At 39.5% G+C, this 72089-nt stretch overlaps 1 long non-coding RNA gene across 1 annotated transcript; it reads left to right on the forward strand.

The window, feature by feature from the left end:
* The first annotated feature begins 1885 nt into the window (after window positions 1-1885).
* Window positions 1886-52019, forward strand: LOC121134682. The gene is made up of 3 exons (XR_005871799.1): window positions 1886-2032; window positions 11267-11330; window positions 51799-52019. It is a non-coding gene; the product is annotated as an uncharacterized LOC121134682 (long non-coding RNA).
* The last annotated feature ends 20070 nt before the right edge of the window (window positions 52020-72089 follow it).

Genomic DNA, 72089 nt, shown 5'->3' on the forward strand with positions numbered 1-72089 from the left:
GCCAATGTGTTTTCAAAAGACCCAGATTCTGCAAACCAAACAGGAGAGGGAGCTATCCATCTGGAAATCGAGCAGTCCTGCAAAAACACAAGTCAAATCAATGTTGGAGGAAGTTCTTCTAATTGAGTCTTATGTAGTATTTGTTCATAGCAACATTATAAATTTTCTAGAACATTCTAAATGAGTACAGAAACTAGCAGTAAAGAAAAAAATCACCAGTTGATGAAGAGGCAAAATATCCAAACCTTTACAAGCCTTACCAAAAAATACATTCAAGTTTTATGGTTTATCTCACATTTTAGGCCAAAGCATATACTCAGAGCATAACCTCCCTAAAACAACAACAACAACAATAGCATAATATTCTCAGACCATACAGTCAACTAATATTACCTTCCTATAGGTCATGATCTTAAAATGAAACTCTGGCTTTAAAATTGAAAACATCTGGGAAATTATGGCAAAAAAAGGAGAAAAGATAAAAGAAAAATTATTGGGCTGCATTTGTCTTGAAAATGCAATGTTATAAATTTTACTTACTATATTTGAAACGAAAAAAACAACCGTTTTGTTTCCCAATTTGTTGCAACATCTGAAAGTTCATAAGGTTGTGACCCCTCTTTAAGAAAGCATCTCCCACCACCTGCAAATGCCCTAGGAAAAGCAGTTGGAAACAATAAAACACGTGCTAGTTAACGGTTACCAGGGAAACGGTTCTAGTTCACCAATCAGAAAGCCTGCTCTTCCCAGTGGCTTTGTCTGAGGGAGACATGCGCCAGCTGTTACTGACTAACCATTGTTGTAGGTCATCAGGAAATCACAGTCAGCAGGCAGCCCGGCCCCACTGGAAGTTTATTTCTCATATTTGTTCATAACCAAGGCAGTTCTCCACCTTTAAAACGTCCCTTAGGCCGGGTTAACAAAATACACCCTGCCCGTGCAGAATCACTTAAAGGAGACAAGTAAGAAAAAAAATGGTCTTTTTTGCTCAGCAAACAGGTTTCTTCCTGATTTCAATTGCATAACCCTACCCAGTGTCAAGCACAGGGCAAATATCCAAAGCCCCTGCTGGACTGGAAGCCGTTCTTCTCTTGACTGGCCACTAAGAGACCTGTCCCCACTCTTCAGATGCCAAGAACTTTTCATACCAGCCCTAAGAAGATGTTAAAATCACATGTAGAAAAGACCAGTGTTGTTGGCAAATGAGGGAACTCTACACACTTAGGCTGGGTTGCCAACAAGGAGAGGAATTAAGAGGTCAAAGCCCTAAGTCCCTTCCTCACCTACACAAACCAGAAAAGCCCTGCTTACCAGATTTACATTTATAAAGATTTAATCATATAGATGTGATTTGATATATAATTTAATAATATAGATATAAGAAAGCCGGGCAGTGGTGGCACACGCCTTTAATCCCAACACTCGGGAGGCAGAGGCAGGCAGATCGCTGTGAGTTCAAGGCCAGGCTGGACTGACACCCTCCAAAACAATACAGAGAAACCCTGTCTCATAAAAACCAAAAATAAATATAGATATAAGATGTATTTTGTATAGATTAATGTGTATGTATTAAATATATAGATTCATAGATTTTCTTTTAAATAAGGATTTGATAGCCAGTAAGGAATAAAAGCTATCCCAACAGCATACTTGTTCCAAAAAAAAAAAAAAAGGAAGGACCATCTAAACTTCAATGACAACATGAGCATTATTAATGTAGAAGTCATCACTCTGCCCTCACAAGTAAAAAAGCTGAGCAAACAGAAACAGCAACACTCCTTATATCCATCTGAGGTCAGGGTCTGAGGTCACAAGGAAGACCATTGTCCCCAAAGTGGGAAAACTAAGGGATGGCTCGAGAGACACAACTTGGTCATGAGCCTCCTTTACCTGCCCAGCTGGTCAGAGCACCAGGGTGAGCAAGTTTGAGGGTTCAAACTCTGGGGAGACCCAAGTCACAGTGGGGTCCCTCACCTACCTAGAGAAGGCAAAAGTAACAACAGACAGAAGTCATGTGAGTGAGAAGTTGCAGGTACGAGTTACAGAAACTGTTGGGAGAAAATAAGCTCCAGTCTAGAATTGTGTGTCATACAGCAAACTGCTTTCAAAAGTGAAGGAGAACTGAAGGCTTTCTCAAAACTTGAATTTCTTGCTAGTCAAACTGCCTGGAAAGATAGAAACATAAGAGTTCTTCAGAGAGGAAGAACGTGATATGTTACAGACCAGAAACTGGTTTCTGTGCAGATAGAAAGAGCTTCAGAGAAGGAATATGTGATGGTGAAATAAAAATTTTAGTTTTTTTCTATTCTTAAGTTTGTTCAAATATTAGCAATAATACATTCAATTCAAAAATGTGCGTGTAGATAAGTGAAATGAACAAAGCAATAATATAAGTGATATACTAAAGAAATTGGGCATATTTGTTATCATAAAGCACTTGCATTACTCGGAAAGCAGTATACTGTATAGTGAACTTGAGTCACTACCAAACAGCATTTATTAAAAAAAAAAAGTAAAATTGACATTCTAAGGAAGAAGAGAAAACTGAGCCAAATAAAATGTTCAATTCAAAATACAAAAGAAAAATAGCAGCGAAGGACTGGGGAACTGGGACAAAGACAGGAAAAAAGAACTATGATAGTTCTAATTGAGCTCTAACAGTGACCACTCTAACTATCAGTGGTCTCTGCACACCAACTAAATGACAAGAATGTTCAGCGTAGAGACGGCCCAACTCTTTTTGTCTGTAAGTACTTTCTTTAAATATCAAGATAAAAAGTAAAGTTACGGCAAGGGATATGCCATGCTACACCAGACAAAAGAGAACACAGAGGGCTAGAAAAAGAACAATCATCACAGCAGTTACAGCTTGAGAAGAGGCATGCCAGAATACAGTATTTAGCATGCACATGTCCAACAACAGAGGACATGCATGGGGAAACCTGATAACCCTGCAAGGAGAAAAAGGTTTAGCTGGAGACCCTCACACTCCTTTGTCAGAAGGGAACAGAATCAACATTCAGAAAATAATAAGGATAGAGCTGAACTTGACAACATCATCAGTAGTGGACATCAATAGAAACTTTATTCAAAAGTAACAGACTGAACATACTTCTCAGACTCACAGGAAGCATTTCCCAATATAACACTGTCTGGGTCACAACATACACCTTAAAATTTGGGGAGCATATATTATATGATATCTTGCCATAGAGACTCCAACTAACAGTTATAAAAATTAAACTTGGATATTAACACAGTTCTCACTAACCTGTGACTCAATAAATAAATGTCATAAGAAGTTTAAAAGATTTTAAAATAATATACAAATATGTAAGTGAATATATGACTCATGAAAAAAATTTAGGATAATTTAAAACAGTGGAAAGAGGGAGATTTTAGGAAATTCAGCTGAAGGAAGCTACAAGTAGAAAAAATAGATCTAAAGCAAGAATAAAATAATTTTAAAAATAGATCAACAATCAATGAAACTGAAAAATGAAAATCAGTAAGGAAATTTGGTACAAACCAAAGTTGGTTCTTTGAAAGGATCAATGAAACTGATCAATCTCTCATCCTACTAAGAAGTAGAAGCCAAAGATATAAAAGATGAGACATCACTACAAATGTCATGGACATTAAAGGGTAATAAATAAATAGAAATCACTATGTCCCCACAAACTTGATAACCCAGAGCAGTGGTTCTCAATTTATGGGTCACAACCCCTCTAGCAAACCTCTATCTCCAAAAATATTTGTATTATGATTTATAACAGTAGCAAAATTACAGTTATGACATAGCAACAAGAATAATTTTATGGTTGGGTGTCACTACAACATGAGGAACTGTATTACAGGCCCACAATGTTAGGAAGGTTGAGAACCACTCATCTAGATGAAACAGAACAAGTCCTTGAAATATGCAAACAGCTAAAGCTCACACAAGATGAAGCAGGCCATCAGAATATCCTCAGACAATCAATGAGATTGGAGCAATAAGTAATAATCTAATAAACAGAAAGTACATGGACCAGACAAGTTTGTTGGTGACTTCTACAAAACACTTAAGAAAGAAATTGCATACATTCTCTGAAATATCTTCCAGAAAATAAAGGGAAAGGGCATATTCTCTCACTCCACAAAGCTAACAGTATCCTAAAACCAAAACTACCAAAATGGTTGCAAAAAATGAAAAGTATGGAGCAGTGCTTCAGATAAGCAGATTAAAAAAATCATCAGCAAAATATTATCAGACTATATTAACCATGTATGTAAAGAATTGTACAATTGTACTCCCTGATCAACTGGAATTTACCACATGTGTATGAGGTTCATTCAACACTTGAAAAATTATTAATGTGACAAGTTAAAGAGGAATAAAATCATGATTATATCAGGAGATACAGAAATAGTATTTAGCAATATCCAACATTTCATTCCAGGTAAACTGTCTAAACTAGAAAGAGTGGAATTCTCTTAACTTTATGAGGACATCTACAAAATACTTGAAGTTAGAATAATCATTAATGAGGGAAAGCTTAAAGTATGACCACTAAGATCAAGAAATAGACAAGAATATCCAGTCAGCACTGCTTTTCAACCTCATAGTACATGATTTAGTAAAAATCAAAGCAATAATAAAAGAAGAAAATGAAAGGCAAGTTGTACAAACTTTCAAGAAAGAAGTGAAATTATTTACTTTGTGGATAACAGGAATATCTAAGTATACATCCTGAATGAGTCATAGAAACTTCTGTAACTAATAGAGCAACATTTAAAAGTTGCAGAGAATAATCAGCAATTGAAAGTGGAATTTGGAATTAAAAATATACTACCATAAACATAAGAACTCTCCCAATGAAATGTCTGAGTATAAATTTAACAAAAGGTTGCAAGATCTGTATAAAAAAAGTACAATATTCTGGTGAAAGATAACAACTAAGGAAATGGGGTGAGGCTTCATGTTCATGAATACAAAGACTTCATATTTTCAAGGTGTAAGCTCTTCCTCATTTGACTTATATAGTCAAAACTTTGTGAGTGACGACAAACTGATTCTAAAGTGTTTATAAAAGGCAAAAGGTTCACAATAATAATTCAGGGTTAAAAGACAGCCATACCTGATGACTAGCACCAGTCAAATTCAAGACAACTGCACTAAACAAGACAAGGCTATACGGGTAAAAGAATAAACAGATAAACAAAATAGAACAGAAATGCACATAGACACAGCAAACTCAATTTTGGCAAATCAGTAAATGTTATACAATGGAGAAAAGATTGTCTTTTCAAAAACGGTGCTGAAAAAAATTGGACACCTATGTGTCAAAACAAGAATCTAGACACAGAATTTCCAATATTCATAAGAATTAAGAATTAACTCAAAATAGTCTATAGACCTAATGCATAATACAAAACTGTAAAATTTCTAGAGAATAACATAAAACCCAGGTGGCCTTCTGTTTTAGGTCTAAGGCCCAAATGATGACCCCTGAAAGAAGTGATAAACAGGACTTCATTAAAAACTTAAGTCTGCTCTTCAAAATGTAATACCAAGAGACTGAAGAGTCTTAACTAGAATGAAAATTTAAAGCAGTATTACCAAAAGTATGTAAGAGAACTCTTAAAACTTGGTGACAAAATGGCCCTCACTAAAAATCAAAGTGAAAAATTCAAATCAGCATTTTATTAAAGAAGATGTGTGAAGCAGAAAAGAAAAATATTCAACATTGGGGACTCTGTAAACTAAAACAATTGTATACCAATGAACTGCTATTGGAATGGCCAAAATCCAAAACACTGGTAACACCAAATGCTGTCAAGGATTTAGCAAAACAGGATGTCTCTTATGAGAGACAGTACTGTCACTTATGAGAGAATTCACCAGGGTCTTTTGATGCTGCATGTATGGTCCCAGTGGCATAAATCAGACTCTGATATTTACCCAGAGAAGGGGGCAATGTGTCCACACAAAAACTCAAACTCAAATGTTCATACTACTTCTAACCATAATCACGGAACTGGCAAGCAATCAAGATGGTTTTCAGAAAATGAAGGAATAAACTCTAGTATTTTGTGAGTTGTCAACCTGTGAAGACATGGAAGAAACTGAATGTATTATTGTTGTTACTGGTATTATTATATGAAGAAGCAAATATGAAAGGATTACTATATGATTCCAACAATAAGACCCAGAAAAGGCAAGAATGGTGGACATAGCAGAAAGATCAGACATGTACCATACTATAAAACCCCTATATAAAAACCCAAGGATGACCCCTATGGAAAGCTCTGGCTTTGAAATAATGTCCCCATGTCCGTATAGGGTCATCCACTGTAAAGAATGTACCGCAGGAGTGGGGTGTCAGTGGTAGAGACGGCTGCACCCATGCAGAGGAAGCACACAGAAACTCTTTGTACTTTCTGTTCACTGTTGGTTTTAACATAAAACTGTCCTAGTAGACAATTTTTAAGAGAATTCTCAAACCCACATCTTAGAAATTTGGGTTCAGGATATCTTGTTTGGAGCTTTAAAATCTGCTTCCTAATCTATCACATTTCTGATTCTCAGCCAGACTTGAGAATTCCTGGGTAGATCGAGCTGTGAGAGTTTAAGATGCACATTAAAGCATCCCCTTCTTATATTCTCACTCTGTGCTTGGGATAGTCAGTAAATGCAGCTGTGCTGAGATGTTAATGGCAGATAATGCTTATATAAAAATATGTGCATTTAGAGAGGGGTATGTCTAAGTAGTCTGGGAATATAGGCAACTAAAATTATGAGACTGCCCCCAAATCTTTGCCTCAGGCATGCCATCACAGGAACCCATAAACCAAAGTGTTGCAAGAAAAGTCAAGAACAGAATAATAAATTTAATTTCCCTTCAAGAGGATGAGTGTGTGTTAAACCGTGCCCCCACAAGCTCATATAAGAGAAAAATTAGGCTTTGAGAGTGCAGTTGCAGAAGTCTCATCTTTCTTCCAAAACTGAGGTATCCTGGTCCCCATCTTTAGAGATTAGAGGAATAACTGCCACAGAGTTTGAAGCACAACCCCCTTTTCTACATAGCCCAAAAAGATGTAATGCTTTCAAATACTCATCCCTCCTCCCTCTTCCCCTCCTCCTCCCTCCCTTCTTCTTTCTCTCTGTCTCTCTCATAAAATGGGTCTTCCTTAAGCCCAGATGTTTTCTATCTTTCCAGGTTGCAATTATTTCAACACACGACTTCAGCTGTACTCACATCAGATCAGGCCACCTGCTACATCCTCTAAACACTTGAGAGATTTGATGTTAAGTCTGTGTTTATGGTTTATTTGGAAAAGCCAGAACACAATTAAGAGGATGCTTTTAAAATCATCCTGAGGTCCAAGGATGTGTACAGGGTAGATTGGTAGATTATCAAGATACTGTGCTATGTAAACACAATCAAATCCAATTTTGTGAATCATTATTGCATAAATTTGGATAGAACCCAGTAGTTAAAAAAATCTAAAATACAATGATATGCTTGGAAGGCATAATAACATTGGATTTTTAAAAGACTATTTTCCTCTAAACCAAATATTACCCAAATTCTCCATTATAACCTACCTTAATATATGACTAATTATATAAAAACATTTATATTCTATATTTCAATTTTCCCTTATTTTGTCTGGTCTGAAATCAAATATCTTCACTCTGATGTCAACAAATGTGACTTTATAGATATATACACATAAGCCCATATATATGCCCCTTTTAAATAGTAGATATTTGAAATAAAGCATTTCATTGAATCAATGAACAGACAGTAGTAAATGTGTATTCTCACTTTCTATAATACTGGAACTATTCTATCTGCTGGGGTACAGTAGAAACGAAATATTCCAAATTTCTTTTCTGATAAAATAGTGAAATAACTATATAGCTAGCAGAGGGAAAATAGTTCCATGAGGAAAAACTACCAGCACTGCAGAGTTAATATTGTGATATTTACAAATTGGGTAGGACTCCTAGAGTAAATGCTGAACATCATGGATTGTTCCAAATCTTTAAAAATTAGCCACAGGTGATGTGATTTATAAAGAATTAGTAGGTAAACAGAGAGTTGGGGAAAATAAAGGTGACAAGCATGTTGCGTATTGCACTCTTCCTTGTGGTTTCTTAGGTATAGCTATAAATTAAGAAAGATGTGAAGAAACATAATAGCAAGTTATAGCATACAGATTTCCTGAAACTTTGAGAAACTCAAGGGCTGAGAGGCGTGTGTTGCAGCTAAGGCATCATTACAGGCGACACTGGTTGCACACGCTTGTCACCTTAGCCTCCTCTGTGGAGATAAAGGCAGGAGCAGAAAGTGGCTTCTCTCCCGCTCTTCTGTTTGACCCCATCTAGAACCCTTACTTCCTATCTAATGTCAGTCTTTCACAAGTACAGCTTTAGAGTCCAGCAGGACTAGAAGGGCCATTGTAGAGCAAATAACTGTTTTACACCTTAGAATTAATTTCACAGTGGCAGACTGAGAAATCTCTGCAGGCAAATGTGATGTCACTGAAGAAATCACACACTTACCTGTAGAGATTCTTCAGTCTGTCAACAACAAGCATCAAACTGCTTTATCAAACCGTGATTGATTATTTTATACACAGTGCTTTTGCTTGTAACAAGTCTAATGAAAGAGCTGAATGTGACTAGTGTGTTGAACTTTAGACTACGTTGCTCATGATGGTTCAGTCTCATCAAATTAAATTGTAAGGTCAAAAGTTTGTAACATGGCTTAGAGCAGTAGTGATCAAGGTGTGACTTATCTACTGCTTACATCATCTGGGAATTAGTTAGAAATGTAAGCTCTCACACCCATACCAAGAATTCCTCAGTCAGGACCTCCAAATGGGCCCAGAAATCACCAGTCAGGAAGCTCTGGCGGATGGTCCAGTTTGTGACCACTGGCTAGAAGAAAAGATCATAGCCAGAAAACTGAACCCAAAAAATACTCACACTAAATAAGAAATGAAAGGTGTCCTAGGTAGGTTTCAGTTGATGTAATAAAGCACTGACCAAAACCAGCTTGGAGAAGAAAAGAGATTTTTGGCTTACAGATCCTGCTCACAGTTCATCACTGAGGAAAACCACAGCAGGAGCTCAAGCATGAGCAGAGGCAGGGCCCGTTGAGAAAAACTGCTTCCTGACTTGTTCCAAGGCTCACATCTGGCTACCCTTCTTATGCTTGCTCGACCACCTGCCGACAATGAGCTGGGTCTTCTCACCTCAAGCATCAATCAAGGAAATGCCCCGTAAGCTAACAGATGAAGATGGTTCCTCAGCTGAGACTCCCTCTTCGCACATATGTCTAGGTTTGTGTCAAATGAACAAAAACTAACCAGAACAGACTGACAAAATAATATATACTCATAAAAATCTGTCTAAAATGCATAGCCTTTAAAAATATTCATCTTAATAATCTACACAAGTGCTGACAAGGGGAAGTTTTATCTTCCTTTAACTCTTACTTTATCAATGAGATTACAAAATTCTCCTTATTTCCTTAGAAATAAAGAGTTAAGAATCCTATTTAGAAAGAGAAAAACGTTTTAGTCTGGGAGGATTAAAGGAATACTGACATCATTCAAATTGTGAGCCATAATTCTTATTAGATTGTATTGCTACATTCTTCACACAGCTTTGGAAAGTTATTCCTAAGTTCACAAAATATGCACTTAGCCTGCACAAAGAGAGGGAAAATGCTTTTACAATGAAATTATTTCAGCTTGGCCCAATAATATTTGAAAGACTCAACGTATCTTGGCAAAATAAATGATAACTTTATATCACAGTCTTTTTCAATATTCTCTGTATTTGCCCCATAAACAGTTAAATTTGGCAATAAGTGATATACTAAGGAAACTTTACATACTAAAAATTTTCCTTTGTGTTTTGATACTGTAAAATTGTACAACTGAAGGGTAAATTATAATTGGACTTGACCTCTGAAAACAAGGGGTAAATTACATAATTTGTGCATTACACATCAGAATGTGGTCTCTAAATGATTGGTAGGCCCATTAACTAGTAACCCCTGGTAATTTGTTAATAATTCATCTTCCATTTCATTCTTAACCAATTTATTTTGATTATTTGTGGACCACACCAATTTCCCATGATGTGATGGAAAAAATGTAACTACCAAAAATTGAATTAGATCACACACAAAACATCAACTTAGTCAGATCATAACCATGGGGTTTGGCTCATTCACTAAAAAGTGAGAGTTCAGCTATTCTCAGAGTCTACAGACAACACTGGAGGTCAGCAAGGTGCCTTAGATGACACCGAGTCAACTCAGGGAGCACCTTAGCTTACGCGGAAACAGAGTGGTTATATGGACGCCAAACTTCTTGACTTTCACTGGCTCCAAATCAACTCAACCTTTCTGCTGTTGCTGCAGCACCAGCTGGTCTTTGATAATGTTTTTTAAAAAAAGGCAAGGGTTAACCAATGTATGCATTTGATATGCAAAATCTTTCCAAATGCATGGAGAAAGCAACAATGTAAGAGCAATACTAGGAATCTAGCACAGCACTTCAACTACTGATACAAACATCCAATAGCTACTACTACATGGAGCATGCCATACATGTAGTCTGCCTTCATGTTCTCACAAGCACAATAAAGGTAGTATTAAGAGTCATATGTTAGAGATTGGACAAGTGGGTCAGCGTTAAGAACATTGGATGTTTTCCCAGATAAGCCAAGTTCAGTTCCTAGCACCCATATAATCGCTCACAACCATCAGTAACTCTGGTCTCAGTAACTCTGACACCAGGTACCATGTAGTTCACAGACATACATACAGACAAAATAAAATAATTTTAAGAGTCCTATTTTATTAAGAAAATGCAGTTCAGAAAGGTTTTAAATGATAAGGAAGAAATTGTGTAAGTGTCTGACTCAGTATTTTTAACAAAATAGTGGAGAAGAACAAGCATGGAGTCAGGCTAAGTATCAGACACCCTATCTAATTTATCTGGCCTAAATGTCTTCATATTTAAAACAAGCCAGGTATTCTCTATTCTGTTTGCTGTAGAAAACTCTTGTCAAAAAATGTAGACTATTGTTTTTGAGTTTGAGGTAAACTATACCGACCTTGGGGATGGCCTAGATTCGGCCTATTTCCAGTCACCCCAGATGGCATTCACACAAGTGAAACTGAAGAGAAAGGATGCCAAAGGGAGGGTTAAGCAGTGTCTCCAAAACACACTTTATCTTTCCTCATCATTCTTCCAGGCCCTGCTCCTTGTCTCAGTCCGGGAATCCCAAGAGTATGGCTTCCCTTGAAGAGATGTCCCAGGTGAGTCCAAGAGTTCCTCCTCTTCTTCCCAGGCATGCCAAGGTTTTAAAACACTTGTAATTGAAGCATGTCTCAGAATCACAATATTCAGTTCTGGGGTCAGACACTCTACCATTGTGCCACGAGGTCACAATATTCAGGTCTGTAAAGGAAATGGTGGTTACTTTCTTCAAGAGAATTATTCATCGAGCACTGAACATGGCGGGTTCCACATGGACAGCCCCTTTGTTCCTTGCAATAGCCTAACCTTAAGCTTGACTATTAAAGACCCCACTCTGCAGATGAGAAAAACAAAGTTCCTAGAGGTTAAATAAATCCCCCATATCTTCACTGTGACTTGACTGTAAGTTCCAAAGGTAAAGTAGCCCCAGGTTATGCAGCTACTCACCCAAAACTATGTATCAGTTTTCTTCATACCATTAGACATGTTCCTATAATTACTTGAAATTGTCTGTATCTGTTTTTAATACAATAAATAACTATTCAATTTGCCATAGCTAAATAGTGCATTGAAAAAGCAAAGCTGTTAAGTTATAATCCACTGACTGATGCAGACAATCAGAAGATCTGATGAATTCTAGACCTATGAATACTTTAATCCAAATATCAAAATGATAAGATCAGCTTTCTGCTACTAAAGACAAAGAAAACATAAAATTCAAATTCTTATGAAAAAAATTCCTTCTCCCTTTCTAACATTGCTGCTAATTTAAAATCAAGTTTAAATAAATAATTAATATCATCAAAACATTGTGGGGATCATTCAGAGTGTTCATAAAACAAGCTGCTTTAGCATTCGTAGACAGAGAAATGTGCCACAGTCATTATTAATCATCAAATTTACATATCACATGCACTCTGTGTTCGGTGAAGTTTCAAAGAAAGTATTCATCATCACCCTTCCCATATGGCACATGGCTTTTTTTCTATGTTAGTGGCCACCCACCACTGATAGCTGCCATAGAGAAGCTCACAAATTATGACTGACCAAAACAAAATTACACAGAGAATGAAATCTACTCTATTAATATGCATGGTACATCACTAGACTGAGTTTTTAGTAATAACATCCTCAGAACAAAAGAAGGCACAGCCCTTTTTTACTTTCTTAAATTCAATATTTGTTTCCCTTCTTATTTCTGTTTTTCATCATCTTCTCATACTCCTCCCTCTTCTACATCTGCAAAGCTGTGTGGTTGGGGACCACAGAGGAAAGAGAAAAATAATTTCAGTGATGCATAAAACGCTATCACTAACACCCATCGAATGTTCTCTCATGAGGCTCCAGCCAGGAACTTCAGAAGAACTAGAAGATGTGTTTCTTGTACAAGTTATTGCTTTAGAGGAATCATGATAAATGACATTAAGAGGCGACATGTCACCATTATCATTATTGACAAATACTTGCCCAGTACACTATGTACTTACAACAGTGCCAAGAGTAATACATAAGCTGAAAAGCTTTAAGAAACATGCTCCTTTGTAAAAATGGAAACTCCTCTCTGGACATTAATATTCTGTTCTAGTGGATTTGGGAGGTGTATGAAATTATCTCTTATTGTATGTTAAATATGTATTATATCAATTTCATAGAATTGTATGGGTTTAAAGTGTTTATTCTGACTTATTTTTTAAAACAAACCCTCTTCTCAGTATAAGTATAAACTGTCTTAGTTGGTCATAGTTGTATTTAAATGTCTGTGTGGAAAGGACATAAATTCATTTAAGAAACTCAAACTGTGAGAAGTAGGAATAGTAAATATTAATGAAGATAATAATTTCCTCTTCCTTGACCTGGTGGTGGTTGTGGGTGTGTCCATTTTGTGATAATTTGTCAAATTGTGTACTAACAATTTCTGTATTTTGCCTTGTTCTGTGTTTTACCTCAACTGAATAATTTAAAAATATGTGTTTCTAAAGACTCTTGGCACCCTTTCCTCTAAACACACGCAATCAAAAAATCCTGAGTGTTTAGTTTCTGCCTCCTAAAATCCTCACTGATTTTTCTACCACCTTTAATTTTTCAAGTCCTAGCCTAATATATTGTTTTTGAGCACCAAGTCAAGCACCAGGTCTTCTTTTTTATTATTATTTATTTTTCAGTTTAAATTTAGATAAGAAACAAGGTTGCTTCACAAGTCAGTTGCAGGTCCCTCTCCGTTTCCCACCCCTCCTCCCATGCCCCCCAACCCTCCCAATATCCCCTCATTTCCCCAGGGAGGGTGAGGCCCTCCATGGGGGTGTCCATAGTCTGTCATTTCATCCAGGGCAGGGCCTAGACCCTCCCCCAAGAGTTCAGGGTGAGAGTGCATCTCACATTGTTGGATGGGAGTCCAAAGTCCATGTGTATACTTGGGATAAATACTGATCTACTGCCCAAGGCTCAATAGATTACCTAGGCCTCCTCACTGCCACCCCCATTCAGGGGGTCTCGATCAGTCCCATGCTGGATTCCCAGGCATCAGCCTGCACCAGGTCTTCTTTTGTCAGCTCTTACTTCTACTCTTGCATTGATGCTTCCTCCCTTAGATTCCCCCTATCTTCTCTATGAAGTCCTAAACATCCTTTAATATCTTCACAGTGATGAAAACAATGCTTCTTTCCTCCTTTCCTCACAGAACCATTTCTAACCTCCCTTTGCTACTACCTACAAAGCCCCTAATGTCCTTTCACAGTGCTGGGCTGGGTGGCTTTCTCCAGATCTTCTTCACAAAGATCATTATAATAACAAAAACAGCTATGCCTTCTTATTCTCATTCCCAGTTGCCTACACATTTGTGTTTCCATAAAACAAGTTCCATGTGGTTTTGTAACTGCATATAAATGTTCTACCATTAAGCATTCTCCCACTTTCATTTGATTTATTTGGGAATCTTGATAGAGTTATTGTAAAAATCGAATAAGATAATCCACATAAATTTAGTGAAAAGTTGGGTCCACAGCATTCACTCATTGAAGTGTCTTTGAGTACAAAAGTAGTATGGTTCAATACCAGACAGTATTAGACACTTCAAATAAACGGTGTTGTTTAAACCGCAAGCAATTCTATGAGATAGATTTTTGAACCTATCTTAAAAGTGAGAAGGCTGAGCATTTGCAGGTAGCCAAGCCCTTCTTCTGGGACCAGTTAAATAGATTGGTAGTAAAGCATTTGTTTTTAAATAACCACATTCCTATAAGCTTTGAGTCTTCCCAGACTGACCACTGACACTCATCCCCTCAATGAAAAGGCATGGAGTCCCAGCTGGCTGCTTTGAGAATTCCAAGGAAAACTCAAGCCTGGCCTTTTCTCCAAGGGACTGACAACAGGTAAGTCATCTCTCAACAGTGTCCAACAGGCTGTTGTTAAGACATGCTTGTTTGCCACTTTCAAGTACCTAACACTTTCTATTCCTGGTTGACTTAGAATTTCTCCTATCCTCCCAAACAAAGTAAGCTTTTACAAAATTGATACTACAGTTCCTCTTCTATGGCAATAATCTAAACAAGATTGAATTCTAAATATTCTGCTAAAAATTCCCAGGGTTAGCTTCCTTTCTTCTGTTACTATGGATAGAATCTACCAAAGAAGATAGGTCCAAGCTGATTCAGCCACTGTAACTAAAATTCCCTGAGACAGCAGACTACCTCATGTCACTGCAGTTATTTGGTCTCTAGAAATCTTCAAGCTGTATTTCTTTTTAAAGAAAGAGATGCCCAGTTGTAAGAGTCCAGTTTACATAGGCCCCCCATAACGACTGATGTAATAACAATTTTCTCTCTCAAATCACACGTGGCATATTCATTATCCAACTTCATGATGGCCCTTCTTTAAAAAGTTATATATTCAACTGCTTGTCTTCCAGTTGGTCGAATGCAACTGATCCCTTGAAATTAAAGGTGACCATTTTTAGGGCTCCATAGAAGCTTAAACTAGATTAAGATAAAGCTTGTTTGTGATGGGCATCCTTTGCGTCAGCAATACTTCTCTGTTGTTAATGTGACTACCCACTCAAGAATGTCTTCACCATTCAGAATGTGGGAAGCATGCCAGTAGGAAGCTCAGCTCAATGGCAGTTCCGGCCTTGGCCTTGGCCTGGACACCCACCCATGCACACAATGACTCAAACTCTCTTCTGGTAATGCCTTATCTCTACACACCATGCTCCATGAATCCCTTCCTTTCCTCATAATCTCTGCAATCCTCATGCACCTCCATCTGACCTTCTCTTCCACAAAAATCTGGAAAGTATGCACTCCATAAACAAACAAATTCATTGACAAAGATGGATGTATTTAGGACAGCTTTACCAAAATCCAACTTCAAGCTCATATTTAACAAAATTCCAGCCAAAATGTTCATCTGTAACTGCAGCTAAATATTTTGTTAAAACTTGGTTTGAAGCCAAACATTTTCTGAATGCCTAAAAGACTACAAAAATAATAAATTATATCTGCCTCTCTCAAACCTTGGAAATCTGGAGTTTCAATCACAGAAAAAAAACAAGAAGATGAGATTTAAAAGAGACAAGCTTGGAAATGGCTACTGCTACACTCCAAGTGGGAGGTCATGACAGAGACCGTAGGTCACCACAGCTCCAGGGAACAAGAATAGAGTCCATAGAAAATCTGAGGATGTGCTGAGTTCTCTTACTCACCTGTACTTCTTGCATTGATTTTTCTACATTTTCTACCTTTGTTTTAATTTCCAAAGGAGTTTTGCAGCAGACAACTAAATATGCCAAAATGAGCACACCCCCAGCACTCACATGGGTTATGCTCATGCACTTGAGATAGTTCAGAACTTAGATCTGGAGCCTAAGCATAGACTGGATTTCTAAACATGATGAGTCCTCAAACCCAAAAAGAAGTGAAAGTAAATTGTAAATATAGCTTGGAGCAGCTCTAGGTGCCTTAGGGTTGTGAGAAACCATGGGAATCAAGCAAACACATAGTCTCAAAAGCCAGAAACAGAGATACTTCTTTCCCTGTATGGTACTTTATCCTGATGACTCAGTAATAGCCTAGTATCTCTACCAAGGTACACAAGCAGGTCTGAAAGTTTTCTCCTATAAGGAAAACAATAAAGAAGACAGACACACACAAATACAAGTGGAATATAGACACATTTTCTAAAATCTAGATGTTGAAAATTTGAAGATGTAAGAAAAAAAGGAATTGAGTTAACCAACACACAGTAACGAAGTAAATTTAATGTTTATCAAGGGCACAAGTATGATAGTACCTTCTAGTTAAATATTTTTTCACATGTATTGCATTTGGTTTTTCACAAACTCATACACACGTATTAACACAGAACCTAAGGTGTCAATAAATAAAGTAATTGTCCTTAAGCCCACAATTAATAAAAGGTAAATCTAGGAATCACAACCATGGTCCACTGTAGTCCTGTGTTTCTCAATACCCTGATCTCTATTGCATAGCCAAACAGCAGGGAGAATTCTTTCTAAGTTTGTAGAAGGCATTCAGATAATTCTAACTTTGAACAGGAATGGCAGCATCTCCAGGAAAATTGTCATCATCTGACAGTCCCAATAACTTAAGAGAAATTTCTTTATTACACTTAAATACAAATATATGGGAGCTTTAATAGAATTAAGATCATAAGGGTACACATTGCAGTAACCCCAAGACATCTATAGAAATGTCTTTCTTTAATTTGGTAACTTTTCAGAATACTTGAGCAGAGTATGAGCAATGTTGCAACAGCCAACTCCTTGGTCATCTACTTTGCTCCTGCTTGCTCTTGTCCACCCAGTCTATGATCTGTCTGTACACACTAATGTAGCTTTGTTATCAAAGTTTTGCATCATTATTTTTCTTTTAAGTATGCATAGCAATAATACAGTAAGGTGAGGAAGGAGGCAAAGTATGTCTGCACGCTTCACTCCAGAGACTTCCCCTGACCTAGAGTTAGTTGGATTGACCCCAGCCATTTCCGCTCCCTCATCAGCACTCAATACAGTGTTTCTGTCTATCATTTTTTTTCTTGTGAAGGCTCCCAGGACCAGAAGACACATCTTAACTCCAGGAGTTTGTATTGGCTGGATTTGACTCTATAGGAGAAGAAATGGACTAGTTTGAAAGTACGCTGATGAAAAAGGAAGGAGTTTCAAATACACGTCTTAGCCCCTAACCAGAAACACTGAATCAAAACCTCTCTAAAAGGGTCTTATTTGTCATTTTTCAATGTATCTGACACTTAATCTAAGGTTAAGAGAAAGCCTGAACCACTATTCAAGTTGGTTTGAGCTTAAACTGTATTTCTTAACTATACAATATATTTTTAAAGAAGTTTTATGAGCACAATATTCCAAATAAGAGTAGAAACATAGGTGCAGTGGGTTCTAAAAAAAAAACCTTTAATTTGAGTCAATATACAAAAGTATCTTACAAAATAGAAGAAACAAATATACATAGTACAGCAAAAATAATCTCAAATTGTATCAATATTTAAAATATATACCAATGTAAAAATATTTAAGACTAATAGTTGCTTTTTTGGCTTAAAAGTAATTCAATAATTTACCCTTTTATTCTATCATTTCTATCTCCTATCCACCTTCTTTTCTTTAGAAAGTGATTCTTTATTTAGCTTTTTCTCTGACTATGAACAATAACAATTTGTGAACAGCCCCCCTTAAATGGCAATAAACATCCATAACCCATTTGGGGGGAAGGTGGGCATAGTTCTCTAGACCTCTTCATATTGTTTGTGGATGCTAGTAATCTTTGAACCCTGAGAAAATTTATGATAATTCTTAAGTCTTTACTATAATATTCTGTGAGGGTGAATCGTTTTAGTCAGCAGCCTGGAAGCTGTTTTGGATGGTGGAACACCTGAGCCATTTTTACTGGTGTCAGTACCCTTGCTCTGAAAATACATAACTCTTATGGGTAACATACATATCTGCATTAATACAAATATAGACTTGTATTGTACACAAGTTAACCAATGATGATTTTTGTTATGTGTTTGAGGAAGAAAAATATACATCATGTGCCTTGTAGTTCTTCTAGGTTTATTTCTTTATGTCTATAGTCAGGATTTCAGGGAGGTCTTCCTCAATCCTGATTTTCTTTAACCCTAAATGAATCCACAACCTCTCATTTCCCATGGAAATAGAAGCATAACGTCTTCCCCAAACACACCGTTTGACTAAAATTTTAAAATCAAGGTGTCTATAAAATATGTAGATTGATTAAAGCTAGCAGTTATTATAATCCAGTGTCTCTTAGCAGCCAAAACATTCAAAGACCACACAATAACATACAGGATCCAGATTCTCTGTGTATGTCCCATCTTTACATGGCTTTTTATTGTTTTATTACTCTATTCCTTTTTAAGGTCTTTCTCTATCCTTTTTCTTTTCTCTCCTATGCCTATATTTATTTGTAAAGACACTGTAGCTTGTTTAGAGATTTTTTTCCATCTGAATCTGTCTTTGCTATGTATCTGTAACTTTTCTGTCTACATGAGCAAAACCCCGAAGCATGCCATGTAGCGCATAGCTTAAGCCTACAGTCAGACAGCTGAGAGACACCTCTCTATACTGCCACTTGTGTGAGAGACTGTAGAAACGCACCATGTGGCTTAACTCATGGCACACTGGCAGCTACCAGGAGATGCATTGCTTTACTATAACCAGCATGAGAGACAAAAGACTAGGAAGCCAGATTTAGTTCCCTTTTTTGTGTGTTTAGAGCCTTTTTAAAGCTTTTTTAGTTCTTAAGTGAATATATTCCACATGGTGGGTGCCATTTGTAGGTGGAGTTTCCCTGACCCAAATAAACAGCAGCCACTTCCCAAATAACTGACTCAGACTTAATATAAATATTAATTATATATAATTTATATAAATATAAATAAGCTGATAGCTCAGGCTTATTACTGGCTAACTCTTACATTTAAATTAACCCATATTTCTATCTATGCTTTGCACATGGTTCATGACTTGTTACCTTATTTTCTATACACTCTACTTCCTTGGCAGCTGGCTGACATCTTTCTTGACTTTGCCTTTCTTCCCGTGGTTATCCTGCCTATAATTCCTGCCTGGCTACTGGCCAATCAGCTTTTTATCAAATCAATGAGAGTGACAAATCTTCACAATGTACAAAAGGATTATTCCACAGCACTGCTCATAAGATTTTTCTTGCAGATCTAACTTGGATGGCTATGAGTTGGCTTAATCTCAGCTGGCAACTGTGAGATGTCCCTATCATGCCTCACAGTGGTCTCTGGGATTATGCTAAACAGAGCAATTTCCTTGACCTCCTAGACCCAAAGATGATCATGACAACAGGAGTCAGAGCATCAAATTTGAATTTCATGCAAATCTGTGATAGTTACTATGTGTATGTGCTCAACCTCTTCCAAATCTTACTGAAGCTTTTCTAAAACACTTGTGTAACAGGAAAAGAAACTAGCTGGGATTCACTTCTATTTATGATGCCCTTTCATTTTGCTTTAAAATTCAGCAATAAGCTTGGGGTTTCAGAAGCTGAAACCAAAGTGTTTTCTCTGTTAAAGTTCCTCCCACTTCCTTGTGGATACTTGTCCATCAAATTATAGGCAATCAATCTAAGCACTCTGGGGGAACTCCTCATACTTGAGTTCCCAGATTATCACCTTTAATCACCCTTCCCATTCCTCTCTATACATCTTAGTGAACACCAAAATTTAGGATTAACTGTGGAGCAGGCTGAGGTGGCCATAAGATGCTTGAGCCCCTATCCAATTTGAATCCTTGATGGGCCTCAAAGCATATAAACCCTTTACTGAGATGAGTGAGATAATTCATTCTGGGTAGGTGGAGACAAAAGTACAGGCCCTTGCTGGCCAGCCAGTTTATCTGAATTGGTGGTCTTCAGTAAAAGATCTTATCTCAAAAAAGAAGACCAAAAGTGAATGTGGATGACATCTAGCTTTGACCTCTACACACAAAACCACATGAGCATGAATAACCACATATGCCTGTTCATATACATACACATACATGTACATACACATCTACATAAATAAATACACTTTAATTTAAAAAGTGAAAAAAATTAATTCCTCAAGGGTCAGATTCAAGGCCAGTTCTCTTCCTTATTCATCTAGTAACACCTAACAAATCAGACAAAGTAAATTTATATTTAAGTATCTGATCAACATTTATTGCAAAAATTAAGAATCGTATTGAAAAAGTCTTGAATGACATGAATTTTTCTTGGATTGCCCCATAAAAACAGGTCCATATGCCTTAATCTGATTGAGCTACATTATGTATCAAGACAAATTATTATAATCAATTAAATTTTTACAAGAATTAAGATGGATAAAAGGTAATAAGTAGGAGAACTAGTTATTTCCAGAGGAAAAGATAACTGAACAGTACATAATACTGTAACTTACATATAGTGTAAAGAGTCGTCATAGTCATAATCATGAGGACTCTTGTAAGGCACTGAAATTTTCCAAATACTGTATTATATTCCTGCTAGTTAAAATACTCCTTTTCCCTAAAAATATTCCTTCCTGTTCTTGGTGATACTTTTCACAAAGAAAACTGGATGCAGTTAAATGGGATAAGTAATTTTTCAAAATGCAGCCTGTATGTTTGCAACACCAGTATAATGCTGCTGTTTTAGGAGTTGGCAACACTCTCTGCACACAGAACTCTACCACACATAGTCTTGATCAGTGTGTCTGGAAGTAGTCTCTACACAACACTATTTAAGAGACCCCAAGGGATTCAAATGTGCAAATTGAAACAAGAATCACTGTGTCTGAGCACGAGAAGGCTGGGGTCTAAAGAGTTGCAACAACAAAAATAACCAAAAAAAAAACTGGTAAGCAATGAGAAGTAGAGAGGTGTGAGTGGGGGTTGGCAAGGACTTTGGATTTTAGCGTGAGTGACTTGAGAGGCAATTAGAGGCTTTCCTTGAAAGAGTAGCACATTTGTAATATAATTAAAGAGGCCTTTCTTGCCACCTAGTCATTTATGAAGTCTAAAGAAACAAAATTGTGGTGAATTTCAGTAACTTCCTTGCTATTTAATTTTACAAATATAGAGTAAGAAAGTAACTGATTCAAGAATTAAGGACCCTGACTTCTTCAGATTGACCAATTAGAGGCCTCCATGTTCAAAACAAACAAAAAGAAAACACCAGTAATAATGACTCTGGACTTTTTAAGGTTTCTTAATTCCAGATCTGCATTCTGAAAATAACTGAAATCAAAATAAGTGAGAGACTTGGCATTTCTCTCAGTAAAACTCTCAAAACTCTGTAAGGCTCACACTACAGATGGAGGGCAATGGTGGTCCCAGGGATGGTGGTCTGTATTGCTGGGTGCCTGTGTACTTATAGGGATCCTAGGGTAAACTCTCAGAGTTCTAGTTCATCAAAAGCATGGCATGAGTCCCCATCTCTCCACCTGTGATGTGGAGTTACACGAGACAAAGTGGCATAGCCAGCTCCTACTCAAACCACAGAGGTGGAAACACTGATACTCAGAAGGCTAGGGCCTTACATGTCAAATAGCACCTGTAAATTTGATCTTTTGGTATGAACCCAAATTCTCTTTCTGTCCAGAACAGCAAGAGCTGTTCATTCCCCAGCCTCCTGATTTTCTGCCCAACCGTGGCCTCTGCCTCACTGAGACTTTGGGTGCTATTCACAGTAAAGCTTACCTCTTGGCTGGATTTGCCCTTGCAATCCACAGGGGTGATGTAGACCCTCCACCCTATTTGGTATCCTGTACAAAGGATATCCCCAGACAATTCCTTTAGATATTGCCCATACTCTGGCCTGGTGTTCCAGCATGTACTTACTACACATCAACACAGAAGTCCAAGTCTTGCCTTGATTGCTCTCTAAGCACCCCTAACTTCCTCTTATGCCGTCACCACAGGGACAGTAATGGTTTCTCCCTGATCCTAATGCTAAGGTCACCTACTGATCTTATCCTCCCAAAATGTCGCTTGACTGATTTAACACTAGAAACCAAATACAGAATTGAGTCTACAAGCAGGTCCCCTCTCACGATATCTATCCTATTGGAGAATGAGCAGCTACTGAATGCATGAAAATACCACTTTATCTTGCTCAATGTTCTCACCAATAAATCAATAGTTATGTCTTCAGTGGTCATCACAAGTCCCATTTTAACCACACTGGAGTTGTTCATCATTGACATAGAGATGAAAAATATTTTCCTGCTTATAGACTCAATCATTAGAGTTTAGAGCTCACTCAATCACCCTGCCAGGTATCCAGCTTGGGCTAATCTAACCTGTTCTCCCAGCAGTTCCTGAATCCCAAATCTCTAAGTAACTGCATTCTCTGTTGGGTATTAATGGCATTATTTAATGCTTGTTCTCAAAACTTGTTATACTCACATCCAATATACCACTAAAAATGAGTATGAAGACCTGAAGAAGGTAGAAAACTCAGCCTACATGTGTTTCTAACAAGACACCCCACCCTCAACTTCTGCCTCATAAAAATTTAGTAGTTTTTCATTTTCCATTTTCCATTTAACAAATGCTGGATACCAGTGAAGGAAGGTAGCCTTGACCAAACCATCCATACCCTTGGTACACTGGAGAGTTGGTTGTTCAACAACCATGTAACTATCTGCTACCTCATATGAGATAAGGATGGGAATAGATTATCTAGACAGTGAAATCAACATTTAAAGAGTTTGGAAGAAAGGGAGGGTAGACTTAGATGAAGTCTAAGAATGGATAAGCTTCCCTACAGTTACCTAACAGGTTGTCTTGTAGCATTGGGTATACCAAGAGGATTTTTCTAGAGAAACTCATGGAATAATTTGGAAAGAATCTCCCTATTATTTTTTTTTCAGTTCTATCTTTGTGAAACCCTTCAGTTTGGAGGAGAACCCTCCAGGCTTTACAAAGATTTCTGGTGTCTGGATTTTAGGATTCATTTTCCTAAATGTCTCTTAGTTGTCTTCCTTTACCATCATTTATAGGATCTATAAGCATGTTTGCTGCTTTCAAACTCAGTAATTACTACTACTTCACCAAAACTAGCAAAGTTTTCTTTCTGATTTTTCTGGGTTGAAATACAATAATGAGTTGAGGCTATACTCCCACAAGACTCATAATAGTACAAAGTTCAGCACACAGCTTCCTGAACTATGCTAATTGCTAAGACTGTAGGTGATTAATTCTAACATTCTTTCCTCTAGATCATCACATTTACTTATCAACAATTATCTTTAAGATCACGTGGTCCCACATGCCAGATTTTCTCTCACTAGGTTAAGGTAGTTGTTTTTAAACTTAAGGTTCCTTAACTTGGAAACTTCTTTAAGATGCCAGTCCCCAAGGCCTATTATAAGCCAATGTAAAAGTTCCAGACCTCATGATAATGATCTTCATCTTACAATGCCTTCTAGATTACCCTTACGTGATTTGACTTTTTTATGCACCCATTTCCTTGAGTCCCAATTTTCCCACTTTATTCTCCACTTAAAACAAATAGTGATATCTCCATCTCCTTCCACCCCAGCCACTGATACAGTATTCACAACTTTTTTAAAGTGCTATAATTTTGTACTGAACATTCCAGTAGCTAAAAATCATGTCATGAGAAAGCAGGCTCCTGTCTCATTGCTTTTAATGAGACACTTCCCAGAGAAAAATCACACAGAAAATATTCATACTATTCGAATCCTGAGGGACCCTGTTCTCCACATCCCATTATTATTTAATCATGTTCCTTTTCACAGCACAAATAACCAGTGACAACTGATACCTAGCTACTTTTAAGAGTTGTTGAGCTGGGTGTTGGTGGCGCACGCCTTTAATCCCAGCACTCGGGAGGCAGAGGCAGGCGGATCTCTGTGAGTTCGAGGCCAGCCTGGTCTACAGAGTGAGTTCCAGGACAGCCTCCAAAGCCACAGAGAAACCCTGTCTCAAAAAACCAAAAAAAAAAAAAAAAAAAAAAAGAGTTGTTGAGCCAGTGCCAGTCTAGCTGCAAAACCCAAAGTGTTATCTATAAGGGAAAAGGGAGCATCATTAAAGTTGGCTTTCGGTCCTTGTTCCAAGATCCCTTCTCCACCAAGGAGATCTTTAACATTCCCAATACCACTCTGCTTACATACATTTTGACTTTATATAAAGATCTCCATGGAAAGTATAAAAACCCCAGGAAAATATATGTTAATCAACTGAATATATCTGATCATGGAGTAGGAGGAGAGAGGGAAGAGAGAAGGGAAAGGAAAGCATTATTTAGAATATTTCACTGATACTCAAATTTTTAAGATTTTACCATTTTTATTTTCTTTTTTAAGTAATTTTTATTAATTTATTTTTTACATTCCAATCCCAGTGCCCCCTCCCTCCTCTCTTCCTGTTCCTCACCCCTCCACTTCCCATTTACTTCTTGGAGAGAGAAAAGCCTTCCTAGGAAGTCTACTAAGTTTGTCCCATCATCTCATTGAGGTAGGACCAAGGCATCTCTCCACCACCCACACCCCTGTGTCTAGGCTGGACAAGGTATCTCTCCATATAGAATGGGTTCCACTAAGTCAGTTCGTGCATTAATGTTAGATCATGGACCCATTGCCAGTGGCCTCATACACTGTCCCAGTCACACCATTGTCACCTATATTAAGGGAGTCTGGTTCAGTCTTATGCAGGTTCCCTATTTGTCAGACCTGAGTCAGTGATCTCCCACTAGCTTGGTCAGCTGATTCTGTGGGTTTCCCCATCAAGGTCTTGACTCCTTTGTTCATATTATCACTCCTCCTTCCCTTAGATTGAACTCCAGGAGCTTGGCCCATTGGTTAGTTGAGGATTTCTATATGTGCTTCCATCTGTTTCAAGAGTTTACTATTTATAAAAATATATTTTTACTGTCTTTAACAGTGAAGTAAAATCTTAATTCTGAGGCTTACTGGTTGGTAATCTAGAGGCCAGACAGAAAGTAATAAGTAGACTCTAATTTCCCAGGTCCATAATATCCACCTCTCAGCACCAACTCTATTCTCTTTCCAAGTCCCTTAACCAATATTATTATCTCTCTTATACAAATAAAAAGTTCCATTGAGCAAATGGTAGATTTTCTAAGGAATGTTAAAGTCTTCCATTCTGTAATTGGCAAAACATAGAGTTTTATTAGATTTTTTCCAATGAGAGATCCACAAAACTAACTTGCAAAATCACTAATAAAGCAGTAAACCAGCCCAATCCTAAGCTTGTATGACTGTTGTTCTTCTTGATATCATATTCCAGCCACATCTGCTAACCTCGTCTCTTCAGTGAGCTAGAGTATAGCATGATAAACAGGGACACTTCTGAAAATGATGGTAATTTGTATCGCCTAGATTTAATTGTTAACAGAATACATAAATAAGTCCAGACACATCAACTTGCAAACATTAATTAAGTACTGGTTTTATGTATAAGCTATCTTCAGTAAACTTGGGAGAGAGATAAACATCACAAATATATGTCAAAATTATATTATTTTATTCTAATAAATGAGCCTGGTTTAATAATTAGAATTGTCTTGTTCAAATCCACTTTAAGATTTTAATGGTTTTTAAACTGTCATGACAAAACAGGAATTAGTCCTAAGGAAAATGTTTCTTAATATCCTTTCTAAAAACTACATATCTACCTATTTTGCCATTAATTTTATGCTTCTCTTGGTCAATTGGCGATTTGCCCATTAGTATGACTTTGGATTGCTTTATTATATATAGGCCTTTATAAAGACTCTCCTAAGCGCCAATGAAAGAATAAGAGAGAATGGGCTGCTGTATTGGGATGTAGACAGTATTCAACACAGTTTTCACAGTTTTTGATGTTGTAGATACTGCATCAGGAACTGACTGGATAAGACAAAGTCACCATCAGTGCCTCATGCATTGCCTTCAGCATCTAAAACACCACCAGCAAATACCTCAAGTAAGACTTGCTGTGATGTATCAGACCTTAATTGAACCCTAGGGAAAAAGGTGTTTCTTTAAGAAAAGCAGCACCCTAAAACACCTATCATTAGAGCCTTGGGTATCTACTACTGCAAGAGAAATTAATCTAGTTTCTTGTGTGTCCCTATAATACACTGTGCCTTCCTGACAGAATATAGTAATAAATAAAACAATTTAGATATTTCTCATCACTCTCATTTCCTTTGAGAAAACTGAGTACATTTCTTTCTTCTAGGTTTATATGGTTTTAACTATGGTAGGAATTGTTATTAGAAAAAAATACTACAAAGTGGTCACTATAGTCAAAATCTACTTTCAACTACTCTAAATTCATTTATATTTCCATCATTTTTAACTAGAGGGTCAAGGTAGTTTAATCAAATCATTTATCACCACTTAATAACAACTTTAGGAAATTGTATTGAATTATGTTAGTTCCAGGTACCATTCCAGAAACTTCTGATACAGTAGTGGTGATCAAAAAAGTCACTTCCAAGTGGAACATTGTAGTTGTGAAGGAAACAAGCTAAAATCCTTCTCTTCCCTATTGAATGAATAATTTTCAGGGGAGAAACAGTCTTGAAAGAAGTGTGCTTTAATGAGTGAACACTATCATATACAAGTAAGTATGCAACTTGTTACATAACTGCGCCTATGCTGTACACATGCAAGATACATTGTGATGTCCACTACCAGATGGATCTTGGAGAATGAAAGTGGGCTACAAACTTGACCAAATGATAACTATTACTGCAACTGCTGTACCAGATGTGGTTTCAATGTTTGAGCAAATTAAAGCATTTCCTGATAGGTGTGTGGTTATTGGTTTTCAAATTATTCTTTCCAGATATTTGTTAGTCTGATCTGGGCTTTAAGGTGACAAGATTATCAATCCATCTTCACCATCTTTTCTCAGTGATATGTCAACTCTTCAGCCCTTTGTTGTAATCTTGTTGGTAAGGACTTAGGTCACATATCCATTCCACAAGATAGGATACTCAACCATTACATCAATGATATGGTGATCATTGGACCTAGTAAGTGATAAGTAGCAACCACTGCATGTTCATTGCTAAGACATTTTTTTTCAGAAGGTAGAAAGTAAATGTAATGAAAATTCACAAGTTTTCCACCTCAGGGAAATTTCTAGGAGTACAGTGGCATTGGGGCATATTGAGATATCCCTTCTAAGATAGAATTTAAGACAAAACATCTGGTACATCCTAAAATCAAGAAAGAGACACAATGCCTTGTGAGCCTCTTGTGATTTGGGGGTGGGGAATATATTCTTCACTTAGGAGTATTACTCCTGTGTCACTCCCACCTCGACCAACAAGGAAGATGCAATGCTCGAACTCTTCTTTAAGCAGTTTATTCAGGAACCTTGAACAATCTTCTGACCCTGGGGAGTGCCTGCCCATCGCTTAAAAAGGCCCTTGGGCGGCCAACCCCAGTAAGCCATGTGGCGACAGCAGATTGGTCCACATACGCGGAAGCAAGCCTGATATCCAGCCTTGACCAAATAAGGAGTTGTTTATCACAGAGCACACTTGCTGTCAGGCTAGCAGAAGGGGGAAGCCAGTGCCATCTTAAGGGTGTGACACTTCGCAGCTCTCTACACTCCTGCCCTTCATTCTGTGCCCCTTGTGGAACATCAGTGTAACAATGGTGAAAGGCAATCTTCCCAATGGGCAGAACTATGAGCAGTACACTCATTTGCTGTGCACTTTGCTTAGATAGAGAAATGGCCAGATGTGTAATTGTATGCCAATTATCAGCTACAGCTAATAGTGTGGATGCATGGACAGGACTGGAAAATTGTTGAAAACTGGAGAAATAGCTCCAAAGTTAAGAGAATTTTCTGCTCTTCCAGAGAATCCAAGTTCAGTTCTCAGCACCCACATGGAATGGCTCACTATTGTCTATACCTTCAGCTCCAGGAAATACAATATCGTCTCCTGGCTTCCATATACATGTAGCATACACACACAAATAAAAGCAATAAATAAATTTAAAAGTAACATTTTTGAAAAAAGTCAAGAGGAGAGAATAGCAAATGTATCAGAGTATAAAAGTATTTGGCACAAAAATCTGACAATCCAAATTTAATCCCCAGATCCCATGGAAGGATACACTCCTTAAAATTTGTCTTCAGACTTTCATATTTGTGCAGTGGCATGAATGCTCTACACACAGTCACACACTTTAAAATATTTTAATAAATTTAAAAAGAAACATGAGAATATACCTCTTCAGACAAAATAAAAAATAGTGAAAATATCTGTACCACTGTGAATATATACAAAAGGGAGACTGGAGAGGATGGTTTATTATTAAGTAGATATGACTGGCTGCTTGTGAATACCAACCAGTCTCTTCCTCCAGCCACCCCCTTCATGGTCCGATGTGCTCATGTGGAGAGAGCTCACAGTGATGGCAATGGTGGTTATTCTTTTACATTACATGTGTTTACACTCAGAAAAGTCAACCTCGTTGTGACCATTGCTGAGTTTCCAGTTGTCCAACAACAGAGACAAGACCTATACAGAGCCCCCAAAGAGACACCATTCCTTCAGGGCTCAGCCATCCAGTTGGTGGTTGGTTGATCACATGGGAACCCTTTCAACATGAAAAGAACTGTAATTTTCTCTTTAAATATAACATATGCCCTGGCTATAGATTTTTCCTTCCATGCATGCCCTTCTTCTGCCAAAACTACCATGCATAGACTTACAGAATGCCTTAGCCACCACCATGCAGCACTGTCTGTGATCAAGGAACTAACGTTACAGCCAAAGAAGTACTGCCAGTAGGCACATGCTCATGGCAGTCCCTTATCTTACCATATCCCACCATCCTCAAGGGACCTTTGGAATATGGCTATAGTTCCCACTAAGTAGCAAGACCTTGTAGGATCAGGATGAGCTTCAGTGGGAAGCTATATAAGCTCCAAATTGAACATCACTGAGAATTGGTATTTTTGTCACCTGAATTTTGTTTCTCAGTTTTTTTTCATATAAAAATGGAATAATTGCCTCATGGGGTGGTTATGAAGATTATCAAATATACATGTAGGAAGGTTTTCAAAAACAGTATCTAGAACATAATAAATATCCCAGTTAGTATAATATTTATTCTCTTTGTGAGTTCCTCAAATCTATATTCTTTTCAGACAACCACAGTAATATGTTTATATTAACATAATTTTATTATGGGATATTTGTACACTGTGTGAAGATGTATTTGCTGTGATTGGTTTAATAAAAAGTTGAATGGCCAATAGGCATGAGGTACAGGCAGGATTTCCAGGGAGAGAAAGGAAGAGGAGGAGACTTACATGCTTTAAAGAATATCTACTCTGGTCCATCCATGTGGTATTGTTTCTTACCTGTGCTAGTCAAGGGTCCAGAAGGGACCTGACAACTCACTCTAAAAGGTGACTGAAGAGACTTTACAGAAATGAAGACAGGATTAAGCCACTCAGAAAATTTGAATGTCCCAGGTCTTCTAACTAAGCAGCAGCAAAAAGCTATTACTCCCAGTTTCTGGGGGTGGGAGTGGGCCTCACAATTAAAACAATGAATCCTTTAAATCAAAAAAAGCCACTATGGAATCTCAGCCTGCAAGATTTGGACACAGGATGACCACTCTGGTCCTTTCTCCTCTGGCCCTCTGTATTCCAGAAGGTCAGAAGCAGGGACAAAGCTACCCCAGTTCCACAGGATGATGTCAGTAGAAGCAATCCTGTCTTTAGCAACACAGACTCACTTTTCCAGGGTTTTAAAGAGAGAAATAGTGAGAGAGGTAACTCTTGTTTCTATTCTTCCAAATTGAAAGTGCTAGCCATGAGTTTCTTGGCTCAATCTTTGTGAGTTTTTTCTTCTAACTCAGCTCAAGCCAGCTTATTCCACATTCTTTCCAGGACTCTCTGCTATCTAAACTAACAGGCTCTATCCACCCCTGTATCACTGTCTTATTGAATGTGTGTTTTCTTCCCAACATGACATGTTCTGAAATAATTCCCTACTTCATTTTTGCTCTTTTCCCTAACCCCATCCCAACTCCACAATCCTGTGACTTTATCTTACTGTTTCAGTACCTAGAACAGTGCTCCATTCCTAGAAAGTGTTCTAAAACTATTTCTAAACAACGTGGACTCTGGTGGACTCCAAGAAAGTAACATTAGAGAAAACTGTGTGCCATCATGAGAAGATGTCTACAGCAAAATAAGCCTTTTCACTGCACAGGGAAAACACAAAACATACTTCTAGAACTAATCAGCACTCTGAAATCTTCTAGATGACTTATACTGTGTATCTTAAAGAGATCACAATTCTATAAGGTTTCAGGAGGGAAATCTCTAATTCCACTACCTTCATCTAGTTATAAAGACAAAGTAAAAATACAGAGTTTAGAGAGAAAAGGAACTAGAAGTTACCTGGGGTAACTCTATCTCAGCCCCTCTCCATAGGAAGCAAAGTATATTCTGGAATATGTGGTTTGAGGACTTCCTTACATACATCAAGGAAGTTTGTGAAGTGTCCACAGAAGGCTGCTCTATTCCTTTACATAATTAGTCACCTACAAGGCTCCAGGCAGCAGCTGTAAGGCAGAAAGGCTTGAGGACCAGTGAGATTCTTCAGATCCATCACAGAACTGCAGTTGGGTCACACCCTGTAAGTAACTGTCACTGTGGAAAGCATGCCATATGAAGTGCTGTTCATTTCTGGGCAAGTGATAAACCACAATATTGTAACTTGTAACACATTTGACCAAGCAGCTCCTAATCCTATTCTACTCTTTTGAGCCAGAGACACAGAGCAGATATGTCTGTTCCCCATTACCAACTCATTGATCTGGCTGTAAAAGTAACTTGGGAATGGGGGACATGGACCATGGCATATCAGTCACAGATAACAAACCACCACATGAATATCCTAATTCATAAATAATAGTACTTCTGAGAATCCGCATGACACCCCACAAATGGCCTGGCATCTGAAAGTGCTGAGTGCTGAAATTACATGCAGCCAGGCAATTCTCCCCTGAATTCACATCTGAGGAGCTTTGCATGTGTTGCTTATTCCAGAAACATTATGGAGTAAATTATGTACAAAAATTGGTTTCAGATGGTAGATATAAAGTGCTGAGGTTCAGTATAAGGAAGGTGCACTCCTGCTTTGACCCAACCACTGCCCCCCTCAGACAGCTCAGTCCACAGACCAGATGCAGCTTAACTTGAAATGTAATAGAGAATGAAGACTAGCAAGTGGTGGGGACCAGAGACCTGAAAAGCTACAGGTATTGGTTGTTAAGTTATCTGTCTTCTGATTTGGGGTTGTTGTAAATGGAAGCATGGGAAGGTCTAAACTTACTCTCTCCATATCTGCCTTATGCACAGTGAGCAGAGTTCAACACCTTCCTGACATTTTCTTCCTGTCCAAGGCTCAGCTCAATGCACACACAGAACCTCATTGCTTACCACCACATGGGCCAACATTTATACTCATGAAAGAAACTAGGCATGGTGGCACAAATCTGAAATCCCAGCACGTTAGAGGAGACACAGGAAGATCAAGAGTTCAAAGACTGCATAGGCTGCACACGACGTCATATTTTAAAATAAGAAACAAACAAGAGACAAAAGAAAGAGGAGAGAAGGAAGTGGTGGCATTATAAACCTAAGAGGCATGTCTTTTCACATCTCCTCTGAAGCTAAATTGTTTTTGAAGAATTATATTTACCCCTCTGTCTGATGTGGGGTTGGTCAAGATCTTTTCCCATTTTGTGGGCTGTTGTTTTGTCTTATTAACTGTGTGCTTTGCCTTACAGAAGCTTTTCAGTTTCAGGAGGTCCCATATATTAATTGTCTATGGTGTTATGTTTAGGAACTGGTCTTCTGTGTCAATGCATTCAAATATAATTCCCCCTTTCTCTTCTATGAGGTTCAGTATGGATGGATTTATATTGAGGTCTTTGATCCATTTTGACTTGAGTTTTGTGCATGGTATAGATATGGATCAATTTGCATTCCTCTACATGTTGACATCAGTTATGCCAGCACCATTTGTTGAAGATGCTTTCCTTTTTCCATTGTACATTTTTGTCAAAAATAAGGTATTCATATGTGTGTGGATTAATGTCAGGGTCTTCAATTCGATTCCATTTGTCCATGTGTCTGTTTTAATGCCAATACCAAGATGTTTTATGACTATGGCTCTATAGTAGAGCTTAAAGTCAGGTGTGGTGATGCCACCAGAAATTCCTTTATTGTATACGTTAGTTTTAGCTATCCTGGGTTTTTTGTTTTTCCATATGAAGTTGACTATCTTTCAAGGTCTATGAGAAATTGTGTTGGGAATTTGATGGGGGATTGCTTTGAATCTATATATATTGCTTTTGGTAAGATTTCCATTTTTATTATGTTGCCCCTACCTATCCAAGATTATGGGAGATTTTTTTCATTTTCTGATATTTTCTACAACTTTTTCATCAGAGACTTGAAGTTCTTGTCATTTGGTTAGAGCTTCTCAAGATAATTTATGTTTGTGGCTATTGTAAAGGGTGATGTTTCTCTGATTTTTTTCTCAACTCGTTTATCATTTGTATATAGGAAAACTACTGATTTCTTTTAGTTATTCTTGTATCCTTCGGCATTATTGAAGGTGTTTATCAGCTGTAGGAGTTCCCTGGTAGAATTCTTGGTATCCTTAGTGCATGAGCTGACTTTTTAAACCCCATTCCATATGGTGGGATACCTTGCTCATCACTGATGGTAGGGGAGCTTGGTCCTGCATCAACCAAATGTGTCAGACTTGTTGACTCCCCATTCAAGGGGAGGAGGAACTGTGGTTGGTATGTAAAATGAGTAAAAATAAAATGAAATAGCCAGAGAGTCTGGGAAACAGAAACTTCATTTACTGGCTGGTTAAGTACTGAGCTGAACTCAAGAAAGCCAGTATCAGAGAGGGAGGACTGATGATCAAAGGGATTAAGACTGGGCTGGTTGAACCCCCAGAAACAGCTGACCAGACAAAGGTTAACTCTTGAATCCCAGGCATCAGCCTGGGAATCCAGCATGGGACTGATCAAGACCCCCTGAATCTGGGTGTCAGTGAGGAGGCCTAAGTAATCTATTGAGCCTTGGACAGCAGATCAGTACCCATCCCAAGTATACACACGGTCTCTGGACTCCCATAGAACAATGTGAGGTGCACTCTCACCCTGAACTCTTGGGGAAGGGTCTAGGCCCTGCCCTATATGAAATGACAGACTATGGACACCCCCATGGAGGGCCTCACCCTCCCTGGGGGAATGAGGGGATAACGGGGGGGGGATGGGGGGGAGGGCACGGGAGGAGGGGAGGGAAAGGGAGAGGGACCTCGTACTGACTTGTGAAGCAACATTGTTTCTTATCTAAATTTAAAATGGAAAATAAAAAAAATATTAATAAAAAAAATAAAAATAAAAATAAAAATAAAATGAAATAATTATGTTTAAGTTGACAGTAAAATGTATTACTCGGTATAAAGCTCCATGAATTTTACTAAATGTATAAACTCTGGAAACCACCATTACAGTCAGATCACTTCACCATCCTCCATTGCTTCCAGGCACTGGCAAATCTTGGGTCTGTTATGTCCCTTTGGTTTTGTGTTTTCAAGAATGTCGTATAGCCTTTGTCATGTAATGTTTCTTTCATCAAAATGTCCTTAGGATTCACCAGCTTGTTGCACGTGTCAGCTCCCTCCCACTGCAATCTGTCTATTGATTTATCCTCTTTCCCATTGAAAAATTCCAGGAGGTTTGTATTTTTGTTAATTGTGAATAAAGGTGCTGTAAACACATGTGGGCCTGTTTTACTATGTCTGTCAGTCTCTGTTTCTTTTAAGTAAAAAACTAGGAGTGAGATTGCTGAGCCATGTGGTATATACACGCTTAGCAATAGAAAAACCTGGCAGCTTTTCTCCCTATTGTAGCTGCATATGATATCTTTTCATGAGCAAAGTAATACTAGCTATTAAGTGTCTATGACAAGTAATTCACTTGCCTAGGTGATTCTAAAATGCTATTTTCCATGATAAAATAATGTTCATAATATAACCAGAGGCTTTTGACTTCACCTTTTCTTTCTACTTGCAATTTTTGGTTAATATTAATATTTTAATATGATTTTAATTAAATTAGACACTGGGCAATTAGAGATAAATAAAGTCTTGGGTAATCTACTTACAAATGAGGAAATTTTAGTGGGAGAGGGAATCCTGGAGGAGTTTTTCACTACAGCCAGTTTAAGCAACTTAACCTAGTGTCGCATGTCCAGCCCAATTTTCAATTCATGAATGTCTCCCTCCTCCCCCAGTAACACCCATCCCAGGATAATTACAGAAAAAAATGGAACCTGAGCACTTTTATTTGCCACACTAATGGGAAACATATGTGGGAGATACTTCCTGAAGCCCAAGGACCAGGGTGTTCTGAAGACAAACAACACAGAACATGAGCTACTAAGCCAACTTACTCCCTTGGATAACTGAATGTGGGACAGTGTTTGAGCCCCTTTTGTTGTCTTTCAAAAGATTTATAGTCTGTCTCTCTATCTCTGACTCTCTCTTCTCTCTGTCTCTCTATGTATATATCTCTCTGTGTGTCTCTCTGTCTCTCTGTGTCTGTGTGTGTGTGTGTGTGTGTGTGTGTGTCTTTCATCCTTGTGCCCACAGTTCACTGTTCCAACAGAGTCACTTCTCAGTCCTTCATTTTTGCTGTTATATAAATATGTACGGGCCCAAGGATTTTCTAGGGGGAAATAACAACATCTATCCCATCTTCTAAGGTTTCAGTGACAATCAAGGCCCAATTCCACCAAAACTTGCTCTGGACTAGATGAGTTTATTGGTGAGGGGTTACTTATAGAGGTGTGATTATCCTCACTCAGCAGGCTGCATCTGAAAAGCCTTTAAGCTTCAATATAGAGTCCCTCTCTCCTGGTCTCCTTCAGCCTATGTACTCTAGCATCTCCCTCAACGAATGAAGCAGACTTTCATGTAGCACGTGGTAGAGAGCTACTGGATACCCAGGTGAGAGTCTTAGCAGCCTCCCATCTCAGTCAACAAGCCTTGATGGGATGATTCTTTTGTAACGGGGTAGTTAAACTCTAAAATATGACAGTTGATTGACTTGGAAGGCCATCACTCAAAACAGAGATACAGAAATTAACCAATAATAACAATGTTGAAAAGCAATGATTTAGTTATCCCTCAATTCTTATCTCCTAAACATGTTTAACAATTAGATTTGGAGAGTTCTTAATGACAATATAAGGAGGGTTCCTACAAAGGAGCTGGAAAGACAGTGATTTTTGTTTTTTGATGGTAACACTAGTCTCCTTAGCACCTACTTTTCTGTGCACTGTTCATAGAGCATCTAACAATATCCAAAATTCATAGGTCAGAAAACATCCCAGCATATTAGTCTTTTAGAGTACCCTAGCAAAGTGTCATACTCTGTGTGGTTTAAACAACAAAAGAAGAAAAAAAACAGCAAGGAAAATACCAAATCCTTCAGCTCCATGCTCATCATCTGGGACTCACGATGGAATCATCCAGACTCCAATAGCCTTGGGTAGCCTAAACCATCCAGCTCTGCCTCGTGCAACACACAGTAGCCTCCATCTGGACCAGCTCTACCCCATGCCTGAAACTTTCCTGGATTGACATCCCATGGTCCTGGTACCTCCAAAATTCTGGAGTCTCCATTGCAATGGCTTAAATCACATAACTTCACACAATGACGTTTCAAGGTCCCTTTTCTGGCATTGCCTTTCAGGAACCTTGGTAAAAGCCTCAATGAACCCTTCACTCTTTTTTAATCTTTCTAGCCTTCAAAACCAGTACCAAATAAATGATGCTATCAAGTACTTCTGTCAGCTTTAGATATAGCCTGGTCACCTTGAAACAAAGATGAAGAAGACTGCGTACTTTGACCCTGGGGAAACACTACCCTTGGTGATGGTTATTGAGTAGGGAATCCTTTCAGTGGACTCCTCAGTTTAGGCTCGTTTCTTCTTTGTGGTTGAAAGGGTCCATTGTGCTAGCAAACCGAAAAAATTTTATGCACTCCTCAGCTATGAATAAACACTAGACAAGAATCTCTGAGGTATGTTGACCTGGAGCCCTTTGAATAAATACCCCAGAATGGTATGACTTGGCCATATGGAAGATCTAGGGGTTATTTATTTATTTTAGAAAATCTCTACAGTGACTTCCTTAGTGGCTAAACCAGTTTATAGCCACACTGACAGTATAGAAAGGTTCTCTTTTGTCCACATCCTCAACTAGCATTTGTGGTTGTTTATTTTCTTAATGACTACCATTCTGACTAGGGTGACATGAAATTTCAATGTATTTTTACTTTTTATTTCTCTGATGGCTAGTGAAGTTGAACATTTTTTTCATGTTTATTAACAAGTTGTGTTTCATCTTTTGAGAATTATCTGTTCATTTTCTCATTTATTAGTGAAGGCTTTTATTTCTTGTTCAGTTTTTTCAGTTCTATGTATATTGTACATATTCTATTAGATGTATAGCTAGCAAAGATCTTTATCCCATTCTATAAGCCATATCTTCTTCATTCCACTGTTTCCTCTACTGTAAAGAATTAATTCCATGAGGTTCCATTTATTAATTGTTAGATTTGTTTACTGAATTTCTGCCATTCTATTCAGGAAGTTCTTGCCCATACCCACATCACGAAGTTTTTCCTGCATTTTTCTCTTATGGTTTCAGAGCTTCATATCTTACATTAGGGTCTTTGATTTATTTTGAGGTGAAAAGACACCATGATGACAACTTATATAAAGGAAAACATCTCATTGGGTCTCGCTAACCGATTCAAAGGTTTACTCCATTTTGATCATGGTGGAAGCATGTCGGTGTGCAGGCAGACATGGTGCTGGAGAATGAGCCAAGAGTTCTACATCTGGATTGGCAGACAGTAGGAAGAGAGAGTGACATTGAGTCTAGCTTGAACTTTTGGAACCTCAAAGCCCACCCCCAGTGACACACTTCCTCCAACAAGGCCACACCTCCTGATAGTACCATCCTTATGAACATAAGGGAGTCATTTTCTTTCAAGCCGCCACAGTGAGAGAAAAAAATCAAGCATTATTATTCCTCATATGGATGTCCCGTTTCCCAGCACCATGTGTTGAAGGGATTATCTTTTCCCCAAGGCATGTTTTTGTCATCTTCATAAAAAATCAGATGACCAGCTGGGCGTTGGTGGTGCACACCTTTAATCTCAGCACTCAGGAGGCAAAGGCAGGCAGATCTCTGAGAGTTCAAGACCAGCCTGGTCTACAGACTGGGTTCCAGGACAGGCTCCAAAACAGCACAGAGAAACCCTGTCTCGAAAAACAAAATAAATAAATAAAATAAAAATCAGATGACCAGCTGTCTGGTTTATATCTGGGTTCTGAATTCTAATATTCAAGCGACTTACATATGAGCATCAGTTTGTTCTGTTATGATTCTATAGTGTAACTTGAAATCATGTATTGTAATATCTCAATCATTCTTCATAGAATCACTTCTTAAAACATTATTTCCAATGAAAATGTGGATATCTGCTCTTTTTTGCAATAATGAATAAGTTTAATCTGAGAATAAATCATACAAATGTTTAGAAAGGGGTAGTAATATTTACATGAGATTTGAAGATAACAAAAATTAAAAGAAATTAAAATTCTTGCTTGCTCAAAAATAAAATATCTGGCAATCAAGTAGCATCAATAATAAAGCAAAAGGCAGAATATAATCAGAGATTTGAAATTTCATCAAAAAAGACAAAGATTATCTGAAATACATCTAAAATAGTATGAAAGAATGAAAGCACATATCAAAATCTAGTAATGTGAAACTTTCCAAATGTAGCAGAAGTAAAAAGCACATTTAATTTTCTGGAAAGAATGGTGAATCATTCTTACTTTTACAAACCTAATGCTATTTTGTTCATTTTTATTATATTTTTATTATTTAAAACAATTTTAAAATTTAAATATATTTAGATATTTTTCCTCTCTCCCAAGTCCTTCCAGATCCTTTCCACCTCCCTACTCACCCAACTTTGAGTTCTTCCTCAAAAAAGAAACAAAATTCCCCCCAAAAGCAAGAAAACAAAATAAAAGCATGACCCAAAAGAAGAAAAACAAACACCAAGCTGTAACCAAATAAAAGTATGTGAGGTGAGAGGGACCTTGGCCAATTCCATGGTGAGTGACAGACAAAAATACCATGCAGACAGAACCTACATGGGAAATTTTATTTGGGGAAGGGAAGGGAGAGACAGAGATAGAGAAAGACAGAGAGAGAGACAGAGAGAGCACTGCAGGCCTCTTCAGAGGAACAGAGGAAAACATCCAGAACGCCAGCTTGTCTCTTAAAGGGACCTTGTGTGCCTGCATAGAGAGCCAAGGCACTGCTTGCCATGTACACATGCACAGGTCTGCCAGGTCACCAAGGGCATGAACAAGGTATGCTTGGATGATAACAAGGCAGACAGAAACAGATCCCTGGAACCAGCCAGCCTAACCTATAGGTGAGTCCTAGACCAGGGAGAAACCCTGTCTCAAAAAATGATAGAAAGCACTTGGGTTGTCCCCTGGCTTCCACACAAATGCATAAACATGAACATATGCATACAGAGAGATCTGGAGAGAGGTATATTTAGGACACACAAAACATGGGAAATACTAATGGGACAAACAATGTTAATTAACAGCTATTCTCAGGTCTCTGGTTCACCAAAATCTCCCATGTCATGGTTGTGTTTGGTAGGGCCTACTTCACTTGTCATCTGAACACTCACTTGAGCTTGTATTAAAGAAATAGACAATGCAGCAAACAACATCTTAGCCATGAAGACACAAGAACTAAGCTCATTACTATGCACTCATGATTGAAATATTTCAATTGATGGAGGATGTCCTTCTGTATGTATATTTCTCTTGTTGGTTGATGAATAAAACAATGATTGGCCAGTAAAGGAAGAGAGATAGGTGGCACTAGGAGACCAGGAGAATTCTGGGGAGAGGAAGGCAGAGAGAGGTGGTGTAGAGATGCTATGCTGCCCATGGAGCAGCATGCCGAATTACAGGTAAGCCACAGCCTCATGGCAATACATAGATAATAGAAATGGGTTGCTAATTAAGACAGAGCCAGTCAATAAGAAGCCCTAGCCATCAGCCCACAGCTTAATAATTAACATATCTCTCTGTGTGCTTATTTGGGACTGAAGGGCGGCGGGACCTGGTGGGACAGAAACCACCATCTTCATTCAGTGGCATTAAGGAACAAAGTAGCATAAGAAAGAGGTTTGCATGAAGTGTAATCAACAACCACCTTCAAATCACAGCCAGCAGAGAGGATGTTTGGGAAGTCTTCCACCCAAATGTGTAAGACTTATAAACCCAAACACGCTAACCCTTGACTAAGATTCCTACAATGGAAGTTTTCATGTTAGCACTGGGGCAAAGACTAGCATGCTTTCACTGTTAAGTGTGTCCTTTACTTAGTGTAACTAGAATAAGGAGTCTAAATTTTCATACCTCTTAACTTGAAAGATAACATCCAGGCAATTTGTTTTCTTCTTTTAGGTATTTAGGCCTTGGTGATAGGTATGATTTTGAAGAGTAGCCAGGTGTCTCCAGAAAGAGTGGCATAAGGAAGCCTGGAGTCTTCTCCATGAAAAAAAGAAAAGCCTTGATTTACAAGTAAGGAATCAATTCCAGAGATGCCCTGGGCAGCAAGGGAATGAAGAAAAGACAGACCCAGGTAGACAGCTGGGGCCAGGGGGTCTGCTCTTGACTGGAGAAACTGCAGCACCTCGGAAGCTAAGTGTATTCATTATATATAGCATTGAACAGACAGGCAGGGTTATTGCATGCAGAGCACAGGGTTAAAGCATAGAGCTGGACCAAGAAGGCAGGTTTGGCTAATCTGGGTGGGAGTAATCTTAGTGGGGGAGCAGTCTTCAGGCCATAAATATCTGTGGGGGAGCTATGGCAGACATTTTCTGCACACAGAGTCAACACTTGCACTCAGTCTCCCATGAAGGGCTTTGCCATTTCTCCATGGGATCATGAGGCTCTGGGACCTTTAATGTGGCTTGACTCAGATCAATACATACATTACTAAGGACTTCACTCACTCAGGGCTTTCTCTGCTCCCTACAGAAACAAATTAAAGAATTTACCTAAAACCACAGAGCCCAGACACTACTGTTTGTCATGCTCTGAACTCGGTTCCATGTTCTGCCTAAGTTATCACACTGCCTCCCTCAGAAATTCCCTACATAAGCTATTCAAGAAAGCCATCCATGTGGTCACCATTTTCACAAAAGTATCACACACTCTATACTAGAGGTTTCCCTAACAGACAGATCTTTAACCAGGGAGAATGTCGTATCACTCCTCAGTAAACCCCCTCTTTATAGCATACATGGAAGGAGTGTCAATATCCCTCCTCAGTAACCCTTTATACCATACACTTTGTTTCACCTCCATGGTTTCATTTAACTCGGTTTTATTAGCTGGAAACAGCAAAAAAGAAATCATATTTGTATTTTTATCTTTTCACTTTAATATAAACCTGCAGTGGTGCTGATTATGTTTCAGGTCTCTAAGGGGAATTTAACAAGCATTTTCCTCCTCTAATCTCTTCCCTCACACATTCCCAGAAGCACACAAGCCATTTCAACCACGCCCAGTTCCCTTTGGAATGCCCTGAATGATTCTGAAAGACTTTGTCATTCCCCAAACACCACCCTAAAACAAATCACTGGACTCCAGGCTGCTCTTCTTGCCAAGTTGAAAGGAGTTCAAATGTTCTATCTAACCCAAGTCTAATGGCATCAAAACTGTGTATAGTAAACGAAGTGTATGTTGTTCTGAAAATAGAAGGCAACGGGTAGGTTTCTGTGTCAGCAGGGGTTCTTCTGAAAACTTACTGTGACCACAATGTGTGCATGTCTGTCCTTCTATCTAAAAATCAACTTTCATTTTAGTAACATACATCTCAAGCTTTGTCACATCTAAAACAATTAATGCTGCCTAATTTAAGAGTGTTTCTCTACTTTCTACATCCAAGCAGATATAAGGAACAGAGAAAACAAACCAGGGAAAATAACGGTGGTCTGATCAAAAAATTAATAAAATATTTTGAATGAAACTCTCTATGACTTGAACAGAGAATGTAGAAAAGACATTTCCAAAGATAAAGGACTGATTGAGATTTCTCTAGAAATGGCCATGAAACTGCAGATTTCATAAGGACCATGCACATGGCCACAGGTGCTCCAGCAGAGGGCGCACTGCCCTCTGCTCCAGACTCTGCCTCCAGATCTAAGCTCATTCCTTGGCAGATCCGCTAAGCTTCAAAATGACCCCTTCAAAGATACGTGGGAACATTTCATGCTAACTCAAGTCCCCATTCATATTTTAAGAACCATGTGAGCATATAATCAACTCCATGAATCACCCAAAACTTGATAGTGCTCCCATCCCAAATACTGTATTGCTGGCACCTAGCAGACATTTAATAGATTCAGTACTTTTATGAAAAAAAACTTTTTAAAAAGTCTCACAGGCCAGGTGTTCGTGGCTCACATCTTTAATCCCAGCATTCGGGTGGCAGAGGCAGACAGATCTCTGTGAGTTGGAGGCCAGCCTGGTCGACAGAGCTAGTTCCATAACAGGCTCCAAAGCTACACAGAGAAACCCTGTCTCAAAAAAAAAAAAAACAAAACAAAAAAAAAAAACAAAAGAAAAGAAAAGTTTCACAGTACCAATGGAACAGGTGGTGGTTTGAAGAAAAATGACCCCCAAAGGGACTGGCACTATTAAGAGGTACAGTTTTGTTGGAGTAGGTGTTGTCTTGTTGGAGGCTTTCAGGTCTCATATATGCTCAAGATACCACCCAGTGTCTTAGTTCACTTCCTGTTGTCTGAAAAATGTAGGACTCTCAGCTACTCCTCCAGGACCATGTCTGCCTGCATGCTGCCAAGCTCCACCACGATGATAATGGACTGGACCTCTGAAACTATAAGCCACCACCTCAATTAAATGTTTTTCTTTATAAGAGTTGTCATGGTCATAGAGTCTCTTCACAGCAATAGAAACCATAACTAAGACAGGTAGTCCTACAAACTCCTTACAGACCTACAATTTTCAACATTTTCATTGAATAAGATCTTCAGTGGTCTTTAGTTCACTAATTATAAAGTCACATGACCAAAAAGAAAAGCAATCCCAGAGACCAAAAAGCAGCTTACCTGTTCAGTCTACTCCCATCTACAGTTCTGAAGCTAAAAGGAAAACTGGAAGTTGTTTTTGAGCTCCTTGTTTTATACTTGTGCAAAACTGAGGCTCAAGCTCCCAGGGTAGGTTATGTGGCTTAGTGTTAGCTGGGAGGTGTCAAAGTTCCCCCTCTCATTTCCTACATTTGCTTCTTCAGTAGGGAGTCTTCACTCCTCCAAAATGAGTACTTGATAGACTTGAGGATTTCTTTAACCTCCACCAGTACCAATCTGGGGTGACAGGAGGAACTATGATTTGAATTTATCTACCAAGAGCCAGAGGTTTGTGTAATGGAGATATGTGTATTGGCTGATAGACGTGGTCTTCTATGGAAAGGAAGGTCTTTTTGACCCTCCTGAGAATGTGAAATGTTTTGTTCTTAATTTCATGAATAGCCTCAGTGGGTAATTAATTGTATGTATGGTTTCCTAAAACTATTAAGACAAAGAAGCAAATTCCCTCCATTTGGCCACAAGAGGGCAGCTGGGACATTTCCTCCTAAATCTTTGAGTTCTAAACCACTATGAAGAAATGGGTCCTCTGCTCACCATGCAGCCTAAAAGTACCTTTCAACTGAGTTCTCAGCAGGTCACAGTATTTTCTCACGGTGTTTCTTGGAGTGTATATTGTTTTGTTTTAAAACAAATTATTTTCCAATCTCTTTCCAGATCTAGAGAGCCCTCTAGTTCAGAACTCTGTGCCAAGATTACCATCTACAAAGATCTTTGGAGACCAATAAATCGTTAGGCTAATTTGGAAAGCCGCAAAAAATGTTTTATTTTAATTATGTTTGACCCCAGATAAAAATGAACAGTAATGATCATCTGATTCCGCCACACTTAATAAAGCTTGCTCTAAGTGCTTTGAGATTCGCCAAGTACTTGCCTCATCACCTAGGCTCCATTCGTCATTCCCATTTTTGTGATAGCCCAAAAACATTCAAATCAAAATTTATTGTGGAATTTTATCACTGAGCTAAACAGTGGGAGGTCTGAAAACATAAAAACAAGCAGAGATTAGTAATAGCTAAATTCCACATCTTTGCAGTTTTGCAAAAACATAAATTAACTTCATCTTTTAAGTACATAAAGAGTTGGGAATTAATTTGAAAAACAAGTACTAGGTTTCATATGAACATGCACTGGAGCAATGGGGCTGTATTTCACTGACAGTGACAGGTACTTTAATTATAGGTACACAAAAATATGCCCCAAGGCTTTGTGACTCCTTCCCCTAAGCACACTATTTAGAATTGTACGGATTGTACTAAGTCTCCTACACACACACACATACTCTCTCTCTGTGTCTCTCTCTCTCCTTTGATTCCTTGATTCAATGAGCAACATTTGACATGTTTTACTTGGCCTCTCACCTAACACCCCTTCATCAACTACAACAAAATCTCTTATGATCAAAACAAATTTATTCCTGTTTCATTTAGTGTCATACATGTGCCTGGTACACTACAGGAACTCAGCAACTTAGCAAAATGGTGTAGTTGTCAAAGGGGAAAAAGTGGAGTATTCCTATCATACATTTGAAAATGACTAATTTATTTCAAAGTTTTAGAAAACTTTTTACAATAGATAATCTTCTCAGTCAGAATTTAAGTATGTTTTAAAAGCAGTTTTAAAAGTTTAAAAGTAAGTTTTAAACCATCCTTGGGCTCTTGTTCATTGCTGAGAACATCTTCTGGACACCCAGACACAGATGGGTCCTTCTTGGGCCATGTTATTAGCGAAGGTGGTCCTCCTGAGTTGCCACAGCATTACATAGGCAAAAGAGTACCACACTGCAATGTCACTGACCCGGAAGTAGGAGCCCATAGTTCTTCTTTTGCCAGGAGTTAGATCATCCATCCACTTAAATTCTTAGTGTCTCAATATCCTCATCCAAAAAATAAAAAAGTGTATAAAACTAACTTTGCCAATTCAGAAGAATTTTGAGTGTCATGGAAGTACTTAGAAAGTACAAAGTATTTTCAAATATGAGGGATTTTGAAACTCAGTGTTTCCTACTCTCTGTTAAATACACCTCTACTTCGTATGGTCACCCACAAGTGTTTAAGTCAGGATCTCAGTAGGAACCTCTGACTAGAGCTCACAATGTAGACCAGACAATCTCCTAGAAATCTGTTTGTCTCCATCTTCCAAATGTTTATTCTAGGTGGCTTAAGGAACAGGCCTAGGCTGGATGCATAACCCAATCCCTACACTTTCCCTTTGCCATAGCCGGTTTTTTTGACACTGGGAGTTCCTGCTGGTCCTATCTAGGATAAATCTCAACTGGAAACAAACATCACATAAAAGAACTCTGTCCTTGTGAGGAGGAATGTGTGTCAGGTCACAGGCCCAGCAGCTCTGACAGTATGTCCAGTGCTTAAAATGAGCTTCTACAAGCTCCCACTCTGTAGACAAATAGACATACTCTTTCTCAAGATGATAATCAGGTCACACATTTCCCTCCTGGAAGTATTTTCACACTAGGTCCTCAATAAACACTTGAGTGGAAGAATGAATGAATGAATGGTGCAGGGTTTATGGCAATGTTCCTCGAGGTGTGAAAGCATTCTGCATGCCATTATACCCTTCACACACCCATTTCTCACCTCCTCATATGCACTCTCATTTATTCATTCAGACTACACAACCAACTGCTCTCCTGTCTTATACTTTTCTCCCACTCCCAGGGGATACTGCATTCTGCTGTCATCTTCACTCTCTTGGTACACATCTACAGCGATTCTATACCCTCAGGGACTGCCTTGCTTTGTTTCTGCTTCAGTTCATGGCTTGTCCAGAACACATGACCCTCACTGTGGTTCACTGAAAGCATGCAATTTAGCCATGCCTAGAATGGACAAAGCTCTGGGCATGTACAGAGGACAGTGTAAGCAATCCTCAACTTCAAGTATATATATTGGCATGTTTCAAAAAGTTCTCTGTAACATGGGTTCTCTAGCACTTGGAAATTCATTTCTCTGTGGGAACAACTCCTTCAGAAATGTGTGGCGAGCATCTCCCTATTTTGTGCTGTCTTTAGCAGAGCAGAAACAGAGCAAGATGAGAATCAGCCTCTTTCCTCCTCAAGAATATGGTGAATGTGGTAGAGGCAAATTGTGCCTATACAGTGTTGCATGTGTGAAGGTCGACAGTACACAGTACACTGAGAGCAAGGAATCCAAGGTGGGCCCTCTGCCTGGGTGGATCTGGAAGGTCCACAAAGAAACAATCAATCCTGCTGAGACCGAAGAATGAGGAAGCAGGCAGCAGGCAGATGAGTGGAGAAGGGTGTTCCTGGTATGTAGTTGTAAGATTGCCAAACCAACACCCAGGCATCAAGTTAACCCCTACTTTAGCTCTGCCAGTGGAGAGCACTGTGTCAAAGGCAGAACTGGAACAGGATTTGTAAGCCAGCCTAGGGAAACTTGTGCTGGTGATCAGTCTAAGAGCCACAGTAAGACAGTACTGGTCCTGGGTTCATTCCACAAACTATCCCACCATCATCTACTGCAACCACCAGGACAGCATCTAGGGCAAAGAAGGAAAGGAACCTCCTCTCTGGGACTGGGTGTGTTGCTCTTCTGCTTTCTCTTTCTTGTTAAGTTTTAGTGTGAATTTGAGGTCACGAGTCAGGCTTATTAGAAACTGCACCTCAAGACGGGTCCACACCCGAGGAGCTTAAAAACTAACTGTGTGGGCAAGGCTTGTGCATATAAAATAACTTAGAGCCTAAGAAAGTAGCTGCCAAGACAATGACACATGCTGTAAGCTCTATACTACAAGATTCACTGCTTCCTCCTAAACGTAGCTCAGTTTAGTTCAACAAGTGGTTTACATTAAATGCCCACTCCAGGTCTGTTGATGACATAAGGCAGCACTCAGCAGCAAAAGGCAGTGTCCACAAAATCTTGTAAATGTAAGCCAGTGTTCCTCCCAGAGATGTCAGATTGAGTCAACTCTGGAAAGATTATGGAGAATCTAATTAATGGGAATCCTTTTTTATTCAATATGGGGATAGGTATCCCTGAATAGGTGAATGAGAATTCCCCACCAGTCACTGCTGTCCTAACTACAATGAAACCTAGAAAATTACTTGGCAGTGATCTTGTAGGTGTGATTCAAACATTCAATGACCAGTGGGCTCCCTGCCAATCCTATGATTATGAGAATTGCACACACACACACACACACACACACACACACACAGCCTAATAGTTATATCTGGGAAACCACACTACAGTATTCCCACCGTGTTGAGCAGCAGCTTTGGTAAACTTATTTGAAACACCAGTGTCCAAATAAATGATGGCAATGACCTAGAGGATGGGAGGATATAACCTCCACCAAGAGCCTGAACAGAGTGGTGTAATCAGGATATCTGAGAGCCTCAGAATGTCAGAACTCAGTACTGAAGGGGGCTCATGCTCATTGGACAAAGACTTAACAAAAGGTGACACCTGTTGAAGAAGACAGCAGTAGGATTCTAGAGGACCCTGAAAGGCCCCTCTAGTACCACCTCTGGGAAACCCAATTTAAGGGGTCATTCATCATGGCTATTGTGTAATAACTGGAGAGCCTTCAGAAAAAGATGCTGCTAAAGATGTATTCAGTAAGACTTCCTCCAGAAAAGAACCAGTGGTGTATGGATGGACCAGTCACATGGGTCTCTTGAGTGCAATGCACAGCCTCAAAGATGAACTAGAAAAGGGGACTGTTATCTGAGGATCCATCCCAAGGAACAAGTTGTTAGAAAACCTGATGTGGCTTCAAAACAACTGGCAAAAGATATGATTTTCTGACCCTAAGATGAAGTCACTGCACTGGTAGTGTTACACCTGTTTTAACCCTTCATGTAAGAAATCTCTACTCAACCAATTCTGAGATGAGACTTTGAACTCCTATGAGCTTCAGAAAGCAGCACACTTTGCACAAGGTCCCTTCTTGCTCTGAGATCTACAATGCCAATTTACAAAGGAGAACCTATTACAGGAGAAGAAAAGGCTATCAGAAGGTCATCTCATATCATGCTGGAAGAAACTAGACAACACAAAATAATCTTGATTCCTATATTTCCATCATGACTTCTTTCCCACATTTTCATGCCCCTCCTTTGGCTGAAGTTGGTTTAGTTAAGACAAATGAATGAAAATGAAATCAACACATCGCATTCTAACAGCATTTTAGGAGAAAGAAAGCAAATACATGGTGTTTGATGATGAATGTAATTCTACAGACAAAGCCCATAATACTAACTCAGATTATGCCCAGAACCCAGAGAAACCCAAGAGAAGGCAAATTGTTTCTTTTCAAAAACGCTATCAACTTAACATTGCAAATAATTTGCTATTCTCAAGGGTCTCGCCTAGTATTGCAAAACTTGATAATTGCTGGTTCATGACTGATTTAGGAAAAACATGGACTTAAGTAATCAGGCCAGAGCTGGGCTGCTGACCGCAAGACTGGCAGGCAGCTTGCCTTGCTTAGCATTATTCCATTCACTCGTGCTTGACAACTTATCAGACTGGACTCTCAGGGGCTTTGATTTTCTTAAAGCCCAGAGTACAGAAAGATGAGTTAAGGTTCTCCAGCCACTATCTCTTTCATTCTAACCTGAAATTCAGGAAGCCGGAGAAAGTGATTCCAGAAATCAGGGTAGATTGTTTTCTGTAAAGTATCAGTCCTGGAACTCTGAAGAGACTTGACAAGCACAGAAACATCTATTCTATAAACGGACAGGACTTCTATGGGAATGAGGAAGAATTTAATTATGGCTTGGAGCCAACCCTGCACACCCCAGAAGCACATTCTCCTCATACACACTTGGGCCACAGACAGAAACAGCGAGGGAGAGTGGAGAGGTTCATATGTAGTTGGCCCTGGGAAAAGGCTGTTTGTTTGCATGTTTGTTTGCTTAAAGGGTATGTAAATCTCCAACTGCAAAGAAAGACACTGCTTTCTCCCATCTGGAATTGTTTCTTACTAAAGATTAAGAAATTAAGAGTATTTTCTTATTCTGAAGCCGGGCGTTGGTGGTGCACACCTTTAATCCCAGCACTCGGGAGGCAGAGGCAGGTAGATCTCTGTGAGTTCAAGGCCAGGCTGGACCAACAAACAGAGAAACCCTGTCTCGTAAAACCAAAAAAAAAAAAAAAAAAGGGTATTTTCTTATTCTGCTGAGGAATTACAGAGAAAGGCATACCAAAATAGTGTCACAAACTCAAACAGATGGCATCGGGCCTCAAAGATATATCAAGTTTTCTCTTCAAATCTTTACTTGTCAACTATCTGCTTCCAAATTAATATGCTTTTGTTAGTAAAAAGCAGGCCCTTGTCACCAACTTGGTTTCTACTAATACACATATATTTTATAAAATGAATACATTATAGATCTATTTACACACCATCAATATTCTTGTAGGACTAAAGGGCAAGTAATTAAGGAGTGAAATTTTAAATAAGCATTTTAGCAGGAATATGGTAAAGTCTAGTTGCACAAAATACAAATGTGCAAATTATTAGAACACTGTTGCAACTTAATTATATGTGATTATATATATATGTATATATATTAAATATTTATGTCTGAGTCAAATATCCACTTTGAAGAATTTATCATTCAAATGACTAAAAACTCAGTTAGGTAAAAATCTTTGTGTACAAAGATATTGCTGTAGTACTACTTATGCTAGAAGAAGCAGAAAAAAGCAGCATCACAGAAAGAAAAATTACAAACACTTATTATCATTTGTGATAACATAAAAATGTTTATATAACATTACATCACATATATGTCTCTAAGACATTTGCTTGCAACTATTCTTATAAAACTAAAATTTCTCAGCATTACAAAATATTAAAATGAAATTTTGGTAGTCATTTTTTCTCCTTTTCCCCACATTTTCTGAAATTTCTTAATTGTGCTCCTAAAGGAAACATTTCCCATTTAATGGACCAGTGAGATAGTCTAGTAGGTAAAGGTACTTGTCTCCTAACCGAAGGACCTAAATTTTTCCCCAGAACCATCACAGTCGAGGAGACAAGAGGACAAACTCGCAGGATATTGAATATACGTACACATGCACACACACACAATAAAGAAATAAATGTAAAAACTTGACATAAAAGAAGGAATTCTAAACAGACACATATTAAAATTAAGGTTCATATATCCAAAAGATGCCCATCATACAACAAGGATGTCTGTTCCACTATATTCATAGCAGCATTATTTGTAATAACCAGAACTTGGAAGCAACCTAGATGTCCCTCAACTGAAGAGTGGATAGAGAAAATGTGGTACATTTACACAATGGAGTACTATTCAGCAGAAAAAAACAATGGAATCCTGAGATTTGCAGGCAAATGGATGACACTAGAAGAAACCATCCTGAGTGAGGTAACCCAGTCACAAAAAGAGAAACATGGCATGTACTCTCTCATATATGGATTTTAGACATAGATCTGGGGAGTGCCAGCCTACAACCCCATGGGCAGAGAGTCTGGGAAACAGAACCTTCATTCAGAGGCAGACTCCCTCGGTTAAGTACTGAGCTGAACTCAAGAAAGCCAGTAACAGAGAGGGAGGACTGATGACCAAAGGGATTAAGACTGGGCTGGTTTAACTTGCAGAAACAGCTGACCTGACAAGGGTTAGCTCTTGAATCCCAGGCATCAGCCTGGGAATCCAGCATGGGACTGATCAAGACCCCCTGAATGGGGGTGTCAGTGAGGAGGCCTAGGTACTCATCCCGAGTATACACACGGACTTTGGACTCCCATCCAACAATGTGAGGTGCACTCTCACCCTGAACTCTTAGGGGAGGGTCTAGGCCCTGCCCTGTATGAAATGACAGATTATGGACACCCCCATGGAGGGCCTCCACCCTCCCTGAGGAAATGAGGGGATAATGGGGCGGTTGAGGGGAGGGCACGGGAGGAGGGGAGGGAAAGGGAGAGGGACCTGGAACTGACTTGTGAAGCAACCTTGTTTCTTATCTAAATTTAAACTGAAAAATAAATTTTAAAAAAATTAAGGTTCAATATTTCATATGAAAATTAGATTAGAACAAAGGGACTTCACATGTAAAAACATTCTGGTGGAATTGCAATGTGGTGCATTAGCATGTGATTCTTTCATTCCATGACTTCAAAGACTGTCTGAAGGAGACTGGAAATCACAGTTGAAACGAGAGTCACCTAGTCCACAGTACACAGTGTAGGATGAAAGCACCCAGGGGAGAATGAGTACTCATTCAAGAAACAGAATAATATACCAGCAGAGAACTCGAGGGAGGAGCAATTTCTAATAAGGCAAAGAAGTTCTGGAACGTACATGGCAGAGATAGATGAAGCCATGGGGAGCCAGAAGGGACAAAGGGAAATAGACCTCAGCAGGTGAGTAATGTGAGACTGCAGACTAGGTCCAGACCCAATTTGCCCCGTTGGAAGTTTGAGAGAGGGGTTGGCACAGCACTTCAAATGTTGCCAGGTACCCATGAGACTATCTCTAGCATGTTGTCAACTTGAGGCATCTCCTGTAGTCCACCCAAGTCTGTGCAACTCCATCCTTCCCTTCTGAGCTGTTCCCCCTGACCTCTTTCTTGGATCCTCTCCCATGCTTCCCCTAACTGTCAGATTCCAACATTTCTGAGGACTGCCACAAGCCATGTGGCTGACAACATCAGCTACACATCATCTCATGATTCTGAGGGCTAGATGTCTGAGACAATGGGTGGGCAAGGCCTCACTCTACAGGAAGCATGCAGGACATTTCTTTGCCTTTTTCTATCTCCTGGTTGTTTTAGGAAATCCGGAATTCCAGTGCCTGCCTCTGTGTTCTCATCTCTCTCTCTCTCTCTCTCTCTCTCTCTCTCTCTCTCTCTCTCTCTCTCTCTCTCTCTCTCTCTCTCTGTATGTGTGTGTTCTCTTATTATAACAGTAGTCACTAGATTAGGACCCACTCTAAACCAGTATTATTTGATTTTAACTTGACAAATCACTACTGCAAACCTCTCCTCCTAAATAAGGTACTATTCTTGGGTTCTCAGTGCATATGAAGGTGGATCATTGCTCACCTCTGCACTCCCCTCATCCATCCTCCTCAGAGTAGCAGTCTGTTCTAGTGTGTCCTAATCCCCTTAATCCATTGCCTCTGTTTAGGACTCTGAACCTGCATCTGAAGCCTTAATCTCAACCCTCCTCCCTGTCACGACCACCTCGACCTGCAAGGAAGACGCGACTCAGGAATCCTTCTCATCAGCGGTTTATTCAGGAACCTTGAAACAACGTAGAGGCAGCCACGGGAAAAACCCCTCCTGCTCCCTAAATAGCCGAGGCCAGCCAACCCTGAGCAGCCACGTGTGTGCAAGCCATAGGCTCATCAGAATGCATAAGCAATCTGATGATGACGGCGTGACCCCGGCGGGATGGGAGCAGGCCAAATAAGGAGTTGTTTATTTCCGAGCGCACTCACCGTCGGGATGGTGGAATGCGGAAGCCGGCGCCATCTTTGAGGCGCGGTGTGGCGCAGCTCTCCACAGTTCCCCCGTTTTGTTTTTATATAACAAAGGTGGGTGAAGATAGAGGCCTGATCCCTGGTGTGCAAAGCTGGGATAATGTACAGGTGACACCTACAGACTCTACGCCTGTGGTGACCCTGACCCATCCTGTACCTGTTTTCCCAGGGGAAGGATCTTGGGTACAACCTTCCTGCAATCGGGCTTGTCTTCCGAGGGTAGCTTAACTGCTTACAAGCAAACCCTCGTGCAGTGCTTAGCCTTGCACCCCGACCGGAGAAAATTAGTTTTTAAAGGTAGCCAGCCAGGCTGAGGGGGACTGACCTTCTTCAATGGTAGCGAATGCTTGCATGACCATCATTGCATTACAGTGCTGATTAGACTGAGCATTACAGAAGCACCACAGGCATACCAGGGAGGCTATGGCCATCAGGCCAAGTAGGGACCCTATCCCCGCCCACTCCTTTAAGTGATCCATGGTGGCCCTGATCCAGGAGGACAATCCTTCTGCGATGCTGGAATCGACTTGGGTGGAGTTCACTGTCACTATGGCTGCGCGCAGTTGGTCGAGTTCCTTTTCAAATTCCCCTGACCAATTACCTAGAAGATAACTGGAAAGTTTAGACAAATTAGCAGCACGTATATAATTTTCAAACTGTACGCTGGTAACACAAAGACTGGGATATTTAAAAGACCTTTATTCTTCCCTACCATATCTGGGGAAAAGGTGAATAGTTTATCTTCATTTGTCCAATTCACTTGGGCGGCCTGGCATCCTGTCCAGGGCCAGGCCTCCCCCTCAAAGTGGCCCCAGCATCGGGGTGCCCACCTTGGTTGAGTAGGAGGGGTATCATTACTCCTCTTTGCTACTACTGGCCATGAACCATTAATCCAGGCCACATTGGTAGAGTAATTTGTGATAAGATGCGTCCGGCAGGTGGTGGAATTACAACTTTGACTCTGTCCGGATTGATATTTATCTTTATGAAAAAACCATCCTGCAGTATGGCAGGCTAACTTAATGCAGGAGCTGCTGGTCAAAATGTAAAACACAAACTTTCCTTTTCAGGAAAAGTCCGGTTTTTCCCTATAGGGGATGCCTGGGTATCTAAAGGAAGGGAGGGCAGGTTAAACAACCAAGGGAAAACTTGCGCATTATGGCGGACCAGCACCAGCATTGGAAAGGTCGATAGAATCCCCCAGCGAGGCTCCGCCACCGCCATTGTCGTTATCATCATCATCATTGGAAAGCATGGGGTGAGCGGCCTGAGTGGCATTTGCATCATTCGGATCCAGCGGTGTCTGTGCCTTCCTCACCAGTCGTTCTGGAACCCACACGGGGTCTTGTTGGTCCTGTGGAAAAACACAAACAGAACCTCGTGCCCAAGTCAGCACGGGATCAGGCCCATGCCATGTGCCAGTCAAGATGTCCTTCCATTTTACCAAGCCTTTGCTTGGACCATGGGGTTCTTGATGCCTGTCAGCTGCAGAGCGACCTTGAGCATCCAAATTTTAAAAATTTATAGTAAATAGGGCGAGAGAAAGCCTCTCTTTTGGGGTGCGGCCATAGCCTATTCCCCCTTTTTGTTTATTTAGACATTCTTTTAGAGTGCGATGGGCACGTTCTATTATGCCCTGACCTTGTGGATTATATGGCAATCCATGAAGCAGTTGAACCTCCATTTGTTTGCAAAAGGAGGCAAAGGACTGAGCTGTATAAGCCGGCCCATTATCAGTTTTCAGCTGCCTGGGTTTTCCCCAGGCTGCCCAAGCCTCCAGGCAATGGGTGACAACATTGCGAGCCTTTTCGCCTGATAGAGGGGTGGCATGGATAATTCCAGAGCAGGTATCAACAGATACATGGACATATTTTAGACTGCCAAATCCGGCAACATGAGTAACATCCATTTGCCAAACCTTTAAGGGGAGCAATCCTCTAGGATTGACTCCGAGACAGGGCGGATGATGATGGACGGCACATTGAGCACAATCCAAGATGACTTGTCGTGCATCAGCCCGGGAGAGATGAAACTTCTGTTGTAAGGTTTTGGCATTTACATGAAAATTTTTATGAAAATCTCTGGCTCTATCCAGGGTGGAACAAAGGAATATATACTCCATTCTGGTCCATTGATCAACTTTATTATTGCCCTCACTTATGGGGCCCGGGAGGCCCGTATGTGCTCTGACATGCTGTATGAAAAAACAACACTTTCGGTGCCAGATCAAAATTTGAAGCCTTTGAAACAGGGTGCAGACCGGACTGCTGGACCTAATAGGGCCGGCAGCTTCCAGTACCTTTATAGCATTAACCACATAGGCAGAATCTGAAAGAAGATTAAAGGCAAAAGAACAATTTTCAAAAACCTTAACAACAATCTCTAGTTCTACTAATTGGGGCGAGCCGGGTTGAAACTGTATCTGAACGGGCCCACCATATAGGTACCACATCCTGTTTTTGAGCCATCTGTGAATACATTGGGGGCACCTGGGATTGGAGCATTGGAAGTTATTTTTGGAAAGACTACCGGGTGCTCCTTAAAAAATCCTATTAATGGATGTTTTGGATAATGATTATCTATATCCCCTTTAAACCCACACCTTAAAATGGCCCAATCATCAATAGTGGTGCAAAGGACATGAATTTGATCATTGGTGTAGGGCACAGTGATCACTTTTGGGGCTATGCCAAAATGTTGTAAGCATTGTTGGATGCCATTTTGAGCCAATCTTGCCACCACGGTGGGATAATACTCAATAGATTTAGCAGGGGATATGCGTGGATAAATCCACAATAAAGGTCCATCCTGCCAAAGCAAGCCCGTAGGCTGATAATATGTGGGAAGTATACATACAAAGATGGGATGTCCCTCCTTGCATCTTTGTAGGAAGGCATCTTGTAGCCTCTCTTCCACCCTACGTAGGGTGAGCCTTGCTTCAGGGGTTAACTGTCTGGGGGAATCCAAGGCTGGATCTCCATTTAAGAGATCATTCAAGGGCTTTAAATCATAATTAGGGAACTTAATAAAACACCTAATCCATTTTATTTCTCCTAGCAACTTTTGAAAATCATTTAAGGTTTTTAAATTATCTTTTCTTAACTCTAATTTTTGTGGAATAATATGATCTCCGATAATCTTTGTGCCCAAATAATTCACCATTTTTCCTTTTTGAATCTTTTCGGGAGCCACAAGCAGTCCCTTATTCTCCAATAAAAACATCAATCTAATAAATGCCTTTTCTAAAAATTTTTCTTCCTTGGCAGCTAACAGCACATCATCCATATAATGAAAACATCTTAGGATGGGGAATTCCCTTCTTAATGGCTCAATGGTCTGTCCTACATAGAGCTGACACATAGTGGGGCTATTGGCCATTCCCTGGGGCAACACAACCCATTCAAATCTCTGATCGGGCTCTTCATGATTTAAAGATGGGACAGTAAAGGCAAATCGTTTACAATCCTCCGTATGGAGAGGGATAGAGAAAAAACAATCTTTTATATCTATTGCAATAACATGCCAAGACGCCGGTAAGGCAGAAAGTAACGGCAGCCCTCGCTGTACAGGGCCCATTGCTTGCATTTGGCTATTTATGGCTCTCAAGTCCTGTAAGAGGCGCCATTTTCCTGATTTTTTTAATGACAAAGATGGGCGTATTCCATGGCGACAGGGATGGCTTTATGTGTCCCAAGGCAAGCTGTTCAGCGACTAAGGTTTTTGCTGCACTCAATTTCTCGGAGGAAAGTGGCCACTGAGGAACCCATATAGGCTCCTCCGTCTTCCATGTAATGGGAATACCTCCCTCAGCGGCCCCTAGGAAAAACCCAACCCTTGCCTCAGGTATCTCTGGTGTGCTTGAACGGGCCCCCTATTTCCTTGTAAATGTTTTCCTAGCCCGAAACTTGGATGGCATCCCATGTCCCTCATCATTTGTTGAGAGGCGGCTGAAAATTTATTGCTTAGCTTAAAGCCCATATCATTGAGCAAGTCCCTCCCCCACAAGGAGACGGGAAGATCCAGGACATAGGGCTGCATAGTTCCGGAATGACCCTCCTCATCTTTCCACTGTAGGTGTCTAGCACTCACATCCGGAGCCTTAACATACCCTAGCCCCCGTAAGGTTTGAGAGGAGGCCTGTATAGGCCAACCCGATGGCCAGTCCTTTTTTGCTATAATGCTTTTGTCTGTCCCCGTGTCTAGCAGGCCAAGAATCCTTTTTCCATCCACATTAAGTGTTAGGACTGGTCTTTGATTTAATTCCAAGGACAAAACAGTCAGATCTGTTCCTGTAGAGCCACAACATTCCTTTCCTCTTTCATTAGACCGTGCTGGAAACAGCTCATGTTGGCTGGGCAGAAGCAGAAGCTGGGCAATCCTGTCTCCCGGGGAGATAGCTACTACCCCTCTAGGTGATTCTACCATTATCTTTATTGTACCATTATAGTCAGGGTCGATTACCCCAGGATGTACCTTAAGACCCTTTAAAATAGTGGATGATCTTCCCAGGAGGAGACCCACTGTGCCTGGGTTCAAGGGTCCTTGGAGGTCTGATTCTATTAATTGTACCCCCATTTGAGGGGTCAGTACGAGTCCGGAGGCGGAACAGAGGTCCAGTTCCGCGGCACCTGCAGTGGCCCTGCGAGGTTTTTGGGGTGCCGGAAGGTCGGCCACTGTTCTAGGCTCGTCTCCCTCAGATTGGGATTTTCTGTTGTTGAGTTCTCCATGGCCCCATATATTTGTGGGCCCTGAGGCTTGGGGCCTGTTTTTTGGCATTGACATATATGGGATGACATGACCGTTAATGTCCCTAACAGACCTGCACTCATTCGCCCAGTGCCTCCCTTTTTTACATTTTGGGCATAATCCTGGCATGGTGCATTGAGCACCTTTAAAGTTTAAAGCATCCTTATTCCTTGGCTGGTCTCTCTGTGGGCAATTACGCTTCATATGCCCCGCTTTACCACAATGGAAGCAAGTTCCGGGGTGGCCGCCTCCCCTGCTTAATTTGATGACGGCGGCCGCAAGCCCCTCATTAGTCAGGGGGCCACCTATTTCCCTGCAGGCCCTCATCCATTCCTCAAGTCTCCTATGCCTAAGTGGAATGATAGCCACCCTGCATTCTTTGGTACATTGCTCAAACACAAGTTGCTTTATTAGCGGCATGGCAGTATCAGTATCACCGAAGATTTTTTCTGCCGCCTCCACCAACCTGGCCACAAAATCAGAAAAAGGTTCAGATGGCCCTTGTAAGATTTTTGTCAAATTGCCAGTCGTTTCCCCTTTATTGGGGAGAGCCTTCCATGCCCTAATGGCAATCTGATTGAGCTGGTCATACACCAATGGTGGATAAGCATTTTGTTGAGTGGCGTATTGACCCATGCCTAGGAGCATTTCTGCATCCCAAACAGCCTGAGGCCCTCCGGCCGTGGCATTAGCCGCGCTCTGAGTAATTGCAAATTCATTGAGATAGGCCTTCCAATCTAGATATTGACCAGGTGACAAGCATGCCTTTGCAAGATTCCGCCAATCAGCCGGTGTCATGGCAAATCTATGTAGGGTCTCTAACTGAGCAACTGTAAAGGATGCTGTGACCCCGTAGGTTCTGACTGACTCGGCCAAGGATTTTACAATTTTAAAATCCAGCATTTCATGAAACCTGTTCCCTTGTGGGTCCTGGAAGATCGGATAGGCCAGAGGCATCTCTGTTCTAACCTGTCTCCAAACTTCTGAGTTGAAGCAAGCTCCTCCTGAATTAGCTACAGCCACTGGATAGGGAGGGGGAGCCGAAGGGGCTATGTCAGTCCTTGGGTAAAGTCGGCTAACTTTCTTTCTTCCTAGCTGTAATTTTGCAAGCAATCTTCGGGCGGACTGTAAAGGTGCTTTATGGGGGGCCTCCCGCTCCTCTTCCGACTCAGACTCTTCGGTGGAGGTAGGGGCGGCAGAACTATTAATATCCTCCAAGTCTGACAGGCCAGGGTATAATCTATTCCCTTCTTTCTTCTGTTTTGGTTTTATTTTTAGATCCGGGGTATGACCTATGGGAGAGGCGGCCTCAACTGAGGCAGCCGACTCTGACCTCTCCTCCTGTAAAAGTTCTAGGGCCGCCTGACCGTTCCTTATAGCTTTAATGCATTTTTGATCAGTAAGACACCCGCGAACTAACGTCCAAACGGGCCGAACCCCAGGAGCAAGGACACCGTGCTCCGCAGCAACATCTAAATCTTTGCCTAATTTCTTCCATGACGAGAGTGTCAAGCTGCCAGATACGGCAAACCAGGGTGCCACAGTGTCACACTCCGTCAGGAATCTTTCCAAAGTACTTTTCTTAAGTTCAAGGTTTTTTGAATGCAGCAACTCATTGAGCGCCAAAAAAATTGGGTGGGATGTTGAATTACCCATGTTTTTAGCAAGGTTGATTCCCTGACTGACCTGCCCTAGTACAATCCTTGCAACAAACAGTGAAAAGAAAACCCAAAAATAAAATTGAATACCACCCAAAGGGCCAAGAAAAATAATACCCTCTGTTTCACTTTTACTCCGTCCGCTTTGACGCGGCTCTACTACTTTCCCTTTTGTCCCGTCCGCTTTGACGCGGCTCTAATACTTAGCTTTCCCGTCCGCTTTGACACGGCTCTGCTGACCGTTCTCCCCTTCTCTATGGGTGAGAACAATAATCCCGCTCTTTTCGCGGATCCCCGCCTTACCTGGGGACTTACCGGTGCACCCCCTGACCGCCGTGAGTTCTGAATTCCCCGTACGGGCCACCAACTGTCACGACCACCTCGACCTGCAAGGAAGACGCGACTCAGGAATCCTTCTCATCAGCGGTTTATTCAGGAACCTTGAAACAACGTAGAGGCAGCCACGGGAAAAACCCCTCCTGCTCCCTAAATAGCCGAGGCCAGCCAACCCTGAGCAGCCACGTGTGTGCAAGCCATAGGCTCATCAGAATGCATAAGCAATCTGATGATGACGGCGTGACCCCGGCGGGATGGGAGCAGGCCAAATAAGGAGTTGTTTATTTCCGAGCGCACTCACCGTCGGGATGGTGGAATGCGGAAGCCGGCGCCATCTTTGAGGCGCGGTGTGGCGCAGCTCTCCACACCTCCCCAGGTCCATCTTCCCACCACCCACTGGACATGATTGGTATAGGCCTTTTAAACAAACCAGTGACTTCCAAAAGACTGCCTAAATCCCACAGTACTTCCTGTACTTTATGTTTCAATTGGAGTAATGTGTCTGGTTTTTCAAGCCAGAAGCACAGACTGTCCCTCCTCTTCCTGCTTGCCTCTGCCACACCCACCTGGCAAAGGGCGCCGTGGACCCCATCTCACAGCCTCTCTCAGTGTGACCTTCTCTCTACCCCACTACTAAAGCCCTAGCTTGAGCTCTTGCCCTGTCCTTAGATTATTTGGGCGAGAAAATCTTCAGTTTGGTAATTTGCTATGGAACAGCTATTATGTGACTGTCTCTAGGCATACCAACAGGAACTATTCAATCTTGCCCTTGTGGTGTACAGTCCTTTGCCTGTCCTCCTTGCCACCAGACTGGACAATGTTTTCTCATCAGAAAACAGTCATGCTGTTGCTTCTCTTGACTCCCCTTTTATTACTAAATAAGACAGACATCTTGTCCTAGGCATGAAAGACTGTGCAGTCTGCCTCCATGCACACACCTACCCTCCACCTGCTCTGACCCCTGCTGTGCTAGACTTCTTACACTTTCCAAGTCCACGGCTGGGGGCAGTGTTTTGTTTGACCTAAAGTGATTTTCCTTCTACATACCAGGAGACCCATATCTTTCTTTAATGAGCCACTTAAATGACCCCTCATTCTTAATTCCTGTCAGAAGTCACCAGGATTCCTCCATGCTCTGTACCACCACCTGACATTGTCTAAATCTCTGTCAAACACACTTACCAAAATCATTTTCAGCACTATCTTTTTACTCACCCGTCACCATACCTCATAGTCTATAGAGGGCCACTACCAGGAAGCTTGCATTAGTCTCTATGTGTCAAGTTCTACTTCTGTATCTGAGTCTTGCCTGTCCTTTCAAGCCCAGTTCAATCCCAGCCTCCTCCTTGGTTGTTCTCAAGCCACTATCTCTAGCCCAGCCATGTCTCCATGTTTGAATAGCCACAAAACACTTACCCTTTGTCTCCCAGCTTAGCCGACACTTAACAACATGGTATCTTGAACTACTAAATGTTCCTGTCTTCTCCTCTGATGCTCTTCACAGTCTCTTCACTAAATTTGAGTCGCACATTTTGCATCATACTTGGTGCTCGATAATTTTTGCTAATCTGTAACTTATTCTTCCAGAGAAAATGAGAATGATGACTCCAGAACAGGACAGAACAAGTGTAGGGTGTCTTTCCTCAGAAGAAATTAAAGGGGCAGTAGATGTGATACCAGAAGATACAATGTCTTAAATAAGATAGCTGCAGACTTATTCTTTAAAGATAAATACAACATAGAAAAATAAAACAACATGACAAGCTAAGCATGCCACATGACCATCAAATACAGTCAAATAAAAACAGATGCGTGCGCATTCACTGTCCATATGGAAACAGAAAAGAGAAGCCATGGAAGTGGATAATTTCTAACACATCCAACTCTTAGTTTACATCACTGCTGTACAATGGCTTAATAGAAAGGTTGAGAGAAAAACAACTACAATTAGTGAGTAGTTCTGCTCTCTGCCCATTGAAGGGGCAGTTATATCCCACATGCCCCTCACAGGACCTCAGCTCCTGATATTAAGGTTGGTGGTGACAGTTAATGGACAAATTCACACCATGTTCCTCCATGCTCTGCTTCAACAGTAAGAAAATCACTAAGCTGCTCAGAGATGGTATGAACATCCCCTGAAGCACATAGCTGTAATTTTATACAAAGAAACTTCAGAGCAGTATCAGGGACCTCCAAGAACATCGACTTTATATAACGTCTATGTTGTACTATGACTTTAACATGCAATCTTTTAGTGAGATGTGACTCTATTGCAGTTTAATGTCTTGATGGATACTCACCCCCTCATAAGGAGCCCTCATGATACTTCTACCAATGCTGCTTGGTTGGGGAATTTGGTCAGAGATGTCTCTCATTGCTGCATGTTCTAATATAAATGTGATCACCCACTCTAACTGCAAGTTGGTAGTAGCAACATAAGCCTTAATACCCCACAGCATATACCTCCCAATGCTCAAAGTTTAAACAAAGCAGACATGGTTAATTACTAACAGGCATTTTATGTGGTATCATGTAAGTAATCAAACTCAGAGACTGAATTAAATGGCTTGGATAAGAGTATGTGTCTTATGCTTTTATCATGTTTTCGTGGGTGCACTTATACTGTGAAATGACTAGTGGAAAGGGAGAGGCTTTCAGTGACCCCAAATTATTCACTAAATATTAAATAATTGAATGTTATCATATTCAGTTGAAAAGGAATGGAGAGGCTTTGTTTAAAGAGTAATAAAAAAGATATTGTCATCAACATTTTTCTACAAAGATAATAAAAAATTCACTTGGGAAAGAGGCCCGCCTTTATCAGCAGCCTGGGAGGGAACATCATACCAAGCAAAAGTTATCTCCTCTAGAGAAAACAGAGATCCAGAAAGCAAAATCTCCCAGGATTAATCAACAAAATATAGATATATGAGGAGATTAATCAGGATTTCATGTTTGTCTAAATTATCATATATCATTTCTAATTTTAAAACAACATTTTTAAAGTAAGATAAGCCTTTCATTGCTGGTTCTTAACACACCATTTCCTTCCCTCCTTTTATTTCACTCAATTAATTCAATCCACAAGGCAGCAGGGGTCAGGTGGCCAGGTGATGACTGAGCAGTTACTGGGTGTCATGGACTTATAAAGATCAGCTATTTGGATAATTTACACTAAAAATAATAATAATAACTCTTCTTACCTTAAGGGTGGTCTTAGAGAGTTGAGTCACCAGAGACGACAACCTAAGTAGCTCCTGACATAAGCAAATTATTCAAACTGCACATGTGCCACAGTGAAGAGATGGAAAGTCAATACATCTCAGTCTAAAAGCAAGTTCTTTGTTATTTTTGCTTTATTGGTCAGCAAGCGCTTTTAAACTCACAGGTCAAATTTTTGGACATTAAAACAAATAAATGCACTGTTTTTTCAAGCATAAATGATATGCAGTGAGCCCCTGAACACAGAGGTTCCTCTTTCTGCTTTGAGTTTATTTTCTTGCTCATGTTTAACTGAACTGCCTCCAAGTGATTTTTAAGTATTAAGGTGAACACAGCCATCCTTTTTCAAGGATATTTTGGGTAACTGTTGTAAAGCAAAAATGCAAATCACTTTTTTAAAAGTCTGATGTTAAATTAAAAAGTTCGAGTCAAAACTCACCCAAAGCTTAAGTTCACACAAAAACAAACTAAAAAAGGAAAGACATTTAAAATTCTTGACAGAAGGTTCAAATTATCTGCGTTGTGGTGCAAACTCCCCTCCTCACATCTTTCTTAGATTCCATCAGATCCTGTTTTCTCTCGACCATAAACCACCATTTATCTAGAAGGCAATCAAACAGAATGCTAAAATAAGCAGGGTTGTGTTTTTCCTGTGCCCTCCTTTGCATCAGTGTACAGGTGTTGATTGAATACCTACAATGTTCCTAACACTATGTTGGAAACATGGTCCTATGAAAGGAACAGTTGTGGCATTATGAGAGACAGCTATCCAGCAAACAAACTTCCAGAAATGCCATCCATAAAGCAAACCTGATCACTCCAATCTCTATCTGCTCATGTAGGACTTCCAGGCCAGGTACTAATTGCTGGATTCCTAACTGTGCCTGAAAAGCACAGTGAAACCCAGAAACATCAGAGGAACCCAGACCTCTGCCATATTGTTTCGACCAAATTTCTAGTTTTTGGATCTTCTTGAACATGATTAATAATTTACAAGTTCTGTCTATAAAACTTATTTTTACATACAGTAAGTAAATGAAGCCTGGAATCTCTTTTTATCTAGTACAAAGCCTAGCATGGATGACAGGGTCAATAAATAATTGCTAAATGGTTGAGATCATTTCCAAAATGCAAGATGCATGCTAGCCCATATGAGTCTCACAGTGACAGGTTTCAAGTTTTACTTCTTGGTACAGTAAATTCCACTTATAAGTGGAAATGATTCCAGGTAAAGAGAACTTGATTAGAAAACACAAATTTACCATAGGATGAAGAACCTTGTAATCTTCCATAGAGCTTATACAAGCATTCCTCTCTCCATGTTCACAGGCATCTTTCTCTCCATCATCTTCACAGGCATCCCTCTGTCCAGCTTCACAGGAATCCCTCTTTCCATCATCTTCACAGACCCAATGTTACCCTTCCAAATTACCACGTGCCTGTTCCTAATTCTCAACTAGACTACCAGTAATTGTGATAAGGTATAAATTTCTCCTATTTACAACCAGATTTAGGTTTCAGTTTTTTAAGAGCAAACAATTTTTTTCCAACAAATGACCACCCCTGACATCAGAGAGGAGGAACCTGAGCTAGCCTCCACAGCATCACAAGACAATGACCAAAAATGACAGTTCCTGCAACTCCCTAAAACAGGCCCAGACTTGGACCATTAAGCCCAAACTAAAACCTCAGTCAATCAAAACTATACTAATGTAAATGCTGCTTGCTTGTCCAATCATGTTTGAGATGACCTGACTGTTCCTGAAATTCTCCTAACTGTGCTTAAAAGGACCTACACACCCTGTCACCAGTAGCCATTTGTACAAATGGTCAACCCGGCATGCTGGAAGTATCTGCAGAGTAAATGCTCTTTGTCTTTGCATACTATTTGAGTCTGGGGTCTTCCTTCAGCATTTTCTTAAACCTGTACAGTGGCATAGGGGAAATCCAATATATACAAGATTTGGATTTTACCCAAGGGCAGCAAAAATATCTAGCTGCAAAAAACGTTCTGTTTTCATTCCCCATCTTACAGTATCTCAGAAATTTTTGAAGGATAAAAGATACTACCCATCAGATTCTGCCAAACAAAATTCGTTGAAAATCTGTCTATCCTGTTTCAAATAGTAAAAATGAAATGAAAACACTTTAAAAGTACAAAATCATATATCTCCATATTTGGATTTCAATATTACATAACTAAAACATGCTTATAACTTCTCAAAAACAACGTTCTTTATTGGTAAGAATGTTAGTCTTTATTACCACAGATTTTTATTTGTTAACAAATTACCTAGCTATTGGGGCAGTAAGTTAACCACAAAAAATAAACTAGAATCCTACTTCTTGTGTTTCATCAAAATAAATTCCAAATGAACTAAATGCTTATATATGTATAATATGAGACTATAAAATTACAGAAGAAAATATATGTAAACATTTAAATGTTCTTAAAGTGGAGCAGGACTTCCTGAGCTTGATGCAAAAATTAAATGCACAAGAGAAAATGCTTAAAATCAAATATTAAGTTTCTAGATTTATAATTATAGCAATATGGCATATTCCAAGAAATGCTTCTCTATATAATATCTAAAATTTTCACCATAAAGCCTTATTAAACAAACTTTAGAAACATGTCTTAGATAGCAAGAAAATAAAGGGGCCCTCCAGAAATGGAATTCATTTAGAAGCTAGATTCTAGAAAAATTAATCAAGCTTGAAAATGTATAATTGCTAAAATGTTACAGTTGAGCACAGATTTCTGGAATTTCAGATGTTTCTATATCAATGTGGAACAAGACCAACAGAAGTTAGCATTGACATATGCTATAAAGCTGAAATCTTGAGTTGAGATATTCCAGTGACCAAAATGAGTTTAATAAATAAATAAAAATCAGTAGCTAAACCTCTAATCTACAAAGACACTTGATTATGTAAAGGAGAAAATGCCACTGGGTGATATTCATTTGGGTTTGAAAACAGAACTCCAATTGTCATACGCCTAAAAAGCATCAACTATTAAAACAGACTAGAGTTGCACTTGACTTTTTTCATGGGAGGGGAATGAAGCCCTTTCTGTAGGAGGCACCTTTACCCCAAGTTAAGTGGTAGTGAACAAGAGTCAGAAAAATAAACAAGCAACTCAAATAGGCCCAGAAATTACTATGTGTTGGATAGTTAGATGCTAAGTTAAGGCATATAAGTTTGCTGCACTTAGAGAAAAACAATGCAGGTAATGCAGAAATCAAAACCTATAAAATGAACATTCTTTAAAATGATAAAATAATACTTCTAGAATGCAAGCTATCACAGTTAATATTAGAAACACAATTTGTCAAGCTAACCAACAAACTAGACGGATTAAAGCTAGAACAAGTAAAACCAACAATGTGTATACAACATGGCTGTAAACAACCCAGTATAAACCACATGGCTGTAAACAATCAGGTGTAAACATCGTTTGGCAACAACGATCAAAGCCTGGCAAGTGAAAGAGAGGTCAAGAGGTAGAGAAGAGAGTGTGAACACACAAATATATCTAAGATCACAGCTCAAAACACAGTGGGAAGATAAAACAGAATCCCTAGACTTAGAGAAGGGAATAAATCCTGATTCTAATTGCAACAATACCAACAGTGATAAATGAAAGAAGGAATGGCAAGAAACCATGGCTCCTGGGATGAAGAGATCAATTACAGATCATAAGTACACAAAAGCAGTTTCAAAATATTTTAAAAGAACTAGAATATTCCTATTACTTAGTGTCTTTCCTCTGCCTTTTTAAGCACACCACTGTGTGGCAATTGTTTTCAAACAGCAACATGCTGTACAGGTGCAATAGACAGGACATGCCATCTAAGTCTGTGAGAGTACATTCTGTACAATGACAAGATAGATTGACAGCAACCTTCTTGGAACACAATCGTGTGGTTAAGTATCATATGGCAATGGGGGTCGGGGTGTAGAGATCAGAGGCTGACATTAGATATCCTCCTCAATTGTTCTCCACCTTTTTTTTCCAAGATAGAGTCTCCCTGAACCTGACCAGAATGTTCTAGATGCATGATTATAAATATTAAGAACCTAAAAGTTTCAAAATAGAAAGTGTTGTATCTAATAGACAAGGAATTTATGTTTTGAAATTTTACAAATAGATTTAATAGAAAAGTATACCAGACATTAAAATATAACAATCTATTCAAAATTATAGATGCTCAAGTGAAAATATGAAAGGGACTTCAACCTCATTAGTCATGAAGACAGTATAAATGAGAGCATGTGACACTTTTTCAACTGTAAGCATGTCAACAATTCAAATACAGATTGAATGGTAGATCATACTCAGTGAGTTATTGATTATAAATACACACATTTACATATACACCCACAATTTTAAATCTAGATTCCACATGAGAGAAAACAAGTACTATTTGTCTTTCTAGCATGCTACACTTAACATAATGATTTCTATCCAGTTCTATTCATTTTCCTGCAAATGCCAAATTTTTTTCTTCATTGCTGCATTAAATTATTTGAGTATATATACCACATCTTTTTAAACTCCAAGCTGTTTCCACTTCTTGGCAATTGTGAACAGTGCATTAATAAACAAGGCTGTGCAAATCTCTGTGGTATTTTGAACTCTCTGGGTATACACCCAAGAGTGGTGTAGCCAAGAATTATTTATTAATGTATGTTTTCATTTGGACAATTTGGCAACAGATGCCAGAATCCCTAAGCAGTACTGGTAACCTAGAATTTGTATTTCTAGAAATTTGTCCTAATTTGTTGATGCATGAAAAAACTGTTTTGAAAACTGTTTATAAGGAAAGGTCAGAGAGATGCATGTTGAAAAAAAACATTAGCTGCTCTTCCAGAGGACCTGGGTTCTATTCCCAGTGCCCACATGGCAGCTCACAACTGTAACTGATTGTCCCCTCTTCTAGTTTCCATGGACACAGCATACTCATGGTGCACAGACATATATGCAGGCAGAACACCCGTGCACATAAAAATGAATAAATAATTTTATCTATTTAAGGGACTATATACAACTATAAAGTTAGGGAACATTTAAATGACCAATAATTTAGGACTGGAAAAAAATTATAACATATATGTCATTATACAACACTGAATGACAACAATCAAACCCAACTGAGCAAAGGAAATGTGTTGATGATAGTGGTAAAAGAGAAAGAAAATCAACTGAACTACAAGTAGGCATACTGTAATTATTGTATGTGTATAACTAGAAAGATAACAATGAATATTCAATAAAATGTTGACACTAGTTACCTCTAGACAGTTCCTTTTGAAATGATTTTAGTGCATATTTTGGCTTGCTACCATTTTCTACACAATTTATGTATAATGAATAATTCTAAAAGAAAAACGTCTTTACATATAGTCCTTAAAATATAACTATATACCAGATCAATAATACTGCTTTCAGGAACGTCATACTTTACTTTTGTGGAAAATTTGTTACTTTTCAATGTCAAGTCCTGAAAATTCAAGGACTATGGAATATGAAGTCTAACTCAGGAACTTCAAACCATGGCAGATGAGTACGGTCACCAGTGAAATGGCTTATAAATATCTGAGTGAAATATGGCCATAGATTTAATAAAAAATGGCAAAGTCATAAAATTCAAAACTTGCTGTCACTGAACTCTTAATAACTTTTTTTTAGTTTGTTAATTTTCCTCTGATTTTCTCCTGATAGTAAGTTTTAAATACGAACACCTTGACTCAGTGAGGAACTTTAAAAGCTATAAATTGTTATACATTGTGCTTCTACTATGAGCATTTGAGCTATCCCCTGACAATATACAGTTAACAATGTAATGAGACAAAAGGAGTCTGAGAGGCCAGCGAGATTAGTAACAGAGCTCAGAGGCTGTCACCACTCATTCAATGTTTGGAACTTAGCCTAGATCAACAATGACTAAGAATTATAACCTACACTTCATTCCCAGAAGTTGCATGATCCCTCTGCCTGAAGAAAAGTATTCAATCCAAAGAACTGTGTGCTAAGGTGACACTTCTACAAGAGCCTTCAGTGCTATAGAAATGAACTCCCAACCATGACTTTCCCATTCTCTAAGCAGCTATGAATATATGAAAAGAAGAAGAAAGGAATGAGGTTATAGGAAGGCAGACTTCCAGTATACATCCTATCACTCATATCCAACATTTCACACTACACACCCCATCATTCAGCTCCAAGTTTTCACACCATATGTCCTGTCATTCAGCTCCAAGCTTTCACTCTCATTAAACATAGTAAACCATGTTGTAATTAGAAAGAAACGTGCCTCATAATTTTAACTTTGATACACTACTAAGAAAAATCCAAGCATTCTATTCTACTAAAAGAACATTGTAAACCTCCAGAGAGCAGCCTCCAGTCAGCATCTCCTTTCTCATACATTTTACATTTTCACAGCAAAACATTTTCCTACTTGTGATAAAGTTGTATTAGAAGATAATGAACAAGCTGGGTGGTGGTGGCACATGCCTTCAATCCCAGCACTTGGGAGGCAGAGGCAGGCAGATGTCTGTGAGTTCGAGACCAGCCTGGTCTACAAAGTGAGTTCCAGGACAGCCTCCAAAAGCTACACAGAGAAACCTTGTTTCAAAAAGCAAGAAGAAGAAGAAGAAGAAGAAGAAGAAGAAGAAGAAGAAGAAGAAGAAGAAGAAGAAGAAGAAGAAGAAGAAGAAGAAGAAGAAGAAGAAGAAGAAGAAGAAGAAGAAGAAGAAGAAGAATTGTGATGTAATTTGTTAACAGACATGCCCTAGAATTCTTTAATCATTCCCTTATAGTTCTTCACAGGGAAGACCCAATGAGCTGTGTATGGCTCCTCCTGGTTTTCATTCAGAGACTGAATTTATGAGACAAGACTTGTTCTTTCGTAGAGATACCACCACTTTGAATAGTGATTGAATAAATGCTAAGTGTACATGGCAAGAATCCCAAAATCTGACAAATCAAGAAGATTGCTTGTAGAAATTTAAATCTCAGTTGAGGGCAGCATCCCAGAGTTCCCAAGGCTCATCACTAATTGGTATTTATTTATGACTAAGTAAGACCAAATTAATATGTAGGAGTCTGGGGACAGGGGTGAGAGGTTACTGGGAGGATAAATCTGTCAGCCATTTGGGCAATGCAACATTCAGAAGTAGTATTTTCAGCTATGATTTGATAAATTTCTAGCAGGAAATATTTGTGTGTGTAAATCATGAAATGCAGAAATCTAAAAAAGCACCATAGGAGCGACACAGAATGACAAGGGCCCTTGAAAATTCACTTGTTTCAATTCCCTTCCCATGAAACTCAAGAGTTATTGTACAACCAGAGAAGAGGGGAAAAAAAGACAAACCCACCATACTTAAAGAAGATGTTCGCAGAATGAAGCTGAGTCTGTGTGACCAAAGGTGATGCCTTCTATGCTTTCCTCAGTCAGAGCTAATACTTGAAATATGCAATAAAACAAATTTAGAGTGCCAGGTGCTCTTTAAAACTAAAATATTTCATGGGGCATCTGAGGGGTGGTTAATAGTCTGGGAAAAGCGCATAATGAACAACTAAGCCCTCTCCAGGCTTCTAGAAGGAATCACCACAGAAGGATTCAATTAAAATCATTGTAGGGAGTGCCCTCCAGTCCCTGCCCTGTGCTTGAGGTGAGTGGGGGCCCTGCTCTGAGCCCCAACTCCCTACATCCCCCTGCTTCTGTCTCCCAGGGTGTTTTCTGCACCTAGAGAGGATCCACCCCACCTAGAAGGATCACCCTGGGACTGGCCAGACCTCAGTCTTCAGTGCCCTCCAGTCCCTGCCCTGTGCTTGAGCCCTTGCCCTGGGCTTGAGTCTTCAGCCCCCTCTAGAACCCTTCCTGAGCTTGAGTCTTCAATCCCCTCTGGTCTCCGCCCTGTACTTGAGAGTGTCTAAGATCCACCTGCACCCATTGCAGTATTAGACCTGTTTGAACACACTTGAAGAGATCCTTAGATCCAAACCCACCAAGAGAGGAAGAGACCCCATGAGTTCCCACTGAAAGAAAGGATGGGAAGACAGCAATATAAAAACACAGCCAGCAACAGAAGAACCAGTATGACACCACCAGAGTCTAGAAACTCTATACCAGCAACACCTGAACACACCAACATGGATGAAACAGAAAAGAATGACCTTAAAAATAACCTCATGAAAGTGATAGAAGCCTTCAAAGAGGATATGAGAAAATCCCTTAAAGAAATAGAAGAAAACATAGCCCGGCGTTGGTGGCACACACCTTTAATCCCAGCACTTGGGAGGCAGAGGCAGGTGGATCTCTGTGAGTTCAAGGCCAGACTGGTCTACAGATTGAGTTCCAGGACAGCCTCCAAAATAATACAGAGAAACCCTGTCTCGAAAAAAAAGAAAAAAGAAAGAAAAGAAATGGAAGAAAACAGAAACCAAAAACTGCAAGAAATCAACAGATCTCTTAAAGGAAGCAAGGAAAGCCAAGAAACAACAATCAAACAGATGACGGAAACAATTCAAACAGTTCAAGACCTGAAAACTGAAATGGAGACAATAAAAAAACCCACAAACTAAGGTAATTCTGGAAATAGAAAAGCTGAATAAATAATCAGGAACTACAGATGCAAGCATAACTAACAGAATACAAGAGATGGAAGACAGAATCTCATGCACTGAAGATATACTAGAGGAAATAGATTCATCAACAAAAGAAAATCTTAAATCCAACAAATTGCTAACACAAAATATTCAGGAAATATGGCACACCGTGAAAAGTCCAAACCTAAGAATAATAGCTATAGAAGAAGGTGAAGAAGCCCAGCTCTATGGTGCAGAAAACAAATTCAACAAATCAGAGAAGAAAACTTTCCCAACCTGAAGAAGTAGATGACTATGAAAGTTCAAGAAGCTTACAGAACACCAAATAGATTGGACTTAAAAAAAAAGTCCCCTTGCCACATAATAATCAGAACACTAAACATACTGAATAAAGAAAAAATACTAAAAGCAGCAAAGGGAAAAGGCCAAATAACATATAAAGGCAAACCTATCAGAATTGCACCCGACTTCTCCATGGAAACTAGGAAAGCCAGAAGGTCCTGTATAGATGTTCTACAAACACTAAGAAACCACAGATTCCAGCCCAGACTACTATTCTGAGCAAAACTCACAATAATTATAGATGGAGAAAACAAAATATTCCATGACAAAACCAAATTTATGCAATATGTATCCACAAATCCAGACCTACAGAAAGTTCTAGAAGGAAAACTCCGACCCAAGGAAGTCAAATACATTCAAAATAACCTTGGCAACAGATAATCTTACTTTACCAGAAATCAATAATAGGGGGAAAACTCACACACAAAACCACCACCAAAAACGGATCCAAAGCAAACAAGAATCAACAACTGATGGTCATTAATATCCCTGAATATCAATGGTCTTAACTCACCTATAAAAAGACACAGGCTAACAGAATGGATACAAAGACAGAATCCATCCTTCTGCTGTATACAAGAAACACATCTCAATTTCAAAGACAGATGCTACCTCAAGGTTAAGGGTTGGGAAAAGATTTTCCAATCAAATGGACATAAGAAGCAAGCGGGTGTAGCTAGCCTAATATCTAACAAAATAGACTTCAAACTAAAATTAATCAAAAGAGATGAAGAAGGTCATTTCATATTCATCATAGGAAAAATCCATCAGAAAGAAGTCTCAATTCTGAACATATACGCCCCAATTATAAAGGCACGCACATTCATAAAAGAAACATTGCTAGAACTCAAATCACATATTAAAACCCACACACATAGAGTGGGTGACTTCAACACCCCACTCTCACTGCTGGAAAGATCCACCAGACAGAACCTTAACAAAGAAACAATGGAACTAACAAAAGTTATGACCCAATTGGGTTTAACAGACATCTATAGAACATTCTACC

The sequence above is a fragment of the Mesocricetus auratus genome, unplaced genomic scaffold (assembly GCF_017639785.1).
Source record: "Mesocricetus auratus isolate SY011 unplaced genomic scaffold, BCM_Maur_2.0 Super-Scaffold_100029, whole genome shotgun sequence".
In the NCBI taxonomy this organism is placed as follows: domain Eukaryota; kingdom Metazoa; phylum Chordata; class Mammalia; order Rodentia; family Cricetidae; genus Mesocricetus; species Mesocricetus auratus.